Source organism: Prunus persica, chromosome G8 (assembly GCF_000346465.2).
Source record: "Prunus persica cultivar Lovell chromosome G8, Prunus_persica_NCBIv2, whole genome shotgun sequence".
Classification (NCBI taxonomy): domain Eukaryota; kingdom Viridiplantae; phylum Streptophyta; class Magnoliopsida; order Rosales; family Rosaceae; genus Prunus; species Prunus persica.
Window position 1 is genome coordinate 9948793 of NC_034016.1, and position 72089 is coordinate 10020881.

The 72089-nt window shown below is 36.2% G+C and overlaps 5 protein-coding genes across 6 annotated transcripts in view; 3 read left to right on the forward strand and 2 right to left on the reverse strand.

Annotated features, from left to right (window-relative positions):
- On the reverse strand, positions 1504 to 5573 carry LOC18768300 (transcription factor bHLH143). The gene is made up of 4 exons (XM_007199864.2): positions 5421 to 5573; positions 4061 to 4750; positions 3664 to 3834; positions 1504 to 3580 (listed from the first exon to the last, which is right to left on the reverse strand). Exon 4 carries the CDS (start codon positions 3561 to 3563, stop codon positions 2406 to 2408), a length of 1158 nt encoding a protein of 385 aa, XP_007199926.1. The 5' UTR covers positions 3564 to 3580; positions 3664 to 3834; positions 4061 to 4750; positions 5421 to 5573; the 3' UTR covers positions 1504 to 2405.
- On the forward strand, positions 14856 to 16106 carry LOC18767425 (mitochondrial uncoupling protein 4). Its single transcript, XM_007200219.2, has one exon. It carries the CDS (start codon positions 15005 to 15007, stop codon positions 15974 to 15976), a length of 972 nt encoding a protein of 323 aa, XP_007200281.1. The 5' UTR covers positions 14856 to 15004; the 3' UTR covers positions 15977 to 16106.
- LOC18768177 (peptidyl-prolyl cis-trans isomerase FKBP12) lies at positions 17077 to 18882 on the reverse strand. The gene is made up of 5 exons (XM_007201366.2): positions 18644 to 18882; positions 18423 to 18456; positions 18245 to 18306; positions 18070 to 18122; positions 17077 to 17401 (listed from the first exon to the last, which is right to left on the reverse strand). The coding sequence occupies exons 1-5, from the start codon at positions 18729 to 18731 to the stop codon at positions 17300 to 17302; spliced, it is 339 nt and encodes a 112-aa protein (XP_007201428.1). The 5' UTR covers positions 18732 to 18882; the 3' UTR covers positions 17077 to 17299.
- On the forward strand, positions 24430 to 25700 carry LOC18768850 (zinc finger BED domain-containing protein RICESLEEPER 2). Its single transcript, XM_020570987.1, has 2 exons — positions 24430 to 24550; positions 25039 to 25700. The coding sequence occupies exons 1-2, from the start codon at positions 24430 to 24432 to the stop codon at positions 25698 to 25700; spliced, it is 783 nt and encodes a 260-aa protein (XP_020426576.1).
- The window catches only part of LOC18768226 (replication factor C subunit 1), a 14430-nt gene continuing 13914 nt past the window's right edge, over positions 71574 to 72089 (forward strand). The window contains exon 1 of one of the 2 annotated variants that reach the window (XM_020570345.1): positions 71574 to 71989. The gene's annotated coding sequence lies outside the window, so the exon portion shown is untranslated. The remainder of the gene's footprint in view (positions 71990 to 72089) is intronic. The other variant, XM_020570343.1, reaches the window with a different exon arrangement.

Consider the following 72089-nt stretch of genomic DNA (forward strand, 5'->3'; position numbering starts at 1 on the left):
CAGCTGGGATGAATTTCTAGGCCACGTTTGGTGGGCTGGCTTGAACTGATTAGAATAGGCTTTGATGCATTGGATTGGACTGACTTGGACTGACTAGGCTTTGAATTCAATACTATTCATTTTTGCACCAAACAACATACTGAAATTATTTTTATTTTTATTTTTAATAAATTAAAATTTTATTTTATTAACAATAATCATATGCAAAATTCCAACTTTTTGCCTCAGTGTCTTTCTTGTTTTTTTACCTTTCACTTTCTTCCTCTGTTTTCGGTTTTTTTTTTTCTACTCGAAATTTCAGTATCTTTCTTTATCATATAAAATTCATATTTTTTACCAGAAAAAGAAAAAGAGTCATTCTTTTTCCATCATAATAAAATATGTCTTTGTTATTATACAATATTTATAAAAAAGATAATTACAAGAGAGAAAAGATTGTAGACTTAAAACAATATTAAAAATAATAAAATAAAATAAAATAAAAAGAATGATGCAAATTCTGGAAGGGAAACAACATCTGAAAGATCTTCAATGCAAAGTGAAAAAAAAATAGAAAAAAAAAGGTACTCAACATCTAACCCAAATCTTCCAGATCTTCAATTCTAGAAGGGAAACAGAGATGAATGATTTTTTATTTTTATTTTTATTTTAAAGATATCAAAAGAAATCAAACCCACAAAACCACACTAAACATCTAACCCAGAAAAATTGGCTAAGAATCATCATACATCTCAATATTTAGCAATAAAATCGAAAAATAAATTGAAAGAAAGCCAAGTAATCCAGAACAGAGAAATCAGTTATTAAAAAAAACAAGAGAGAAGAGATGAGAGAAGAAGAGAGACGAAAGACAAGAGAGGAGAAAGGAGACCACGCAAAGCAGGTTTAAGGGAGCAATGCGAAGCATACTAAGGGAGACGCGAGAGAAGAGAAGACGAAAGCTCATTTCCAGGTAGTCTTCGAAACCCATGTCTCAGTGTGGGTTTTCAAATCCAGCGTATGCTTGATTGATATCCATAATTTTTTTTGAGTCATAACCACCAGTCGTGGTCCATTTAAGCCCATCAAACAGCAGACTGAACCCATATTCATTTTAATTAAATTTGACCAGTCCAATCCAGTCCAATCCAGCCCACCAAACACGACCCTAAAGCATTTTGATCATTGTTGGGGATTGCTTGGCCAAGGAGAGTTACAATTTTGACTTGGGCCCTCTTGTGTTTGCTGATGAGTCATTCTACGGTAAGAGTGTCATATATGAACTATAAATATAAACCACATCAATCACGTGATTCATCTAAATAGTAACTTCACTTAAATTTAATGTAATGATCATGTGGCTAATATGAAGGTCCATATATGGCACTCTCACTGTAAAATTTCGCAAATGATGATATGTTACAAGTTCATAGAACTCTTATTATTTCTACTGTTTAGTTTTTGTGTTTGGGGTTGATCCCCCATTTCATCCAAAAAAAAGTAGAAATAAAAAATACACAATTGGCCCCCACATTATAAAAATCACAAGATAACTCAAAAAACAAAGGAATCCCAGTACATTATTCTCATCTCTCAACAAATACACATACAAGCATACATAAAAAGACACAACCAAACCACAATACAGCTAAGGTGTGCAGTACGTACCACCACCACCACCACCATCATATCCCTCCACACCCCAATTATTTATACTCACACACAATACTGACAAACTCAGAAAAAGCACACCACACAGCAGAAGCAAATCTCCACATTCAAACTAGAGATCTCCCTAACCACGAGCCCATACATTTCACTGTACAACAACAACAATTACTTTCCACACCCACATGTAAAACAATCTTACCTTTTGCTGCTGCTGCATTATTTGATCAGAAGAAAGGGCCCCACCTCAACTCAGCACCAAGCAATATACTCCCCCACACTAGAAACTTTCTCACCTTTAGAACTTATACCAATATGATGGGACTGAGAGAGGTAAAAGACAGAGAGAAAGCAAAGCACAAGAGAATAAAATCAACAAGAAAAGAAGGGGTAAAGGTGGGGCCCGATATACCTAACGCGCATGCACTAAATCCACAGGGGTCTTCATTTTACAGCACAGCCCACCACTAAAATCTCCCATGCGTTTAAGTCTTTGGTGACTTTCCTTAATCTTTAACACCCAAAAAGCTAAAAGATAATGATTTCTGGTCAACAAACATAACCCTTCTTTGATCATCTCCGGCGTGCAATATCATCCCAATGCTTTGCTTCCTTTATTGGCCCATTATATACACTGCTATTTATAAAGAGAAACCAAAAGGCAGAGAAAGGGCCCCACAAAACCAAAGCTACCTTGCTGATTTCAAATTCACCAATCATTCAAGCCTGGAATTCTGGGGGCCTTACCACCTTTTCCCTTAGCATGGACGGAACGCAGCTTCTTCATGGAAGCTCACTCCCAGAGTTTCGGCTGCAAGCTTCATAGACTTCAAGTATTCTATAGCTTTGTCTATGATGAACACTGAATCCTTGCCCTTAGCACCAGGAATCACACTCTCAAGAACTCTAATTGTCTCACGAATTGTTTCTTTTTTGGACTTCATCTTACCCACAGTAGAATGTATTTCCTCTCCTTGGATCTGGCCAAGTCCGTAGCTCGATTCCATATTGTTCCCGTGCCCGTGAGATCCATACGGCTGTATCGAATTAATAACAGTCTCCATTGGTGATAATTGCCTGTAACCACCATTGAGCAATTTATGCCTTTTGTTTGAAGCATCACAACTGATGACCTTCTCTGTTAATTCCTCCACATGTTCTTTCTTTCCATAACTCACTTGAAGATCTATTGGAGAATGACCCGTGCTTTTTACTTCATCATCCTCACCACAATCACTGTCATTATCGTCTCCGTCATCATCATTATTATCTTCATCATCATAATCATCAGAGTAAAGCAATGCATTGATTTCTTCTGTGTCTTCATGCATCTCACTCTCTTCAATTATGTGATTCTCACCGATCTCTTCATGCAAGAGGTACTCGGTTGAACCAATTTGGTCCATGCTGGTTGTTAGTCCTGCTTCATGTGAACCATAACCATAAACGAACCTTTTACTGGCAAAGGGTGGATCCTGGCTAGGAGGGCAATCAGAATTATATATTAGCTTTGTTTCATTCCCAGACTGATCAAAAATGAAGAATCCCTTCTGGGAAGACCCTGGATTTGCATTTGGCACAGCCATGCGACCACCAAATCCATAAGAAAATGCTGACTGCTTTTCATTAAGATAAGAATTTGGTGGAGGAAATAAGGTCTGAAAATATGGAGGTAAATGTTGAAGCACCCCATGACCTTCATTTGTTTGTTTCGCCATAACACCCTGAACACCGGAAACTGTGGACCCTGGCAATGCCATATGTCCAGAAAATGGGCAAATGCCCTGATTTGTAGATGATGGTAAACATTCCTGTTGCCTGGGCTCAAGCAACATGCTCATATGATTCAAATTAGGCAGTTGCCAAGCAGAATTCTGCTCTGGGAAAAGCCAAGAGTTGTTGTTTGCCTTAACCATCCAACCAAAAAGATCACCTATACATAAGAGAACAAAGATGATCACTCAAGCATGACCTATGATTATCATAGCTACATTGACAAGCAAGACATTACTATACCTGACAGGAGATAGATGGTGCTTTGACCTGTAATGTTCAATTACTTTCTGGGTCGTTTCAAGAATGGAAAACAAAAAGGAACAGAATACTACAACTTGCGGCTTGGTAAAATGACTGAAAACCTGAATAAATCTACGTAACAGGCTTAAGCAGATGTCGAAAGTACTCAGCCTGCAGAATAGCAGTAACAAAAACACATTATTAACTACGCTTCTTACAGAACTCTAAGGAAATAAGTGTAAATCATTTCGTAACAAGCAACAAGTATAATTCTTACTCTCATGAAAGCATAGTTGAGAGATTAAAGAAAATAGGCCAGCAATTGATCATGTAAACAGTTGAAAAGAATTCACATATTGAAAGAAAATGAAAGTTGGTCAGTGTATGCAACACTAACCTGGCAATCCTGTAAAGGTTGAAAGCATGCAATCACTCTAACTATTATTGTTGGTCTTCCTGCGATCCCATTTTCATGTTTCAATGCCCGAAATCTTGTTTGGCTTGCTCCTTGGCACACCATAACTACACTTGAACCTTGATGGAACTACTCAATCTAAAAGAATACTGGAAGGAAGACTAAACAGATACCCGATTTGCAGAATGTGCACACAACTAAGCCAGATATTAAAATCAGCAATGGAGGAATCTACTTTACTAGAGAGTAAGAAACAAATTGAATAACTGGTGATAGAGAAGAATAATAAAGGCCAAGCTAGATATGATGATCAACAACTGATGAGAGCTACACTGCGAGGATAATATAAAAGAAACTAAAAGGGGTTTGAACTTTGAGACAAACAAGGTTTTGCTTTCTAGCTTCAGATGATCCTATAAATATCAAGAGAAGTGAGAAAAAACTTATTTGATCCCATGGAAAGTTGAATGAAAATTGACAAAAGGATGAAGAACTTAAAGTTCAATGAATGCAGAACAATTTACAGAATAACCCTGCAATATAAGTTCAAGTGCACAACTTTCCGATACACGTCGACTGACAGACTCAACCAAGGCATATTGTTTCTCTTCTCTGTGATATAGAATTATCCAAACTTCTGAATTGATTTTCTCTCGATATTTCACCAATTTCCTGCACATATAGTACATATAACTAAAAGTAAGAGAACAGGAGACTTATCAGACCAATAACATAAAGCACACTAATAACCCAAGAATTAAGAAACCCAACAGAAACAAAGATGACCCACTAAGCATCTAAAGAGGCAGCAAGGGAAAGGAACACAGAAATTAAAGGAAGAAAAGAAACTGTAGACTTTGCAGTTTAATCTTCTTAAACCTTTTTCCTCATTTTAAAATCTGGCAGCTGAGAAAACAAATCCACCAAAACTGATTTTTCATTTTACTAGCAGAGCAGAGGGTCCAAGAGGAATCCAAATACCAAATGAAAAATTATAAACAAAAAAAAAACATAAATTTAAAGCCACAAGGCCGACAACCTGTCGAGAAAAAGCTTAGAAAAATAAAATTTTAAAAAAAACAACTTTTACAGTTGAAGTGCGTAGAACAGAATGAGGGTTTTACTGTTCCCATAGCTCCCAGAAATTCAAAACTTTAAGATCCAACATCCCTATCTCTTTCCTTTTCTTTTCCCTCACTTTTCTCAGGAACCAAACGGATGATATCGACAAAATAAAATTTATGAAAAATAAAATGAAGAAGAAGAAAGCAAACACCAAATTTAAGAACAAAGAGAAGAGCTTTTGGAGAATGAAAACAAGGGATTGAGATCACGGACTTACAGTGCAAATTGAAAAGCTTGGATGGATCTGAAGGCCAAAGCTCACCGCTCAGTCACAGCAAACAGAGAGAGAGAGAGAGAGAGAGAGAGAGAGAGAGAGGGGAAAGTTTTTAACTGTTTGGTAGTTGGAAAGAAGATGTCTAAAGAAGTGAATTTGTTCAGGGAATGCTATGATTATATAGTCATTTATATGACCATTTTGCCCATCCCAGTTGCCAGTCTCTCTCCTCTGTTAGAGTGGCACTGTTACTGTAAAAGGTTCAGATTGACCTGCAGACAACCATTTTTTTATTTTATAATGTATTTCTTTTTGTTTAATGTTTGGCAGTAACATACAGGTCAGAGTCTTCAGAATATTAGATTTGGCTTCGTGTTTCTTAATCAGAGCATGCAATTTTCATATCCATGAATATTCATTAATTTGTACTAGTGCTTTTGCCAATTAGTTTTTTTTTCTTTTTTTTTTAATTATAAACTTAATAAAGATAAAAATAGGATTCATGTTTTGATTTGTTATTATTTTAAATTTGTTTGCTACGAAAAAGTACAAAATTATTATATTATCCTTATTTATTTAATTATTATATAATGGGAGGGCTTTTTTAAGTATTGCACTTGCGACGTGTCAAGCCCAACTTTCCTTTTTTTCTTTTTAGGACCTAACTAGGTGTTCATGCTCTTCCGTTCTTCGCCATCAATCGTAATGAGCTAGAGATGTCCTTGCTATCACATTACAAAAGTAGCATTAGACATCTTGATGTACGCTTAGGCCATCTCCAGTTATAGGAGTAAATGTAGTTTAGGATTAAATATTTAGCTTTTTAAAATATTAATTTTTTAAAGAATAGTGCAGGGCTAAATTTTTCCATATCCAGTCATGCAGACTATATTTTATAGTCATTCATATTTTATTATTTTGAGAAAAATTATAGTACAACACTCATGCATTCCACAACTATGTATTGTTTAATTTAATTAAACTACTATTTAGAGACAATATTCCATGACCAATACATTTCTATAATTTTTTTTAAACAACACTTGAAAAAATTTAAAAGGGTGACCACATTTATTTTTATAAATAATATTATAAAAATAAAAAAAATAAAAAAATAAAAGATGGGTTTCAATGGTCTGACCTTCAATTATCATAACCAGTAATTTTTTATAATTTTTTTACTAATTGAAAACATTGAAAAAGGTGACCACATTTAAAAAATAATAAAATGGTTGGGTTTCAATAGTCTGACCTCCAATGGTCATGACCAATAATTTTTTATAAGTTTTTCTTAAACAACACGAATTGAAACATTTAAAAAGGCCTTTAAAAATATATAGATTACGTCGGCGCTTTTATTGTTGGATGTTGGATATGCATTTGCACGAGATGATTCGTACTCTTACCCGCACTTGATAATTTATCTTCTTCAAAATCACATACATGGGACCCACAAAAAATTTGGCCTAAGCCAAAACTAAGCTAAATGTGGCCCGGTTGGAGGGCTAAAGGGCCAAATGTGGCCCTTCAAATTTGGCCAAAATTTTGTTTAGCCCATGGCCAGAGATGGTCCTACGTCCTAGTTTCCAAGCCTTTAATACCAAGATTTCATTAAAAAAAAATTCTCTTCATTTATAGCAGTCCCGATCTCTTGGACCACAGGAGTCCAAGAGATTTGTGGTCACTCACCGTTGGATGTAAATTCAACGGTTCACTCAATCTTGAACTCCTTTTAAGAAATTTTTTTGAACCATTAGATTAAAGTTTTGAACCATTAGATTAATATCCAACGGTGAGTGACCACAATCTCTTGGACTCCTGCGGTCCAAGAGATCAGGACTGTCATTTATAATCGTAATTGTTTAAGGCCAAAAAGTGTTCCTTCCTCAGTCGTACTCACTAAGTTCATATCTAGTGCATTCACCGACATCAATTGTACCCTCCATTTCTTGTGTACTGGCACACCAGCAATAACACACCGAATGACGTTCAATTTACCTAGAAATACAGCATGTTTCCAAATAAGTTATTTGATTTTAAGGTCATTCATTTTGTATTGAGCCAAGGGCAACAAGGCTGAAGCTCAGGCTTGCCTTGGCCATGCCTCCCTTCAGGTCTAAATATTCTAGCTTTGGCCAACGGGGTCTAACCCTGTGAAAAAATGCTTTGACTTACAGACCAGTAGTCTCAAGTTGGAATCCCTATGGCACCTTAAGTGCGTGCGTGTGTGCGTGCATGCGTGCCTATCTTTGGTAGGCATTTTGGCACATGAGACATAACTGAAGCCCAATTTTTCTGTTTTCTGGACCTAACTAGGTGTTCATGCTCCTCCTTTCTTCACCATCAATTGTAAGGAGCTAGGAGTATCATTACTATCACATCACAAGAGTAGCACAAGACACATTGACATATGCTTACGTCATAGTTTCTTAGCCTTTAATTCCCATATTTAAGTAAAGTTCTCTATTTTTTTAGGGAGGTGATTTTTCCACTCTCTTTTTCTGCACTTACACTCCTTTTTGCTTTTTAATACTTTTTAATCAATTTTATTCTTTCTCTTTCTTATTCTACCCTTACCCTACAATTCCCTTTAATAAGAAGACATGTACAATCACTTACTAATATTATAAAAGAATAAAAATCTGAGACTATTATGCATACCTTGCTCTCTACATATCTAAACTCTTAATGACAGTTTGGTTAGCAGCATTCTTTGTGTCTTCTATCTGTAAAAATGTTAGCCCAAAATTTTATTATCTATATAGACGAGTATGGATATATTTAAATTATCTATATAGACGAGTATGTTAGCCCAATAATTTAAATATATCAGTTTATACCACACAAACTGATAAGAGTCAAAATCAAGAATACAAGACTACACAATCATCTTTAAGACAATGCTAGCACACCATCAACAACAAACTTAAACAAACCTCATAATGCAACGAGTCGACGACCAACAAACTAGAAAACAAAGTATCCAGGATATCAAATTTGCCAAAACACCAATCCTTCTCAGCAAAATCCAAGGACAGGCAAACCACACAAACCTGCAAAAACAAAAGAACAAAAACCACACCAACAAAACAAAGAGGGAGGGGAAGAAAGAAACCCAAGAGAGGGGGAGGGGCGAGTAGAAGGAGGGGAAGGGATGGGATGGGAGGAAAGGAACTGATAGGAGAGGTGAGGGAAGGAAAGGAGAAGGGAAGAGCTAAAGAGAGGCCGCCAACCCCCAAAGAGGGCGGCAGCTAGACGCCTTAGCCTAGGGTTTTAATTCTTTAGTCATTTTAAATACATAAATTTACGTATATACGTAGCACAAAATGAATGAAAAAATAAAAAGGAAAAAGTAGCCGTCACTCCTCAAGTTTATTACAAGAGTGTTAGGTGATGATAAGTATAATAATTCTAATGATAATAGCATAGACATTCCATGTGGCATTCACTTATTATTTATATAATCTACTCATTAGAAACATAATCTTGTGATTGAAAGATTTAGGATTTCTAATTACAACGTAGGATGTCATAAGGCCATATGTGTGCACTATGGAGGAGCCAGCCATCGAGTGCAAGCTCCAATACTTTGCACACTAAATCATAATGCTAATATATGATCCGCATGTATCAATAACCTATGAAACTTGAAAAAAGATAACAAGAAAACTCATAGGCATGGTGCCTTCCCATGTTGCTTATGGGTGGAGGGAACAAGTGTCAAATAACCCAATTGAATATATACATCCAATCATAAGGTCTGCCCTTTTGGTAGCACAAAAATATGCTCCAAAATTATGTAGTTGAGATGCGAATGCTAGAATTCAGGGATTCCTCTAATCTTTTTTAACTAAAGTTTATTGAAACCCCATCACTTTACCACTAATTAGAATTATTATTTCAGAGCACTGCTTCAATTGATTAGGAATTATATGCTTGTGCATTCTTAAGGAATAGTAGTGGTAAGTGGGTCAACAACAACAACTCTCGTATGGTTTTAAATTTGCTTTCCTTTTTTTTGTACTGAAAGATAGAGAAACATGTTTAAATTTGCTGTCACGCACTTGCTTCTCTAATTTTATTTTTCATTACTCAACAAAACAATCATGTCTAAGCTAATGGTTATAGTATCAGCAAACTTTAATTAGAACAGTGATGGAGAGTGGGATTGATCAAGGCATGTAGTTCAAATTATTTCATTTGTGCAGTGAAGTAAGGATACCAACCACATGGTAATTATTGTGGTCAAGATAGGTTTCATTAATAAGAAACAAATCATTACAAACAGGGAATACATAATAGCTCAGTCCAGTACTGTATATTACAACAGAATAAAATTAAGTAAACTGAACCAAGGCCAATATTACCACAAACCTTAACAACCCTACCAAAAAATGTTATAATTAAACACCAGCCGTCGCCCTGATCATTGTCGCCGCCGCCACCAAGTTCATCACCACCGCAACCACAAGAACATGGTTTCATGAAGACACCTGAAAGAACCGACGGGCGAGACCATATGGTAATTATTAAGATATATATATTTTTATTTTTTAAAAATAAAATTAAGGATGAAAGTATATAATATAATAATAATAAGAAAAGTGGCAAAGATAACCACATCAAAGGAAATCAATGAGTAGGTTTGATTGTCTGGCTCGCTGAATCTTCCACCTTCGCCTCTCTTTGGTTCCATTTTTGTATCTGATTCGGGTGAATTTCGTTTAGTCCTTTGTTTGTTTCCTTTTAGCCATTTTTTGGTCTTTCTATAGAATTTCATGTCGACCAAAAAAATAAAAGAGAAATCAATGAGTATCATGTTTGTCATGATGCTTATAATTCCCTCCTTTCCACATAGGGTTATGCTTCCAACAATCATAATTTTGTATTTAGTGGTGTGATTAAGGTAGAATGCAGATGTAAGAAATTTGTAGCTTAAGTGGTTAAAAACAATTTTCCCTGCATCTGAGATTCTACGTTCGAATCTTCCCTATCTTAATATTGCTTGTAACTTTTTAGATAATCTAAATAGGGCCGATATGTGCGAAACTGAAAATGAAACCTTTTTCATATGTCAAAAGAAAAAAAAAACTTAAAAAAGTTCCAAAGATATTCGGAGTACATGACCATTTGGACTTCTTATGGAGGCTAGCTAGTTTTGCTTCAATAATGATGGAATCGGATGCTCAGCCGGCCAAGCATGCCTATATACAGACTTTGCAAAGCACGTTCTCTCGAGAAGGACCAAAATGGTTAATACATACGGTCCATGCATTTGTAATGGGCTGGAAATGGCCCCTCCTCTTCTTTGGTCTAACGATGCTTTTTTTGTGGATGGAAAAATTAGCATAACTTCAAGAAAGAAAAAAGTCTCAGGCATCATTAAAAGGCATTTCCACAAGTTCTATGAGTGCAAATCCTTAAAACCAAAACATAGTATATATTATACCGAGAGTTTAAGGATGCCTTATTTTTTAATGCACTCCCGAGGGCTATCACGATGCAATTCAACGATCAGAACCGTTTATATTTTATCGGCTTATTATCACAAAATATCTTTAAGGTTTACGAAACTATCAGATTGCATCTTTAATATTTTTTTGTGTCACTCGTGGTCTTCAAGATTAATATATGCGATCACAAATGGTCTATGTCATTAGGTTCCGTCAAAAACTCCATTAGTTTGTTGACGTATCATATATATATATATATATCACAAAACATCCCTGAGGTTCACGCACCTATCACAAATGGTCTTTACGAAATTTTTAAAATTTAAAATTCATAAAATTGTGGTTTTCTTTTTAAAATTATTTATAAATGAAAAAACCATTTATAGAAGGATTTTAATTTTGAGGACCATTTATGAACCATAAACCCTTAGTTTTTTCATTTTTAAATTTTATGAATTTTAAAAAAAACTCCATTAGTTTGTTGATGTGACATATATATGGAGCCCACATCTACAATAATATAGTACCACATGTATTTAAAATATAATATATATTTTTAAATAATTTAAAATTCATAAAATTTTAAAATTATGAATTTTAAATTAAAAAATTAAAAAATTTCGCAGGGACCATTTGTGATAGGTGCATGAACCTCAGGGATGTTTTGTGATATATATATATATGCCATATCAACAAACTAACAGAATTTTTGATGGAACCTAATGGCATGGACCATTTGTGATCACACATACTAACCTTGAGGACCACAAATGACACAAAAAAAAATATTAAGGATGCAATCTGATAGTTTCGTAAACCTTAAGGACGTTTTGTGATAATAAGCCTATTTTATCGTTTAATCTTTATCATGTTCAAAATTTCATCTAAAAAAATAAAGGATGAAGGATGAGCAAACCACCACTAAGTAGGTATAAGACTAATAGATTAGTACCAATTAATCTTAAGGAATTTGAGTAGTCTCAAAACTACAAAGTTAACTAAAAAGAATTGTGTCCCAATTGAGTTAGAATACATCCCTTTTTAACGACTCACATACATTTATTGCATGAAATATGATTCATATTGCTCTTGAAATATTCAACATTACTCTTTAAATTCTTGTTTGTAGTTGATTCTCAAGGCCGGTTCATTTAGGCCTCATCATTTGGCCCGCGGACTCATGGGCCAATGGGGGCCCTCTCGGCCCATCGAAAAAAAGTCCGGCCCGATCCGTTATGGGCTTTGAGATGGCCCGACCGTCTTGGGCCGAGCTAGGTTTGGACTTGAGTGTTCGAAGCCCTGCCCGACCCATAGGCCCAACCCGATTAAGCCCAAGAAGCCAGGCCTGGCCCACCCACAAAAGCCTGGCCCGTTAGGCCCCCATACATATATAATTATGTATAAATAAGAGTTTAGGTTTAGGATTATATCACTTAAATCACATATATAATTTGTTTCATTTCATTTACTTTTCTTTACTCATTCCTAGTTTATAATTGGATGATTAACACATTAATTTATGTCAATTATTAATTCAACAATTATACATATATAAAAAAAAATAAGATGAACAATATATCACATCACCAAATATAATCATATCACGAAACATAATCGTACCACCAAATATAATCATGCTTTTCTTGAACACGTCACCAAATATTTGCATATTTATTCATACCATCCTTAAAAAAAATATTTTTTTGATACTTATTATTTTTTAAAATTATTTCTTAAAATATATTACGATCTAATTATGTAATAACCTCAAAAATAATACTTGGTTTTATTATTTTTGTGGAAAATCTTATAAGTTGTGTGACTTTATTGGGTGTTTTATGAATTTGGTTTGATGTGAAAATATTAGAATTAAGTGAGTTTAATCTCAAATTTGGACTAAAATGCCCTTGTGATTAAGTTTATAAATTGTTTAATAAAGTAGGGCCCGTTGAGCTTAGCCCGGCCCGGCCCGATGGGCTTTCTCAAGCTCGGCTCATAGGGCTTTGAATTTTCTTAAAAAACCCGGCCCGATATTTTCTCTCTCCTCTTCAAAGCCCGTCTCGATCTGACTCAAGCCCATTAAATTTGGACCAGGCTAGTCCGACCCGGCCCATTGACAAGTCCTAGGTTGATTGATTTTGGAGATCCTTAAAAGAAATAAAAATGCCTAAACCCTAAAAACATAACCCAAACTTAGCCCAACTTGAACTTTTAGGGTCAGGCCCACCAAGCCCAGCTTAGTGATGAACCCAAGAATGGATAGGAACAATACATTGTAAAGAAATTCATTACAATGTGTATTGGAACTCCAAAAAGATCATCCAACATTTTTTCCCGTATAAAAACATAAGCGGCAAAGTGTACTATGAGGAGTGCTTGATAATAATAGTTCCCTTTAGATGTTAATAAGTTCTTTTTTCTTCTTATGCGTAAGGCTATTGTTGGTATTAACAAAAATATTGAGGATAATACTAATGAGTTTGGTATAAAAGGATGACTACTTTTTCCGGTATAAAAATGATGTTATTTTTGGTATTCCCAAGTTACCTATTAAAAAAAAATACCGTTCCTAACAAATCAAGAGTGAGATTCTGATTTTATGTTTAGTTGTGTAGGCTTCATATAATATATATATATTTTAATACAAGCGATAGTCTAAACTACATGGGGAGTTCGAACTTAAGACCACTGATTTGAAAGTCAAGACCATTTTTTCACTGAACAAGACCTTGTTGGTGCCTCGATATAACTTTTAATTTTCTCCTCGGGCTATTTTTATTCCTTTCAATTTCCATTTCTAGTTAGTAATCTAAACGGACTTTTATTTTTTGAATTTTTCAACGATCCAAACGGTCTATGTTACAAGTGTTCATTCATAGATCATCCTAGCAAAAAAAAATCAAACAAATTGAAAATCAGGCATCTATTTGAGACTAACAAAATCAATGAACACGTTGCTTCAAGAAAGTACTTAAATTTCAATAATATAAATGAATGGTCAAATGATATCGGATTCAAGTAATTTTGTGTAGAGATGATCTTTGAATGAATATCTACAAAATAGATTATTTGGATTAGTGAAATACAATGCGGAGTGGGCCTTACAAGGGTGTCCCTCAAATAAGATTATTTGAGGGATCCCTCAACGGAAACTCTTTGTATATATATGCAGATGAAATGAATGGTGAAATATTCAAAATACAACAAAATATCCTTAGTTTATAAAAATATTAACAAATGAAATATTCATTACATAAGGATAATATAATAAATTAACAAATTTTCATATTTTAAAATGTTAAATTTTAAAGAGACGAGCGGCGGCTCACTACTAGCAATACTGATATTATTGTTAACTTAACCATCTATAAAGCTCAGTAGATTTTAGGTTTTATAACAAAAAGATCGATATTATTAGTAGTGAAACCACTCATTATATCTTGTAATTTATGTAGTTAAGTATCCGATGTGGGACTTTTACATTCTTAAAATAAAAACAAAAACAAAAAAAAACATATGTTCTATTTTCATGGAATACACCTAGATTAATTTTCTCATTTAAATTCTAAAATAAAAGACCAAAATAAAAAATTGAAATTCAAGAATATTGTCTTTAAAAAAAAAAATCAATTAACACACACTTGCGACTATATTAAAGTTCTCAAGTAAAACAAATAATATCGTCCCTAGTCTATATTAAAACTGTAGAGTCCCAGAATGAATCAAATTATAGGTCTACGAGTGGCAACTGACACGTGTATGACTCCCGATTTATATGAAACACACTAAACAAAACTCATTTTTTTTACTAACATGAGCCTCTCTAAGTCAAAAGCGCAGCACAGCACGCCAAGAAAGAAGAAAGGTTTAGTCTCACCCTCTCACTCTCAGGTCAAACCACAACATCTTCCACACACAGTTAATAGAACCCGCGTAAGCACACGCTTTGCAATTAATACCTCCGTATCTATAAATCCACGCTTCTCCTCTTCAACTTTCTCAAAACACACTGCAACCCAACAACACAATCTCTCTCTCTCTCTCTCTCCCTCTCTCTCTCCTGAAGTTGGAAATTGAAAACTCTTGTTTCATTTCATCTTCATTTTTCTAAGTGTAATTCATTATAATCGCAAAATGGGTGTAAAAGGCTTCGTTGAAGGTGGCATAGCTTCCATCATAGCAGGAGCTTCCACGCACCCACTTGACCTCATCAAAGTCCGCATCCAACTTCAAGGCGAATCCCACCTCCCCAACCCTTCAATGCAGCCTGCTTTCCGCCCGGCCCTCGCCTTCACCTCTGCCACCAACTCCATGCCTTCTACATTCTGCGCACCCGCTCCCCAACCACCCCGAGTGGGGCCTGTCTCCCTTGGACTCCGCATTGCGCAGACCGAAGGGGTTGCAGCGCTGTTCTCCGGGGTCTCCGCCACCATCCTCCGCCAAACCCTCTACTCCACCACCCGCATGGGCCTCTATGACATCCTCAAGCGGAAATGGGCTGACCCTGAATCCGGAAACCTCCCGCTCCCGCGCAAGTTAGCCGCTGGACTGGTCGCTGGAGGAGTTGGCGCCGCGGTCGGCAACCCCGCTGACGTGGCAATGGTCCGCATGCAGGCTGACGGGCGCCTCCCGATCCACCAGCGCCGCAACTACAAGAGCGTGATCGACGCAATTCGGGAAATGTCGAAACACGAGGGGATCACTAGCCTGTGGCGCGGCTCATCTCTTACGGTGAACCGCGCCATGATCGTGACGGCATCACAGCTGGCGTCTTACGATCAGATGAAGGAGGTGATATTGGAGAAGGGCATCATGAACGACGGGATTGGGACCCACGTGGTGGCGAGCTTCGGGGCCGGGTTAGTGGCGGCCGTGGCGTCGAACCCGATCGACGTGATCAAGACGAGGGTGATGAATATGAAGGTGGAGGCCGGGGCTACGGCACCGTACTCGGGTGCGTTGGATTGTGCGATGAAGACAGTGAGGGCTGAGGGTCCCATGGCTTTGTATAAGGGCTTCGTTCCTACCATCTCAAGGCAAGGACCTTTTACTGTGGTCTTGTTCGTTACCTTGGAGAAGGTCCGGGAGCTCCTCAAAGATTTTTGATTTTTTTTTTCCTTTTTGTAATTAACATTCATTCATTATTTTCCTACCAGAAAATCATATTTTATTGATAAAAGAAGTATTGCAAGGACTTGTAGTTTAAGTGATTAATAAAATTTATTCATGCACTCAAGATTCTAATTGAGTAAATAAAATCAAGAGGATTAAGCACCCAATTTAACGAATCATCAATCGAAATATCAAACCGGGCAATACAATGACAAATCCCATTACATTCGCAGATCTATTGAGGGATGAGTGCAGCTCAATATGAGACACACCCATTAAATTGCCCAGCTGCTTTGTTGTTTTCTTGGAGCCTAGGGGCAAAGGCTGCAAAATGTTTGATAAAATGTCTCAAGGAAGGCAAAGGAATGGATGAGACTTTGTTTGCATTAGGCCAAACTTTACAGGTTATTTGTAGGCTCCATTATCCTCTGCATCCGAGGCGAGACTCCACAGATTCTTGCCCCCGAGAAGGAAAATTCATGGATCCGTCAATGCCCCATTACACCAACTAAGAACACAAGTAAACCCTTCATCCTCAGTATGAGAACGAAGGTTCTTGACGAGATTAATGATTTTACTCATCCTCTTTTCAAACCAGTGAATTGCTACAAAATGAAGCTTTAGGAGCCTCGGATTTGTTCAAGCATGTTTATCGTAAGCAAAATTAACAAAAGATGGTCTGGCCAACATGAGATCTTATGAACTTCGTTCTATCTGTTCTAGCTGCTGATGCTGTTAATTTGGCTAGACCCAAACTGGTTTTCTGTCTTGTTATTTTTATTGTTGGATTTCGGCCCGTTTCACCTAAAATAGAAAAACGCCATATATAATAGGTAATCATTTCATTAGATGACAGAGAGAAATGAGACAAAGCCATAAAGCCCACGTCGCCTCATTCCTATTTTATTTCCAGTGTTCCCTATTTAATTAAGATCACATAATTAAACAAGCTAAATAGCACATCTAGGGCTTAATTAATACCACCGGGTTCCTAAATAAATAGGGCTAAGGCCAAGAACCAAGTGACTTTTGGTTTAGTGGTATTTATCTTCCTAATGTTAGGTAACATTGCATCAGAACCAATCCTTAAAACGTGTCAAATACGAAAGGTCGCAAGAAATTATTTCTAGGATAACCATGTGGATATATCCACCAAACCAAGTTCTAAAAACAAACAATGTAAAAGGTCACAAAAGATTACACAACAAGATTTTTCGAAAAATAACGTGTCATAATACTAATATAAGCCCATGGAAAAGCAAGTTAATTAGGATAACCATATAGATTTGCAGAGGGTCCGACTCCCTGCCCAAATGCTTACTCCGCACCGAGGACTTCAATCTCAAAAACCAAAGCCGAATTAGGTTGTATCCCCCATGCACCAAATCCGTTAGCACCATAAGCATAATCTGGAGAGCACTGCAAATTCATCAAGAAGGAATATGAGATGTTAATGTGAGATAAAGTGCATTCCAGTTCCAGACTTTCAAAATGCACACCAAATGAAAATAAGAACATGAGACATTCCTAGCTTCTTACATCTTAAATCACTATTTTAGAAACGGCAGATTGCTAGTCGAAATAATAGATTTAAGACACTGGAGTCTGGGACCATTCAGTTTGAAGAGGAATTCATAATTTGGGCATCAGTCAAAGAAATATCAAACATTTTGCAAGGTCGCAAATAACACAATGAGAACCAAGCCTAGAAGTTGTTGGTAAATTTCAGGATGGGGCAAAACATGTTGTCCCATAAAGAAGAAAAGAGGTAAATTAACTCTGTTTCTATAGAAAACAATACAGTACTCTTAGAGGAGTGAAAAAATGTGCGAAGATTCATGAAAACATGACCTAAATATGGGAGTTTATTGCTAATAAATGCAAAGAGATCAATTTCACAATGACAAACAAATACAAACGAGATACTTAAAAGTTTTCCAAATGAGTCATTAGGATCATGTTCAAACGGCCTCCTAATGGCCTTCTAATTGCACCACGAAAATTTTATAATAAGCTTCAGAGTACAGCAAAACTATTTGTTAAATCATAGAGCATAAATCTTCCGGAGCACAGAAGATGAACATTACCCGTAGACGAGCAACTTCTCCCACTTGCATTTGGAGCACACCTTCATCCCATCCTACAAATGGGTTCCAACAAAACAAGTCATATATCAGAGAAAATTTGGAACGAACAAACACACACATATACACACAATCACATATATGTGTACACATACATAAGGAAAAAACATATAGTTACCTTTTATAACAGCACCCTTCCCAATTTGGAAGCTGAAAGGATTCTGCCCAGGGTCCTTCGTACTAAAAAGATCAAAGAAAGAAAAAATTACATATCAAATTTACATAATTCAATTTTGAGAATATATATACAAGCCTGAAAAGACCCATGAAAGCATTAAAAAAAAAAAAATGCTCACCTCCAAAACTTCTGACTCAGATCACCATTTTTTCCTGGGTTAAGGACACAACAGACCATATAATGAAATTCAACTACAATAATTATATTGGGTTGAAAAACATTCAAAGTTCAAGCAATGAAAATAAATAAATAAAGTAAAATTTTGTTTTTATATTTCATAGCTCGATATGTGGCTAAGAAAAACGCAGATTTTAAACAGAAATAGAATGAAGAGCTAACCGTAACCAGTGCAATGAACGGTGACCTTCTGACCGACGGTCGGTTTTGGACCGGTTCCAGCACTCACGACTTCCCTCTCCACTCCCATCTTCTTTTCTCTGTGCTCCTGCTGTTGTTTGCTCACTTTGCTTAGGGTTTTGGTTGTCGAATCAATCGAAGCGTTGATCAAAATAGAGAAATCAATCTAAGATCGTTTTAGTGTCGACCAAAAAAAATCTTAAGTTCTTTTTAGCAGTTTTGTCGTTTGAAAGCCCACTGGGTGTGAACTATTTTAGTGGGCCATGTAATCATGCATTTGGTAGAATTCTAAAGAGTTGACCGATTCTTTTTCATTATTGGCACTAGGAAAAATTCATTATGCACTATTTCCTTATGAAAATTCAAGTAAAAAATGGCAATGTATGACCACTATTTTAGAGTGATAGAACATTTCACTTTTCATTTTTCATTTTTAAAATTATCACTCTACTTAAACCATTAACTTTGCTATCTTCAATTTTTTTTATTTATTGGGTAATGAAAATTTTGTTTCGTTTTTTGTTATTTGTCTTAGGCTTAATTGCTTCAATGCTTCTTGAAGCTATGATCAAATTTCATATTGCTCAATGAAATTAGGGCTCGGCATCTGAAGCCGAAGTACCGATACCGTACACATACCAAATCGTATCGTACCGATTTTATCCCATTTCCTTTGGTTTTAGGCTGCATCCGGTATGATACCGAACTGTGTCAACTTTGTAGGGCACGATAGCGGTACCGAATATTTGATACCGTTTAATCCCGTACCGTACAATAACATAGACTAATTTTTGTACTTCTTTCACTCTCGATCTCTCAGCTTCGAAGAATCTCGATGCCTAGCTCTTTCTCTATCTCTCGATCTCACTCAATCATTCAAGCTCTCTCCAAGCTAAACTCTTCTCATCTCGATCTCTTGACAATATCTCTCGATCTGTCTTAGTCTCACTCTGTCGATCTCTCTTGATCTCTCTTTGTCTCACTCTTTCGATCTCACTTTGTCTCACTTTCTCAATCTCTGTCTCACTCTCTCAATCTCTCGGTCTATCTCTATCTCACTCTCTCGATCTTTCGATCTCTCTCTCTCTCTCTCTCTCTCTCTCTCTCTCTCTCTATCTGGAATCTAGATCAGCCCCAAATCGACAAAGCCTCAAATGGTAAGTTGTTCTTGTTCTGATTTTGTTAATTTATTTTGGGTTGATATGTTTGTTGTCTAAATTTGGATTGTTTGTTTAGGATCTCTCTCTATTTGGATTGTTTGTTCTGAATTTTATTAATTTGTTGGGGTTTACTGTCATGCAGTCTCGATCAAGTAAGCAGTTGTGAAACTCCGTATTTATAAAATTATATATATATATATATTATATTTTAGAAAATTATATATATAATTGCCTTGATATATATTGTACTTTCATAAATATTTTCATTAATAAAAATATACTTTATTTTCGTTGCATGCATGTTATCAATACTTGGTGGCTAAATTTAAAGGATTGTAGTGATCAACTTTGATTGATATTAGTGATAGACATGTCCATTTTTTATAGCCAAGCAAGGAGCACTATCACCTTGTGAGTTGTCATATGAATATCTTGAGTTTGATTAGCTTTGAACACCTCCTACTATAATTTCTTATAGCTGGTAGCATTATAGTCATATGCACATGCCAATTGACACCACCTACTTGATATGCCGCTATCTCATCTTTAGCCGACTCTTATTGTACTATAAATAGGAATCTACAATTACAAACTCTTATTGTACTATAAATAGGAATCTACAATTACAAATGGTTTACTACATCTAGAGAAAGGCATGCATAGCTTGCATGAGAAACGAGAGACAAATAGTGGTAGAGAGAAAAAGAAAGAGAGAGTGGTAATAATATTCTTGGAGGAGTTAGAGGTCGGAACTTTTGTTTTCTTAACTTGGAGCTAGCTTTGGATGACAGGACCCGACCCAATTTTCGCTTTGAAATTCGAGCCAAGTCCTGTGCGTGTCCGACACCTGGTGAATGTCAGGCACAAAAGACCTTTTTACCCTTTTCGTTTCAAAATTCTTTTAAAATGTCCCTTAGACTTCTGCCGAAAATTCGGCAGAGTTTCCCCTGAATTTTGACCAAACCCAAAGTTTTTCACCTGTTAAACAATCAATTAAATCCACACCAACTGCCAGAATATCTCAAATAACAGATCTCAACTCCAGTTTTTCAGTTTCAACTAGATATCAGAGCATTTTCTAAAGTTTACAGAGTTCCAAGGGCTTTTCTACAAAACTCTACCTGATTTGATGGCGCGGAAGCTAGGAATGGCCCGGTGGTGGATCCTGCGCACTTCTACGGCCTGGGGGCGAAAAACATGTTGAAAATGTGAGTGGACAAAAAGAATGTTCTCAAACTAGTTTATAAACATAATAACCCCCGTAGTCAAAATAATTATGTATGTAAATCTAAAGTTCATCGGCAATCAAATATATAAAGCATGTAAATCAACAGGTATACGTATATGTATATATATAGATAATAAACGGCACGAATGTTAAGAAGACTGATATAAAATTTTCTGAAAACAATAATTTCATAAAACACTGAAATTCCTTTAAAAGTACCACCTAGAAGTACCCCTGTAAGTCCGTCAATTCCCCTGGCAGGTCTCGGGCGCCACGCAGTCTACCCGAGCCGCAAACTGGCGAAATCAGGGGACTATGATCAGCCTGATCTGCCGGCAGGTCTCGATGACACCAAGTCGACTCGAGCCGCTCTGGCAAGATACATGGGACCGTAATCAGCCTGATCCGAAATCCTGGCAGGTCTCGGGGACACAGAGTCAGCCGAGCCGCAATCCTGGCAGGTCTCGGGGACACCAAGTCTGCCGAGCCGCAAAATCCTGGCACTCACGGTCCGAGCGTCCCCGAAACTCGTGAGGCAAAGTCAAGTGCACTGACGTAACTGAAATCAGACTGGATGTCCGTAGACATCGGTCCGACTGTGGGTAATCACCAAAGATAAATGGGTACACGGTGGTTTTAAAATAAACTATTTTAAGAAAAATCTAATAACTCACTGCATCTCGGTAAATCTGAAGCTTTGCTGCTATCTCCTCTGGTAAAGTTCTCAAACTCTGCTTTTTATATTACTAGAGCTTCAGAAATTAAGCATCACGTAGATCAAAGTACTAAACCGTACAAATCATGCTTAAAGGAAACAGTTCATAAAACTTATCCAAATAAACTCATTTATAAAAGCTTATTTATATAAAATCAATATAAAATTATTTAAGTAAACTTGTTTATATAAATCATTTATATAAAATCATTCATGAAAGAAAGTCCACTCACTGATGGTCCGAGCTAACTGGACCCTTTGAAGGTCCCTCCTGCGGGTCGCTTGGACCTCTGGTGCCTGATTAACCATGAATAGTAAATCAATAAACTACTGAATAAAAAGAATTTAAATTAAACACCCTGCCCCCGGCTCCTAGAAGTACGTGCACTCGTTTCAAGTTACTCCTATGTCTACATTAGCTTTTTAGGCTCTTAGATCAGTTTTGGAAGACCCGATGCTTAACTAAGCGATAAACCACCAGACCAGCCGATCCGGGACCCCGTGGGTCCACGGTCTCCGATGGCCAATCTGGGCTTCTCTAAAGGTTCCTCATAAAGAAGGAACCATGTTCCGCGAATTCGGTCTGAAACGGACGGTCGGATTGGCCAGAATCGCGTTATCGCTTAAAATCGAAACCCTAGCCCCAGGGTTCGCGATTTCGGAGTATCCGGGACTCCGATTCACAATCCGTCGAATCCTACACGATCCTGAAATCATGTAGACCGACATATCCAAAATTCAGTGCGATCCGACGATTAGACGACATTGCACCCAAGGATCGTGCGATATGGAAAATCCGTTCGGGGCTCAAACGGACTCCGAATCGAGATCCGCGAAATCCTACGCGCTCGTGACTACACGAGGATCTCAAAACTGCCCAGAGTTACTCCACCACCCTTGCCCACGCGCCGCCACACGCGCGGGCAGATTGGGTGTCCAAAGCGATTATGGGTTGCCGGAAAAAAACTCGGAACCAAGACTCCAAACTCCTATCCTAGGTAAAACACCCCATTTGGAGTCACTTTTGTTCTTGGACATACCCCAAAAAGTGGCCGAAAATGGCCGATCACGGCGGCCGAAGTTCGACCAATTTTCAAGTTGAAAATCGAGTGATCTAGAGGTGAAATCGATCAAAACCCAGCCAACCATCAGTTAGAGCACGAAAAATAGCTGAGAATCCATACCTTACTCGAACGATTTGGTTGAGAAACGAAGGAGAACGAAGGAGATGAAGTTCGGGTGAAAACCGCCGATTCTTGTCCAGTTTCCGGCGAGCTCCGGCCGGTGCAGGTGCGGCGACGGGTCGGGGCGTGACGGCGGCGACAAGACGAAGCTGGTGGTACCAACATCGGAGATCGGCGTGCCCTGTGGTGGCGACGGGAGGCGCTGGAAGGGAGGAGGGCGCACGGCTTGCGCGCGACGGGAGGAGAGAGAAATGAGGAGAGAGAAGGGAGAAAGAGATAAAAAAATCTGACTTTTGTCCAAATTACCATTTTGCCCTTCGCGGTATTTTGACCGTATTTTCTTCGTTACAACTCCGATTCGAGTCTACTCCGTGTCTACGGACTCGTTTCGCCTTACTCTACGCAACAGCATAAGCGGAATTGCCAAATTCTTTCCCGATCAAAAAGTCAACTTTTTCTCTATTAAAAAATGCGAGGGCAAAATTGTCTTTTTGCTAGAAGATATTAATCCTACTTTTTAGATATTATATTTCTTTTTAGACATTTTATTTTGGGTTATTACATTGGAAATGAGGTTGGGGTTTCTTGAGGGCCTTTTACGGAGATTGATTGAATTAAATTTCGTGAGCACTATATTATGCGTGATATGATTATATGTACATTGGTGATGTTTAAATGTTACATTATTGTGAGATACATGGAAGGCATAATTATATCATGTCATGGATATTTGGTTGGAGTTATTGGGTGGAGAAGATAATAATGGAAAAGAGGGTAATGGATATAGTCTTTTGTGTAGTTGAGTCTAACTCTTGGCAGGTACCAGGTCTCAGGGATCCCACAGTGCACATGGTTTTTATTAGGTGATTTGGGACTGGCGAAAAGGAGTTAGACAAGATGACTAACAAAAGGGGAATTATGGGATGACTGAAATCGGTGTTAGTTCATATAAATTTCGGGACCAAGTGGTATAAGCATGGTATGGGACGTGCAGGTCTGCATGTCCAGTTATACGAATTAACGGGAGTAGATGAAGAGCATTCATGCATTATAATTAATAATGTGATATTTGGCTGCGTGATTATTTGTCATTTAATTTAGTTATATCAATCTACTGTAGTAAGGTCTCATATCCCTATTGAGCTGTGGTTGCTTACTCCTCACCTTATTTAATTTTTCAGATGAATTAGTGGGCAAGAAAAGGAATAAACCAGTTGAGGCTGAATTAGATGAGAGTGATCGAGCTTTATTTATTGTAAAGTTGTAAGATTTTGGATCTATTTTTATAAAAGAAGTTTATTTTAAACCCATGTCTTGGCTTCTTTTTATTTTATTTTATTTTATTTTATTTTCTCAAGCGCCGGGTGCGGGGTTTCTGCCGACCCCTGGGTCCGGGGCGTGACAGCAGTAGCATCAAGAGCACATTGGGCTTGCTGCTTCGTCAACAGCAACATCACCAGCACCACTATAAATGCCACACCATGTGCAGTTGGAAGGCCAACCCTTCTGAAGCTCTTGTGCCAGAGCCAGTGCAAGCCCAAGCTGTTAAGAGTGAAGATACAGAAATGGTTAGTGAAATGAACTCAAATAGCAAAGCTAGAGGTAATAAGAGAAGTTTGGTTTTGGGATCATTTTACACCCTATGATCATAAGAAAACTGTCAAAAGAAAGGATGATGCCACAAGGAAGATGATAGATGTAGAAGTTGTGAATAAAAGAGCTAAATGCAGATATTGTACTGTCTAAACTTGGTCTAGGAGATAATGCATGTGAAAGTGGGAAAAATGGGACTTAGGAATGATAAGCCACATTAGAAAAGACTGCAAATACTACCCACCTAACCAAGATAAAACACAAAAGATCATTGCTGGTGATAAGGGTCAGGGTAACAAAATGGTTGCTAGGGGGTTTGTGCAGAGTGATGTTATGGATGCATGTGAAAGAAATGACTGTCATTGATGAGATGCCATTTTCTTTTGTAGAAAAGAAAGGTTTTAGGAGGTTTTGTAGTGTTGCTTGCTCAATATTTGAAGTGCTTAGTCGGAGAAAAATAGTGAAGCAATTTTTTTAAATGTATGATGCACAAAAAGAACAGCTGAAGAAGGATTTAAGTGCACATAGGATCAACCTCAAGATTGACACTTGGACAAGTGTCCAAAACACCAATTACATGGTGCTCACTGCTCACTTTATAGATTGTGATTGGAAGATGCACAAAAAGGTTTTAAACTTTTGTGTTATTCCTAATCACCAAGGCAACACCATAGGAAACCTCATTGAGAGTTGTTTGTTACAGTGGGGTATAAAGAAGGTTTTAACCATCAATGCGGACAATGCCTCTGCAAATAAAGTGAAAATTGACTGGGTTAGATATAAGATGAATAAATGGAACAATTCACAAGCTGTTTTGGGTGGGAAGTACTTATATGTGAGATGTTGTGCTCACATCACTAATTCAATTGTGTCTAGTGGGTTGAGGAAGCTGCAAAAATCTGTTTTTGCAATTAGGAATGCTGTGAGGTATGTGAGGTCATCTCCATATAGATTATATTATTTTAAAACCTCTGTTGAGAAGGAGAAACGGACATGCAAAGGTATTGTATGCATGGATGTCCCCACAAGATGGAATTCAACATACATAATGTTGAATGCAGCCTTGAAGTTTAAGAAGGCTTTTACTAGAATGGCAAAGGATTTGAACAACATGGCTTATTTCAAAGAACCAGATGAAGAGTTGATAACGATGATGTAGTTCAGACTAATAGTAGGCAGTCTCGTTGGACCACTAACTGATGTTGATTGGGACAATGTAGCAGTGTTTGTGAGGTTTTTGAAGGTGTTTTATGAGATGACCTTAAAGGTGAGTGCATCTTTGCCCCCCACAGTTCATAAAATATTTCATGCAGTTATAGCCATGGAAAAGGAGATTGACAAGTTGTTTGTGACACCTGAAATTTCCATTGGTTCAAATGCATAGAAAGTGTAAAATGACATGGCTGGAGTTATGAGAACAAAATACAATAAGTACTTTTATCAAATATCAGGATTTGAACATATTGGTGTTGATTGCACTTGTTTTGGATCCAAGGTTCAAGTTGAGGCATATCACCCATCTCTTTAAAAAGGAAAAATTTGATGGGGATGATGTGCAAATGAAGACAAGAGAAGTGAAATGAGTGTTAATAGCCTTTATTATGAGTATGTAGCAAAGGTAGATGGTGGCATTCACATGAGACAGAATTCTACCACCGAAAATGTAGGATCTGCAAGTGGTAGTAATAATATCGTTGAAGAAAGTGTTGCTGGTGATGATTTTTTTGGATGATTGGATTAGGGAGGTAGGAGAGAGTGATGAGGCTGTAGTGTCACATGAAGTTGATTCTTACTTGGCTGATCCTTTGGCTTTAGTTTTCAAAGATATATTTTTTCACATATTGATGTGGTGGAAACTCATTGGGCCCAAGTATCCTGTCTTAGCAGCAATTGCCCATAGATGTCCTTTCAATTCAAACTTCCACAGTGGCATCTGAGAGTTGTTTTAGCACTGGTGATAGAGTCATAGATGCATTTGGGAGTTCATTAACTCTTAGATCAGTGGAAGCTTTGATTTCATGCAAAATTGGTTGAGAGGGGATGAAATTTCAAGCTTGGAAGATACACATTTGATTGAAGAATTTGAATTTTTTGAAACTATTAAATCAGGTAAATTATTTTAAATATTGTTTGTAATTTGTATTAGTTTGCATTGAATTCTAAAAGTTGTTTATGTAATTTGTAGAACAAGCAAATGATGGGGCTATTTGAATTGAAACCTCGAGCTGCAAATTTATTTGTGTTTGTAACTTTGTAAGCCATAATGTATTGAACTGCATAATTTTAACCATTTGAGTTTATAAGCCATAAAGCATTGAATTGCATACGTTTATGTTTATCACTTCATTTCATGAATTTCTTAAGATCTATTGATCATAATTACATAAGTTATGTTGATATGAATTGATGAATACGAGCAGGTATTTGATGAATTTGCTGAATTGTTGAATTTGTTTAATTGCTGGATTATGTTTCTGTTTTGTCATTTAGTACCGAAATGGTACTATTAGCAGAACCGATCGGCTGCGGTATAGTTTGATATCAACTTCTGCAAATGCCAATCCCATACTGTATCATACTGGTTGCAATTTTTGATACTAGTATCGAGAAGTAGTCCATACTGTACCATACTGTATCATGCTCAGGCCTAAATGAAATTCAAAGTAACCTACCTTGCACCCTTTACAGATGTTTTGTGTCTCACCTTACACATCGTGGTTAAGTTGATAAAAAAATTCATTAAAACACAAACGTGGCATTAGTGAGACCCATTTGTTAAAATATATGACATGTAAGTGTTGCATGCACAATTTTTTTAAATAATGGTTTAAAACATCAGACAAACAATGAAAATAAAAATTATTTTGGAATTCTTTATTGTTTAAAACAAACAATTAAAAAGTTCATCAATCACATGATTCCTACCAGAAATCACCCATTCCTCTCCTCCTCCTCCTCCTCCTTCGGCGAAAACCCAACAGACATCACCACTACCCTCACACTAAAGCAATTCTAGTAACAAGCATCATTCTTGCTCCAATCTGCAACCACCCCACCTCCCATTCCAACCACAAAATTGATTATCCTACTCAACCTCAGCCCCCACCCTTTCTTTCTTAGCATCTCCACTCATCTATTCCTCCACACAAAGGTATCACACTATGAATGACTTGCCATCATCAAGGTTTTTCCCCAAAATAGGGACTTGTCTTATCTACAAAGTACATCATTGCAATCTTTCTTAATTTGTAAGGGTCCTTGGGATAAGTTTGCAGTGATCGCTCTTAAAAAAAGGATAAATATGGGGACCTCCACTCTTCTACAAATGAGATTATGAATGCTTCCTCCGTTGAGAGCACCATGGAACACTTAGGACAGTTGGCTTGAACCTTTGTAGCTTGCTTCTGCATCTCTGGCCAATAGTAGTCTTTGCGTTGTAGGCAACCCCATGACAAAAGCTTCATATTTGGCTACATTATTTGTGCAATAGAAGTTCAATTTGAATGAAAGAGTCTTGGCCTGTCCTTTGGGATTAATGACAACTACTCATGCTCCTCTTCTGTTAGTAGTAGAAGAGCCATCAAAGTATAGAGTCCAAGGTTCCTCGTTTGTAGTAGTTCCTGCCATCTTCATTAACTCTCCTATAACTATTAGTAGTATGCACTTAAAAGCTAACTAATATGATAATTAATGTTAAGGACATCTTTTGTAATAACTTATTAAGTTATTCGTGGGTAAGGCCAGTTGTTTTCAACCATGATATTTGGTATATTATCATAACAGTAAAACAATTATAGTCCTAGGAAATATAAGTGGACATGAGAACTATGTAATGAGATTGCATGCATCGAGACTTATCATGATCCTAATCCTAAACATATTCCTGGTCATAGGAGTATCAATTGGGCGTTGATATTCTGTCAAGACTAGTACACATAGTATCTTCTCTCTATGTAGAAAATGATGAGGTCTCAAGTCATTAAGTGTATCGACACCAAGATATGTGTGTAGGTGCTTGCAGGAGAACAAGTACACTGAAGCGGTCTAATATATGAGTTCTAGAATGGAAGTCTTTACTCACATGTCAAACTAGAACTCATAGATTGCAATAGTGCAAACTAATCCTTGGACCTAAGACATCATAGATGTCTTGTGGCTATGTTGTTAGGCCATCCCAATGGTTGGGGCTCTAAAAAAGGTTGATAAAACCTAGGGCTGTCTTTCGGCCGGATCGGATCAGAAACAACAATTCCAATTCCAATCCAATATCTTTCGGAATTCAATATAGAGTTCCGATTCCGATTCCGAAAAAGTTTGGAAATTTTCGGAAGATTCCGATTCCGAAGCCCTTAACTGACAAAAAAAATTTAAGAGATTTAAATGCCCAAACTAGCATTTTGTAAAAATCTCAACTAAACTTTAATCAAGAAAACCCAGCTTAGGGGTTTAACAACTAGTCCAACAGGAACTTTACAGGCCCAAATAGGTTGTACTTTTAAGTCCCTACACAAAATGACTGAGTTTGAAGATATTTATAAAGGACTAAACACCTGAAGTTTATTCTTGCAGTCGATATGGGACTCCAAGAAGAAATGGGAGTGCAACTTCTCTCTCCACTCTTTTCTTGATTTCTACTTGGTTACTCATCCATCACTTCTCCTCTCTCTTCCGTTTCTTCCTTTCTAATCCATGAATGCCAACCTTCATTTTCTTTCTTACTTAAAACTCTTCAGATATGGAACAATATGTACGGATCCCGTTAGGAAAAAAACAAAAACACTTCTCCAACCAAAAAAGAAATCATTCTTCAATTCTTTATCTCTACTGTTTCTTCTCTTGCATTTTTATTTTTCTGGGTTTGCACTAAATCATTTATCCGATGTATATGTTCTCCATTGAATCCTCATTGGAGCTCTCTTCCCTTGTTGCAATACCCCACACCATCCAGATTTTTTCTTTATCATTTATTTTTCTGTTTCTGCACAAATTCATTACTTTTTTGGTATTGAGATGGAATGAAAACCTTTAATTAAGAAAGAAATAAAATCAAAGAATGAGTTTTAAAAATTTAGAAATGTTTCCTTCTTTTTTTCGTCACTTCAATTCAATGTAGGATTGGAAAAAAAACGCAGATGATTTTTTTTTAAAGTTATAATTGCCTTGGACCTCCTCTTTCTGATTATCCTTGGAACCTATTATAATTGCCCAAGGCATAGCTTATTTTGAAAGTTATAGCATGTTTGAATTCACCTTATATATATATATATAACAATCTATTATTTTATATACAACAATCTATATAGTATATTGATTATTAATCAAAGTAATTTGTCCTACATATTATATATTTATATTTTGTTCATGTGAATCAAATTTTTTTGATTCCATGCTAAAGATGGATTCACATTCATCAATTGATGCTCAAGACTTAAGTTATAGCCGAGTGACTATCACATTGGTTTTAGATTCTAGTGGGTCATGAACATGTATAAAGAGTGTTAGACGTTAATCATGCTCTAGACAATTGTAATACTACAATTTTCAGGTTGGAATACTACAATTGTTAAAGCTCCAATTAATATACGCACATTATATGTGGTGTTTCATGTATAAAATGATTTTATAATTAAAAGTTTAATTGAAGATAGTTTATAATTTTAAAAATACATACATAAATATAAAATGCAATAGTATAATACTTCCTACATTTACCATATATGTACATAGTACTTATGGATATAACAAGCACACATATGCACCTTTTTGTTATATTAAATCAAGCATATTTGCCAAAGATATATATTGTCTTAAAGTTACATACTACTATGTTTAGTTTTTTTTTTTTTTTTTTTGTCAAGCCTATATTTAGTATGTACAAATATTTGTATGTGGGTACTAAAACTTAACAAATAAGAAATGAAACATATATAAGACCTATAAACTAAAAATAATGCAATTATACTTAGAAACTCGGAATTTTTCGGAAAAAAATTGGAAAAATCGGATCGGAATGGATTCGGAGAACTTCGGAATTTTTCGGATCGGAATTTCGGAATGTTCGGCATTTATCGGAATTTTCGGATTTCGGCATTTTCGGATATCGGATTTATCGGAGTCGGATTTTTTTGGAAAAAATCGGACTGGAATCGGTCGTAATCGGATTTTTCAATCCAACTTACACCCCTAATAAAACCCCATTTAGAGCTCCGATGGAATCTTTAGGGCTCTAAAGGCATCTCTCCCACAATGGGAGGCCCTATATTCATGGCGGGCTCTATATATTTTTTTTATGATGTAATTTGATTTACGTAGTTTTTTTTTTGGTTTGTGGTTAATTATTTGACTTTAATGTTTGTTCATGTTATTATTATTATTATTATTATTATTATTATTATTTATTTTTTTTTTTTGTGTGTGAACATTTCAACAACAAAAAATTCAAAATTTGGACACGATTGGAAATCAACATTTTATTTCATAGATACGATACAAGAACATGGTTAAATTAAGACAAGATGCACAACATTTATTTGGTGGTCCTCCAAAGTTGAATATGGGTCCATTGCATTATAGCTTTCCACCCCTCTCTTATCTACATTGTCATATAATAATTGTGGTAGCATGGTGATAGCTGGATATGGGTCCCCTTCGTTATGGCCTTCCATACTTATGCCATTTACATTTGTCAGATAATAATGGTGGTAAATGGATATGGGTCCCATTTGTTGTGGCTTCAGATAAAAAATCTTATCTCTTCATATTACATCTTACAATAACATAAAAAATCTTATCTCTTCATATTACATCTTACAATAACCATTGGATCCAATTACCTCATATGAATCTCATCCGTATATTTGTTATCTCTTAAACCATCATATCCTCTATAAATGAACAACCACCTCATTTTCATAACACACCATCTCCCAACTCTTGTATTCTCAGTATTCATTCATCTACCACCGTACTAGAATGGATAACAATGGATATGATAGCTCTTCTAGTGATGAGACAGGTGCCAACATAATGTTTTAGGAAATGTTCGAAAGCTACCCAAGGAAAAAAGCAGCTAAGAAGAAAGAGAAGGCCTCGATGGTTGTCTATGGGGGTACATTGTCACGACGACATATTATACCAAGAGATCGAGTAAGTGCCTATAAAAAGCTTTTTCAAAATTACTTCTCTAACCATCCATTGTATCTCCCGTTAGATTTTTGTAATAGGTTTCGCATGAGGCGTGAGTTGTTTAATTGAATAATGGAACAAACTGTCCCTTCCGACGATCACTTCAAACAAAAACTTGATGCCACTGGAAAGCTTGGTTTCTCACCACAAGTGAAGATGATAGCCGCCTTGCATATGCTTGATATGGTACATCAGCTGACCTCAATGATGATTACTTGAAGATAGCAGAGACCACATTATTTGAAGCTTGTAAGAGATTTTGTCATGCAATCAACAACTTATATGGAGCTGAATATCTTCGTAAACCAACGAGGGCGGACATACAAAAATGCTCCAAAAAGCTGAGGAACGGGGGATTCCTAGCATGTTAGGAAGCATTGACTACATGCATTGGAAGTGGAAAAACTGCCCAATGTCACAATGTGGGGCATACACAGGCCACCATGGTTGTCCAACCATAATCCTTGAAGCGGTTGCTTCTTACAACACATGGATTTGGCACGCCAACTTTGGAATGCCGGGAGTATTTAATAACCTCAACGTACTATACAAGTCACCCCTTTTGATGATGTCATTCAAGGACGTGCTTCGCGGGTCCGATATTATCTGAATGAAAAATAATACAAGCAATGGTACTATCTTGCAGACGGAATGTATCCAAGTGGAACACAATTGTCCAGTCATTTTTGGATCCTCAAGGACGACGACATCAATTATTCTCTAAGATGCAAGAGGCGTATTGTAAGGATGTGGAGAGAGCTTTTGGAATTCTTCAAGGTCGTTTTGTAGTTGTCTCGAGGCCTGCCTGCCAATGGTACCGAGATGACATTTGGGAGGTACTGAAGACTTGCGTAATTATTCATAATATGATTATTGAAGATGAGTGTGACCAAGACTACATAACTCATGTAGAGGACACACCATATCATGTGGAGGAGGCTTTGGTGCCGCATGAACGTGGATCATGCAATATATAAATAGAATATATTAATTGAAACATAATAAATGATCCAACCTCCGATCTGATATCATTCAACACTTGTGTGAGCAATATGAAACATAACTTTAATTGTTGTCTTTTTAAATTTAGTGTTGTGTACTTAGCATTCAATAACTAAATTGCAATGTCCTTGCAATTTAGAGTTGTGTATTTAGAATTCAATAACTAAACTGCAATGTCCTTGAATTCAATCATTTCACTAAGTTAAACAAACCAGAATATTTTTAAAATAATAAAACAAAGTACAACGGAATTTAAATAAAACAAACTACAGCATTCTTTAAATTAAACAAACTACTAAACTATTCTAGAAATCATCATTTTCTGGGGGTTGGGGACGATAGACTTCATCCTCAAAGTTTAGCGAATGGGAAGAACTCTTCGCGATAATATTAGTTTGTTTCTGTTGGACCCATCGCCTTCTCGCTGAAGTTTGGATTGTGGTAGGTTTCCTTAAACATAACCGTCAACTCTTTGTTCTCAATCATATAATCTTTGTAAGACCTCATAATATCTTTGAGCTCTTTATTATCTTGAGATGACTCTTCCACAACAGCCTTTCTTTTAGCTCCTTAGCGTTTTTGTGTCACATAGGCCTTCACCGTGGGTTTGAAGTTTGTGGGAGTGCTTGAGTTTCTGGAACGGTTTCATACGGTGAATCATCATCTACATAAATGGATTCACTCATTGGAGAATCGTTCACAAAGGGGGTGGATTGGAACCCTTCAAAGGGTTGCCACTTATGAGCATATTGGACAATATTCTAATAGTGGTCAAAGAGGAATGCTTTTTTGGTCCTCTCGAAAAAAAGTCATTTTGCATCAATAATCTACACATATTATATGCAAGAATTTAAAATAGTTGACAAAATATTAAGTTGGCAAAATAAATTAATAAATTATAAAACTCACATTGTCCATTTCAATTTGGCCACTCTTGTTTAATCTTGCCACTTGAGTAAGACACTAGGAGAATTTGTTGCACATTTGAGAGATGTTCGTCCAATGCGATTTCAAGCTTTTTGATGACCTAACTTCCTGGGCATCGAGATGAAATTGTATGAATTGATCTCTTATCCGATTCTACATCGTTCCATTTGATTAACAATTCCCGATAATTAGATCTTCACTAATGATTATCTAAGCTTGGCATAGAGCAACATCTTCATCAATGAAGTAATTTGCACCTTTTTGCTTAGAACCTTCAGCCATTGGTAGAAAAGAGATTAACAAAAACTTAAATAATTTTGTGAGTGAACAAATTTGACTAATTGATCAAGAGTGATAAAGGTTGTGATGTGTAAAAATTATGAAAGATATGGTGGATATTTATAGGAAGAATTGAGTTGCAAATTTATTTAATATATATATATATACAGTCCTGATCTCTTAGACTACAGGGGTCCAAGAGATTTGTGGTCACTCACCGTTGGATGTAAATTCAACGGTTCACTCACTCTTGCACTCCTTTTAAGAAACTTTTTTGAACTTTTAGATTAATATCCAACGGTGGGTGACCACAATCTCTTGGACTCCTGTGGTCCAAGAGATCGGGACTGTATATATATAGCCATTTATAGCTGTTGGTCTCACTTGTAGTCATTTATAGCTGTTTATAGCCGTTGGTTCCACAACTTTTGAAAAAGTGGGTCAGCATGGTGGCAAGCATGTTGTCGACAGAAGGAAAAAAAAAAAAGCAAGTATGGCTTTCCACAGCCGCAAGGCAAGTGAGAGACAAAGTATATGGGCTACAACTTTTCTCCTTGCGGGACCCATTAAGTTTCAAGGGTTTCAACCAAGCATATAGATTTAGCTAGTGCTCCGGTTGGGCTTCAAGTTTTAGAGCCTTGAATTTGCACCATTGGGGATGCTTTTTAAGGAAAATTTCTATTTATGGGAGCCTTATGGTGGTTGAGCCCTAAATAGAGCCCCCATTGGGGATGACCTTAGTCTTTGAGGGCACTATATAGTTGTGTTGATGAATACATGACCTAAAGATATTTATCAGAAATCTCAATAAAGTCATGGATACATGAATGTACAACAAGGAACCTGTACTTATAGTAAGGAGAGAGAATACTCCAAGAATATGATTGATCAAATCTGTGCACAGAGTTGGGGATAAGATTTGAAAAAATAAATTTTCAAATCTTTTCAGGATAATCATATAAAAGAATAATTCACGTTAGGATATTCAACATTAGATTCCATTATCAAGTAATGTGAATAAGGAGTATTGTATAGGAGAACGATTCAATTGTGCGGTCATTCCAATTTGAATAGGTTCTTTCCTACATCCTATTTAGCTCAAATAACCATGACATGCTGCTAGGCGTCAACCATGATTTGTGGAAGTCCTAAAAGGTTCAAACATATTTGAACTTCACTAATAGGAAGAATTAAATAGTGATACTTAATTCACAAATTAACTCAGAGAAGTTGAGCCTACCCACTGCCTTGCTAAAAGGAACCTACGGATCACACACCGAGAAATGAGATTAGAGGTACAAATGAAGCAAAAAGAAATTAGGAGTCAAAAGTCAAAGGTCAAAGTCAACATTCAAGTCAAAGTCAACATATTTGACTGGAGCAATTAACCAAGTCAAATTAGTAAGACCATAATAGTAGTTTAAAAGTTAAATTATATTTCATAATTAAAAGTTGATTATGAAATTAACTTTGACATGAATAATTAGGTTGGGCTTTTAAATATGATTTAAAAGAAGAATGACAAAACTTGTGCGCATCTCCATTTGGATCTTGTGGACAACCTTCTTCTATTAAACCATGCATATCATCGTCTTGCTCCATACTGGCCACATCATGTCCATCATTGTCATTGTCACTTTCATCACTTTCATCACTATCCTCATCCTCACCCTCACCATGCAAATACCATGTAGTATAATTTAGTTTAATTCCGTTATAAAGAAGATGCTTGTGTACCTCATACCTTAGATGTCTATATCTATTACTGCATTTAGAGCAAGGACAAAAGATATTAGAATCATCCGGCTTAACATGGTTGTATGCATAATTGAGAAAACTTTCAACTCTTGCAAAATAATCTTCTGACGACCTTCCAGATTGCATCCAAGATTTATCAATAGGCATTTCTCTGAATAAATAAGTTCTAGTTAATATTAATAGAATAAATGACCAAAAATTCAGATATTAAAACTATATCAAAAACATCAAAATCAAAGCCACATTTATTATTGTATCACTATACTAGAGAACTGGCATGTAAAAAAGCAGAGGCATGTAATTCTTTAAAATCACGAAGCAGCCGAACATATGTAGGCACCAGGTCAGACCTAAAGTATGGCAACATCACAACAATCATCAATTAGAACTCAAGTGACAAATTCACAAACTATCACTAAGATATTGGCTCACATCAAAATTACGTCAGATGAAAAATTATAAAACTAATATAATTTATAGCTTACTCTCCAAATATTATTGCACAATCAAGCAATTAGGCCCACCCAAAGGGCCAAAAGCAGCACTGCAAATGGTCCCTAGTTTTTATGCATTTCCATATGTTGTATATGTGTGTTATACAAGTTACTCATGTTTTTTTTAATTTATGCAAAAGTTAGGAAGGGAGAAGAGAACAGTCTTTGATTTACTTGCAAGTCATAAGTGTACATATTCACATATCAACAATTTGTACTCTACTGCCCATCATGCATATAAAAGAAGAGTAAAAAAAACCATACCCATCTCTCTCTCTCTCTCTCTCCCCTCGACCAGCTTCTGCTTTTTGCTGAGGAAACTAAAAATTATGCAGCCAGTAGATTCAGTTATAAATTACAATACCCAACTAATACAACATTCAAAATAAGAGCCCAGCCACACCAAAAATAAAAATGATTACCTTAGCTTCTGGACCTACAGCTTCACACAGCTCATATAATTGATTTGCAACCATATAACGAACGCGCCAAGACTTATCCTGGTCAAAAGAACCAAGTTTACACGTATATTGGCAAGAGCACATCAACAAACAAAAGGCGCTGGCTATAGTCTGGAATACCATTCAGAAATATGAATACCTGTGAAAAATTAACAATGACAGGAAGAATATGGGTCACACAATCTTGATCTGAAAACATAATCCTAATCTGGCCCAACCCTCTACTGCCAATAACCGAACAGAATCCTGATCTGAAAACAAAAGTGCTTAGAGACAAATTCATATGCAATACCAACGCTAAATTTTGGTCAAAAACCTTGTTAAGTACTCAAATTCATTAGATTTATACTTCATATATAATAAACCAAAGCAAACAAAGGCACATACCTGGAAGATACTGGACAAATATGCTTTGGCCCTTGGGATTGTAAGAAATATTGTGGAGAGGGTTTTAGCGTGTGAAGTTATGTAGGTCTTTTTATCTTTTACTCTTTTTGCTGCTGTTGAAGGTTGAATACCAATGAAAACTATAAGGGTAAGCTAAAACTTTCAAATGAAAAAAAAGAAAAGAAAAAAAGGGTAAGCTAAAACTAATATTAGTATTCTATAAATAGAATTTTGTATTCTGCTTTTTTATTGGTTAAAGAACTTTTGACTCTCAAAATTTTAATTTTAATTTATTTATCCTCCATCATTTAAAGTCATAATTTTTATGTATACCCCCAAATAAAAAGTCAAAGTTTTTCTCAATTGTTCATTCTTTATCTTATTTCCAATGAGCGGGAGCAATTTTTTTTGTATCATTGCAAATCTTCTTTTATTCTTTCATATAAATCCCAGCACGAGCAGGAAACAATCTAAACAGATGGACCAAACATTTTAGCTGTGGGTTATAATTATCATGTATTTGTCAAGGGGGCGAATGATTTATGTCCTCACAAATCCAAAAAAAAATAATTGAATTCCTTAACATGGTGATATGAGAAACAAGACTATTGACTTCATGAATTTGGATTCAATTGGCCTAATTCGAATTTGGATCGTAAACAAATTGGATTGGATTACGTTGGCCTAAAATGCAATAGTTAACACGTCAATAGTTTTTTTAGTTTTTCAAATACTCTTGATCACATGTTCTTCCGATTGATAAAGATATCAAATTATCAAATAACATAAAAAAGTTTGATTTCCCTCATCATCATATCGAAAGAATTAAGTGAAATTACTAATGTAAACGAATTCAATGTAACATAATGGAGTTGAAATGTACAGCCGGATATAGATAATGTGATCAACACTAAAAAAATATAGATGTAGATCAATCTCAAATAATTTAAGGAATTCAATTATTTAAGTACAAATAATAAAGATTTGTCCGTTTCAACAGTATTGATTTCATGAATTTGGAGTCAATTGGCCTAATTCGAATTTGGATTGTAAACAAATTGGATTTGGATTACATTGGCCTAAAATGCAATACGATATCGAATTTGAATTTGAATTATCATATGTAACACATCAATGATTTTTTTAGATTTTCAAATACTCTTGATCACATGTTCTTCCGATTGATCAACATATTTAAACTTGATCAAGTTTAAAACAGACTCTCTCGTACTATAAGACCATCAATTTTAGCTTGATCATTCCTTTTGTTTTATCATTGAATATGTAACATAATGGAGTTGAAACGTACACTCAGGTATAGATAATATGATCAATACTAAAAAACATAGATGCCTTTACCAATCTCAAATAATTTAAGGAATTCAATTATTTAAGTACAAATGAGTATGGACTTGTAACTGAATCAAGATGGTGCCTAACGAGTTGCTTGCACTGTTTACCAAGATCCTTTATAAAGCGAGTGTACGCCTACCTAAGAGCAGCATGAAAACCAATATATCCATCCATATTTCCTGATTTCCTCCCACCTATACAGTGAACAAGCACCGCAAAGGTTTTATTATCAGAATTGAATACTACCAGCCCCATAAAACTATAGATGTACATCGTTATTGTCATAAGTTGGAGATTACATAAAAAAGAAATCAGGGGGAAACGTATATTTGACAATTACTAATCTCAAATGTGATCAAGTTTCAAAGCCCTTTCTTTTATTTTCTTTAATTAATTAATTAATTAAACAAATCAGCAATTAACTCCCGCTTGCCCAAAAAAAGTGGGGGAAAGCCCAAATTAATTATTTGTTTGCCGCTCAAGCCTCTTTTTTAATTTAGGTTTTTTGCTAACCTTAACAGTTATCAGTTTTCAACAACAGCCACAAAAGAGAAAAAAAATCTCCCATACGTCTTCTCCCTAAACTCTATTCTCCTCAGTAATATCAAGGAAGCCATTGAGCCATACAGGTAACCTACTACATTTTTGCTAATATCCATGTATTGTTATAGATATAGAAAACGTCAACTCATGCTTCACGTCGTACCGGCTCATGTAGAGGTTATTATAGATCTTTAGCATCTTTAAAGATTGTTATAGATATAGAGAAATGGGAATTGATATAGAAAATTGGGTACTGGGTATTAGCATACCTTTAGCAAATTGTTTGAACGGACAGCAATTTCCTCTTTCGAAAGAGGAAATTATCTATGGCAGCCTTTAGCATACCATTAGCAAATTGTTTGAACGGACAACAATTTCCTCTTTCAAAAGAGGAAATTATCTACGGCAGCCTTTAGCATACCTTTAGCAAATTGTCTTCCAGAAAGATAGAAATCAATACCCATGTATGGTTAAATTATCAACGTCTAGGCATGTATTGTTATAGATATACCAATATTGGAATGCATTATTGTGATAAGGAATCAGGACCCATGCTAATACCCATAGGGCATGTTTGGGAAGCTTCACTGGACTGGACTGTGTTAAATAACACTTGAAACTCATGTTTGGTAAGGAAAGGGACTAACTTAAATGAGATTATATAGTCCAACAGTAAAAAAAATTGCCTCACTCGCTCTTCCAATTTAGCGAGCTTGAAACATGGCTCGCAAAATAGCGAGCTCGCAAAACAGAATACTCGAGTCCAAGGCGAAACCAATTTCTTCTTCTTCACCTAGACACGAGTCTGGGCAACGAACTCCGAGTCCTTCACTTCCGAGCTCAAGTTCATCAAAAAGGCTTGAAACCCAGTAATTGCCTTGAGATCTTGCTGCTGCTGATGGTCGTTGAAATAGTCCGAGGTTTCGTCTTACATGTGGGTTGGGGACGACGAGTCTTGGGGTCTCTGTTTGGATATAATAATAGAAGCCATGATTCATTGAATTGGTGCAAGGTCGAAGCAGCCATGGCAGACACAAAGAATGGAGAAGATGATGGCGAGGCATGAGATTTAGTTTGAATTGTTCATCATATGAACAAATTGAGTAAATGAAAAGTGATTAGGAAGAAAATTAGAGAAAGAATTGATGAAATTTGTGAGAGAATCACAACTGAAGAGTGTTTTGCAGGGAAGAAAATTTGAGAAAAAGCTAAAAAGAGGGAGGATCAAAAGTTATGAGGTGTTCAATGAGAAGTTTGATTGGAAAGTTTGCACGGTTTTTTTTTAATACATAAAAACATCCGAAGTTAAATCTGTGAAGTTTGCATATCTTGTGCTGGGACTTCGGGTTTGTCAGCCTTTGAGAAATAGAAGAAGAAGGGAACAAAAAACAAAAAAAACAAAAACGAAAACTCTGATGATTAGCACATGCAGTTGAGATCAAGCAAAAATGCCATAATTTTTATTTAATAAATTATATATTTTTCATTATTTATGATAATTTAGCCTAAAAAAAAAATCAAGTTTTTATTTGTTTTAAATCTTTTTTTAGAACATAAATTAGCAAAAATACACTTGAAAAATATGTAAATAATTATTTTTTAGTCCGACAGAGCACCAAACGTAGGTCTTCACTATTTGTACAATCCAGCTTCATAGTCCGATGCAGCACCAAACGCAGGTCAGTATTTAATCCAGCTTAGTCCAATCCAAGCTAATCCAAGACAGTCCCAAGATTTAGTCCAGTCCATAACAGTCCGCCGTACCAAACGACCCCATAAAGTTTGATTTTATGGCTGCTGTTTCATGCATAGGTAGCTGCAGCAGAGTGCAAGTGTTTTTGGTTTGGCAGCTTTTAATTTGTTTCTGCAAGTGTTTGTGTGTGTGGATTTGTTTGTTTTGGTTTGGAGGGTTACATATAAACAAATTTGTCGTTAAACTCGAAATAAGGTCATATTCGTCATCATCATTATGTCTCAAATGTTGTAGATATAAAAAAGAGCTATATGCCCAATAATACAAAGCAGCAGATATACACGTACACACCTTTTCTTTATCAAATGATATGGGTTCTTTTGATTTATGTTTGTTTTTAATTATGACAAATCAAACATGCCATGACATGGGTTCTTTATGTTTGATTTATGTTTCTTTATTAAGATACTATTTTTTATTTATGTTTGTTTTTAATTATGACATGGGTTCTTTTGTGATTATAAATGGCAGCCATGGCAAAAAAGAAAAAGAGCAATAATAGAGCATCACATGATCGCGAAATGCAAGAGACAAATCAAACATGTATGAGTTATTTGCGTGTTATTATCGATTAAATTCTTGTTTCTATTATTATTTTTAGTTGTATTTCGATTATGTGAGTTTTTAATTTTTTTAATTATGTTTTGTGTTTGTATTTCTCTTACAAATGATAGCCGTGGCAAGAAAGGGAAAGAGTCAAGATAGAGCATCAGGCACTGCACATCCTCAGTTATCTAGACTCTCATTCGATCGCCATATTCCCAATGAGTCATCACATGATAACGAAATGCAAGAAACATGTATGATTTATTTTGAATTTTTTTTGTATATATGTATTTCAATTATATGATTAGTTCTCAATTAATTTCTAATTTTTTTCTCTATTATAAATTGTAGTCAGGGCAAGAAAGCGAAAGAATCAGAATAGAGCATCTGACATTACACATCCTCAGTCATCTAGACCTTCCTTAGACCAACATGATGACCTCATTGAGCCATCACATGATAATGAAATGGAAGACATGCCTCTTGAAACTGAACCATCAAATAGAGAAGGTAATTTTTTATACATATTTCATTGATTCGCACTGAAAAATTGGTTGTAGTAGAAGTTCCCCAGTACTTCAAATATTTGTATTTTTTTTTTATTAGGCTCAACTATTGGAATAAAAAAAGGTAGAGGGAAGGCTAAGGGTAAAGATGGAAACGGCACTCCAATTCTAATACGTAGAGGAAGATAATATATAAGGCCTGCAAAGTTAGTCATTTCTTGTGTAGATTTATTTTTATTTATTTATTTAAATTTGGTTTAAATTTTCAAGATATAACCACTGGAGCTGTGCAAACTATAATAGTACTTTTTTATCAGGCTATCAATGAAGCATGGCCAACATTTAAAACATTTCCATCAACTCAAATGGATTTACTGTATAATCGCTTTAACGCAACAGGATACACATACACATGCTCAGAGGAAGAGATGAGGAAGGCATTCGAACAACATATTAAATTGCGATATTCTTATTGGATGTCCGCATTGAGAAATAGCGTTTTTAAGAAATACAAGACTGCTGGTGATAGATACACTCATTGCCCATTAGGGATATTTTAAGATGTTTGGTCTAAACTGGTTGATCATTGGTTGCAGCCTACATGGCAGGTAAAAACTCAATTTAAAATAATATTGTTATGACTGGCTAGTGTATGCTTTAGTTTATTTATAAATGCCTTATATGGGTTCACTAAATTGATATTCGATTATGATTTACTTTTTTCATGCAGGATAAAAGTAAAAGGAACAAGTCTAATAGGGCGAAATCCACAATTGTGCATACCACAAGTTCTGTTCCAATGGAAAAGTACAGAAAAGATGAGATAAAAATATCTATTTGGTTGTTGCTTTTTGTTGACTGTTCCTTTTGTGGTTATTTCCAAAATTGGTCCTAACAAACTTCATTGTTTAAATCTTAATAGCTTGATCGAACTGGAATTGAATCGAGTCCAATTGATTGTTTCAAAAATTTCCATGTAAGTAAGCCTAAGAACGGAGGAGAAGAAAGTTGGGCAAGTGAAAAGGCTAAAGAACTTTTTGTACGTTGCCCTTACTTTGTTTCTCCTTTTTTTTAAAAATAAAATTTTATTCACATGACATTTTTTTATATCCATGTTTATATTTCTACTATTTCATTGAAGGAAAAAATGGAGAATAAAAAGGTTGCTGCAATGGAAGACGAGAATGAAGTAGATGATTGGGATATATGCAAGGAGGTTATTGGTAGGCCAAGTCACGGTCGTATCCTTGACCTAGGTGATGGCTATAGTACAAAAGATGTGTATCCCTCAAATGACCAAGGTTGTAATAAACGTATATGCTTAAAACGTGAAGAAAAGCATGAGAAATTAAAGGAGGAAGTGAAGGACTTGAAAAGTGTGCTGTATGAATTGAACGATCTAGTTCAAAATATAAGGGAAAACAACTCAAATACTTATGCACGCTCAAGACAATCTGCTCCAATAGTGAACTCTTTTCTTCTCATTTCAATATTTTGCTCATTGTTAAATATTGTATTTGTTATTTTTATTCTTAAACGATTTATGTCTTATTAATTATTATCTTTTATTTGACAGAACAATGTAGAAAGTTGTTCAAATGCTCACCTCGAAGACGAGTAGTGCAACATCAATTGTATTTTGCTACAATATGTATTTTGAATTTCAAGGTTCTGATATATTTGCGGAATGCTTATATGTTTTAAGTATGATGGGGATTGTTTATGTTTTAACTATTTAGAATAATTTTAATTGAACGCTTAAAATTTTAGTACAGTATGGTGTCGTATGATTTTTTTTTTTATATTACAAATTAAAAACGGATGATTAGAAAACTATTTATAGCAAATATTATAATTTAAATTTCTTTTTATTAATTTTTTTTATAAAATAATTACATTTTTCGACCGCATTTCTCTCTCGGTAATGCATATTTCCAACAAAAACTTTATCATTGGAAATACTTTCCGACAATAATTGCCTGTTAACGACAACATTCCCCACGACATAATCGGGTCGAAACAATTATATTTTCAACCACTTCTTCGTCGAAAATATTTTCCGACAGGATTAATCTATTTGCGACAAACTTTGCGACAAATAAATGTGGTTGGAAATATATATTTCCGAGGTAACTTGCTCATCGAAAATATTTTGTTATACTCTTTTTCGACAAGCTATTATATATTTTCCACAAACTCTTTTGGTCGGTAATGATAATTGCGACGAAATCTAGCCCTCACAAATAATATATCATTGTCGGAAAACATATTTCTGATGACACTCATTGGTTGAAAATATGAATTCGCAAAAACAAGAAATCACGATAAAAGAACTATTTTCGACAATCAAATAAGTAATTACAACCACAAATACGGTCAGAAATAAATATGTTGGATCGTTTAAAAAATCCATTTCCGATAGAAATTTAAGCAATAGCTACGAAGCATGGGCGTCGGAAATACATTATTTCTGACGGAATGATCGGAAATGAAGTATTTGCAACCGGTCTTTTAGCGACGACTTCCGACGGACTTTTGCCATCGAAAAAGGGTATTTGCGATGGCAAAAGGCTTTTTGCAACGACAAAATGCCCTTGCAAAAGAGCTTCTCTTTTGTATTGTCTCCCGACGACCGGTGAATCTACATTTACTGAGTATTACTGGGAATGGCTTGAAGATGTGCTGAGTAGAAATACCCAGGTTCTTAAGAGTGCCCCTTCTATATAATGCAGTGTTTGCCTCGTTATTTAGCTATGATCGACAGGCTCCAATCATCCAAGCCTTTTGCGAGTACTGGTGTCCTGCAACAAATACTTTTCATACGTCGCAATGAGAAATGTCTATCTCCCTTTGGGATCTTCATGAAATCGGCGGTCTCCCCATTATAGGTCAATTTTATGATGAGGTCATTCCAACCATTGAGAGTCTCAACAGGAAAGACCATAAAGACGTGTCTTATATCCCCCACGTTTGTCACTACTTGTTCTTAGCATACCACAAAATTTTATGGGACTCTAAAAGAAAATCTGGAGTGAGAATGACTTCTTGGATAAAGAACTGGTATCGAGGGCCATTTAAGTACCAAAATTCTTCGAGGAAAACCATACGGAACAAGTCACAAAAGCCAAAGGAAGACTTTGATTTGTCTAGTACCATTTCAGTGGCCCTGAAACGCGCTGAGGAAGAGGAAGGGGTTTTGAAGATTTGGGTATAACTGATGAAGAAAAGATCATACTTGACTGCTTTCCTTGCTTGCTGGTTATGCAAATTTGTATTTCCCAAAGACGACGTCACTTTGACCAGACCAGGTGTTTTCAAAGTTGCTGGTTGAATGGCACACTGTGTATCATTTGGCCTAGCAATTCCAGTATTGGCTAGTATTTACAAATGGTTGAACGATATTTCTAGCACAGATGATCCAGGAAATTGCACAACTGTTCTTCCTTTCCATTATGTGTATGGGTGGTTGGGCTAATATTTCGACACACACTTTGCATCATCTTCCGAGAAGTCTATTCCTATCATGACAAGGTTCTCAAGAAAACTTTCGGCGAAATTTTTTGAAGATTCAACAACTCGAGCTTTGTTTCGGACTTGTGGTAAAGTGGAAATGAGCCATCTAGCAAGAGTGTTTTCAGAGTGCAAACGACTGACTGATGAAGATCATATTTCTAAAGAAGACTATGTGTATTTGATATGCCTTCATTCAGGATACGTTTCTCTACGACAGGAAAACTACCGAGTCATCTAACCTTATAGCCCACACCGGTTCAGTAGACAGTTCTACTATGTATAACATGTGCCAGGAGAACTTAAAGATGACATTCGGAATGGGACTGTACTATCAGTGTATTCACATTGGAAGTCATGCTTAAATGTTGGCAGTGCATCTACAATAACCCTACCCACTAAGGACAAATATCCGGGAATTTGAGGTCACATCCTATTATGTTGTTTGGTGGTCAAAAGTGCATCGCTTTGAGTCAACGAAGTCAAAGACAGTCTCAACTGTAGGCAAGTCGTCGTCGCCATCTCAGCTAAAATATTTTAAGTCTCAAGGCAACAAAACTTTGGTTCATGATAAACTCATACGTGATAGAGCACACAGAGTTCATCCAGAAGTTGAAGGTAGTTCTACTACTCCCACGCCTCGAGTTCAACATCCATCTCCAGTTGATGTTCCTTCAATTCGGGTCCCTAATGATAAAGGCGAAACAGAAAGTGTAGCAGATTCTTAGGAAGATTTCATTCCCCTCGGTCGACGAATTCGCAATTTGAAGCGAGGTTATATAAGCAGCAATGAAGACAGTGAAGTCAACTTTATGCATAAGAAGACAAGTGTTGAACCTCTCTATTGTGATCTGGACATGGCATACCCAATTGATGACACATTTTTTTTGTGATGTGCCCGCTGTTTCACAATCAGTTCTAATGAACGAGGTACGTATTTTGTTTCGCTTTGAGCCTCCTTATTATTATTATTATTATTATATTATATATATATATAAATTAATTAATTAATTATATATATTTTAGGGAGAAGTAGTACATCATGTTCCTACTGTGTCCAAGCTTGTGTCATTTAACCGTTTGCTTATCGAAGGGGAAAATGATACTTTGCACCCGATAAGTGGTTCAGTGTTAGCCTAAAATGTATGATTCAAATCTTTATTGCGTTCTGTGTTTAGAAATCTTTGAGTATACTTGCTTAACTATTATTCGTCGGTCAATGTAGGTTCGCTTGCGCAGCAACATTTATTAAAGCTGGCTAATCATGCATCAACCTCTGAAATGTCATGTGGGGAACCTAAATTAGGTGTTGCAGACAAAACCCTTCGCAAAGTAGTTTCCATTTTAGGAAACCAAATAAAAAAATCTTGAATGCTTCATTAGAAAGGCATCCTTCATTCAAAGATGAACTTGGCAAGTTGTTGACTACCCTTGACAATGTGGGGGCAGACGTCTCATCTTTACGAGCTATGATCGATGCACTTAAGGTGACCGTAGTTGACTATTATTTTGCACACTCTACTTACTCCCAAAAGCTGTCTCTCAAGGCTCAAAGTGATCGTTTAGCTGTTGTTGACTCTTCACTTTCTATTGTCTTGGCTCTGCAACAAGTTGAAGAGGTTAATCAATTTTCCATACTGTTTACTAAATCTGCCAACAAGCGTATGGAAGAGTTGAAGAAAGAACAAGAACAATTGGAGTTAAGACTGTGTCAACTAAACGAATCACTTTCTGAGAGTAATGCACAGCTTTCTTTTCATCATGGTGAGGTTACCCGCTTGAGATTGCAGTCGAAGGAGCTCCCGTATTATTCGCTGCGGATGCTGAGACTTTAGATGCATTACGAGTTTCATTTGAGAGATTGCGTAACAGCTTCAAGGACTTGTACTGGGAATAGCAAATTTTTGTTGTTGTTGTAAACTTTCTTTGCTTCATTTATATTTCTCTTCGAACTTGTCAAAGTGTTGATGTTTGATAGTTAACTTTCATAATGAAATAAAAGCATTTTCTTATTTCATTATTTCTTTCGAATGGTTCGGATTGATGAGGAAACCCTTTTATTTTTATTTTGATGTGACTGAACTTGGAATTATTTGTCCAAGCTGCCTATGTACCCTTGATGAAAAGGGATCAAATCATCATGTAGTTCAAGGGAATTTTTTTTGTGTGTCCTAACTTTTGCTTGGGATGCCCTTTCGGGTTTTCAGCTCAACGAACTTTCTTATGCTCTAACTTTTGCTTGGATCGCCCTTTCGGGTTTTCAATCCAACGAGTCACTTTTTTTTTTTGTTTTTTTTGGTGCCGTACGCAGTTTAGGCTTACGTGGGCCAGGATCTTGTAGTGACTTCATGCATAGTGTCGTTTCAAGAACTTTCTGTTGATAGGGCCGACTCTTAAACTATCCTCGGCTATGATCTTGTAAGCGCCATTTGTGTATACTTCTTGTACTACGTAGGGCCCATCCCATTTTGAAATAAACTTGCTTATGGTATTGTGTGTTGTGATGATAGGTCTATGTAATGCTAGGACGAGATCGCCTACCTGAAAAGATCTGGGGCGGACTTTCTTATTAAAAGCATTCGAAAACTGAGCTTGATAACACTCTAATCGTTGTTACGCTTTGAGTCTCTTTTCGTCTAGTGCTTCTAATTCTTGGATATGCAACTTCGCATTCTCTTCATCAGTCAATCTCTCTTGTACGGCCATCCTTAATTATGGGATTTGACTTTTTAGAAACAAGACTGCTTCCACGCCATATACAAGCGAGTACGGTGTAGACTGAGTAAGCGTCTGGTATGTCGTCTGATAAGCCCATAATGCTTCATCTATCCTTTCATGCCAATCTCTCTTAGTTCTCCCAACAACTTTCTTCAACAGATTACAAAGAGTTTTGTTGAACGCTTCTGCAAGACCGTTGGCTAGAGCATTGTACATTGAAGAGTTGCGTTGCTTGAAACCAAAATCTTCACAGAATTTATCCATTAACCGGTTCGAGAATGGCTTTCCATTATCTGTGATGATGTAACGTGGTACACCATACCGATGAATGATGTTTACTTTGATAAAGCTCACTACATTTTCTTTCTTCTCTTCCTTTACAGGTACAGCTTCTGCCCATTTTAAAAAGTAGTATGTGGATGCAAGGATGTAAAAATGATCGTCGGAAGATTTGGGTGCAATCGGTCCTACCACATCAAGACCCCACACATCAAATGGACATGAAGTAATTGTAGGATGTAGCGGCTCCAGCGGCTGGTGTATAAAGTTAGCATGAAATTGATATGCCTGACATTTCTTCACATAATCCATGCAATCCTTGACTATAGTCGGCCAATAGTAGCCCATCCTCTTTATTTGGAAATATAGCTTTGGCCCTGATTGATGAGCTCCACAAATACCTGAGTGAGCCTCCTCTATCGCTTTGGATGCATCTTCTTCAGCCAAGCATCTTAGAAACACGTCTTCGAATGAACGACGGTAAAGAATTTCTTTGTATAAAATGAATCAAGGTGCCCGACGTCGTACCTCTAATCGATGTCTCGAATCATCTGGTAGTTTCCCATGCTTAAGATAATCAATTAAAGGTTGTCTCCAATTGTCAATGTCAATTGACAATACTGAGATAACGTTGACTCCTTCTTGCGATGCCCCGAGTGTTAATGAAACGACCCAACGTTGGCAAACTGGAAGATTCACCACTACATCTTTTGTCAACACCAACGTAGTGGCAAGATTGGCCAAGGTATCTGCTATATGGTTATCTTTTCTTGGCATATGTTCCAGCGTCACGAAGTCAAACTTTTCAAGTAACTGCGTGCTCATTTGGTGGTATCGAATCAGATCATCCTTCCTAACCTCGTAATGGGTCAACAGCTGGTTGATCACTAACATAAAGTCACCATACACTTCTAAGCTTGATATCTTCATCTTCACAGTCATTTGTAAGCCCATGATTAAAGAACATCATCCAAGCATAAGAAACATCAGCGAAGAAGACTTGTTCGTTGGGTAAGTCATCTGAAATTTCCTAGTCTGCTGGAATTGGATGATCGGCTAGGAAGTCTGCAACAGCTTGACCGTTAACCGCTTTTACTGGAGTGTAGATGATTTCATATTGATTGAGAAGTAACGCCCACTTGGCCAAACGCCCCGTCAAGACTGGTTTTGTCATAATGTACCTCACCGGGTCAGCTCGTGCAATTAGATGAATTGTGAAGTGCCTTAACTTTTGAATAGCAAAAATAAGTGCAAGACACGTCTTTTCTATAGGCGTATAGTTTAGTTCGAGACCAATAACAGTTCGGCTTACACTACTACAAAAAAGCAAAAAGACGACGGTAAATCACCGTCGTGTATTGGGTTTTTCAATGGTCGTGGAATCCACCGTCATCTTTTCCCTCATAAACCACGACGCTAAATAACCGTCGTTGTTAAAATATACAACGTCATCAACAAATACAAAACGACGTCTTTGTACTGCAAAAAGATCTAAAAAAAGCAATCGAGGATGATAATAGACGACCAACTCTCTAAAAAAACGGTCGTTAAAAAGGAAAAATATGACACAGAACAAGGCCGCAAGATAGACATACAACGACGAAAATACAAATACGACGACGTTAAATATAATTTTCACGACAATAAAAAATATGACGTCTTTAAATACATTAGAAGACGACGTTATTGATACCTACTACGTCGCATATATAAAAACAACCGTCGTAAAATTAATTTTCCACTTCGATTTTTTGATAAAAGATGACGTGGAAATAGTTGTTAGTGTCATTATTTACGACGTATATGTTTATAGAGTAGACGTTGAAAAACTAAACAACGTCGGTTACAAATATATGAGAGTCGTATTACAAAATTTATACGTCCTATTTTCAGAAACAAACAACGACGATAAATATTAGACGTTGTTAAATAAAACAACGTCGGAAAAAAATAAAAACAGACGTGTTTAGTTTGCTAAAGTTCTAGAAAATAGTCGAGGATGAGAATAGACGACCAACTCAAAAAAATCACCGTCGTTAAAAAGGAAAAATATGACACATATTAAAAGAACAAGGCCGCAAGATATATATACAACGACGACAACTAAAATACTACGCCGTTAAATATAATTTACACGACAAGAAAAAATATGACGTCTTTAAATACATGAGAAGACGACGTTATTGAAATCTACTACGTCTCTTATTTACAAAAAACCGTCGTGAAATAAATTTTCCACTTCGATTTTTCTAAAAAATATGACGTGGAAATAGTTGTCAGTGTCATTATTTACGACGTATACATTTATATAGTCGACGTTGTATTTATATGTATTCATTACTCACGACGCACTTAATAATATAGACGACGTTGAACTTCTAAACAACGTCGGTTCCAAATAAATGAGAGCCGTATTACAAATAACGTCGTTTAATTGTTATTAGACGGCGGTTATAATGAATTTCCGTCGGAATTCATTTCGTTCCTCTTCGTTTATAAAAGAACTTGCGACGTGAAAAATGTATGATGACGTCGTATTTTTTAACGTTCAGATTATATATCTCGTTTTTTAGACGTCGGTATTATGGGATTGGAGTCGTGTTATTCTGAATTACATGGCGGTTCTTAATCCTTCACCGACGTGATATCCTGAATAATTGCTTCACAATAGCGTCGTGGTTCTTCATTGTTACGTTGCTTTAAGACGTCGGTAAATATGCTGAATAACTGATTCACAATAACGTCGTGTTTTATTTGAACGTAGAAAGTGAAGAAATCGCATTACAATATATTACAAAATTAATGTCATACACTGCCAATTACATAAGCATCATTCAATCCATATATCTTCACACCCATCTCGAATATTTTGACCGCCTAACTCACCTACCAGTTCATCAAATGTGTCAATATTTGGCATCCCTCTAGTAAATGGCTCACACTCAATTATCACATCACCTAAGACTTCATCACCAATAACATCATTATATTCTCTATTAGGCATTGATAACACTACCGACCAACCACGATGCATCGGGTCGTCAACAAAAAATATTTGTTTGACTTGAGAAGCCAAAACAAATTGGTCATTCCTATGTCCAATTTTACTCAAATCTACAAGGGTAAATCCAAGTTCGTCGACTACAAGACCAGAACTATCTATCCAATCACACCTAAAGACTGGGATTGTAAACTTTTGGTAGTCAAGGTCCCAAATTTCTTGAATGACACCATAGAAACCCATATTTGAGAGAATTGGGTTTTTATCCTTGGCACTAGCAACTTGCATGGTATGTGCAAGTAAATAAACTCCACTATTTTGAGTTGTCCGCACATCATCTTGTGCCTTGATATTGAATTTAATACCTTTAATAAGATAGCTCCTATATAATGGCACTGACATGTTTGGACCAGCTGCTAGCCACCTTAAATTTTCTGATACGCCATGATTGTCTTCCTCAAGTTCACTTTGAACCTGCAAATTAATCATATCTTAATTCAATCTAACATATAAATAAGAAGAAAATTAAAAGAGAAATATGTTATTCAACAACATATACCTTGAAGCGTAGCCATTGAATGAAAGTGCTATTGTGCTTATCCTGCAGCCACTTTGTTCTCTTTCTAAATTTTGGATAAGCAGTCTTGATGTGAATCATATGTTGCCTACATGACACGAAAAATTCAAGCATTACGGTCCTAAATATAGAAGATAAACATAAGAAATAATTTAAAATGGAAACTTAAAGAATAAAGCTCATACGTACTCGATATAAGGTAGGACTTCCTCCGTATTCTCCAAGACATATAGATGTGCTTGATTCAACAGGTCCTGATCAACTACGCTCACTGTGCAACCTGATAATGGCTTTGAAAGTCCCATCTTTTGGCTTGAAGGCACTCCAACTGTACTAACATCAGATAAATGCTGAGTACAACACTATTTTCCGTCGTTGTACATTAATTTAATACGGCGACATTTTGTATTTTAAAGCCGTGGATTTGTTTGTAATTATACGGCGTCTTATACGAAAATTTCGTCGTGTTATTTTATGAGTAAAAACGGCGGCTTTTATTGAAATCGTCGTCTTTACTTTCTACGTTAAATTTTATAGTACGATTTAAAGATAACGTCGTAGAACTATACGAGAATGACGTCGATATATTTATATTTTCCGTCGTTGTACATTAATTTAATACGGCGACATTTTGTATTTTAAAGCCGTGGATTTGTTTGTAATTATACGGCGTCTTATACGAAAATTTCGTCGTGTTATTTTATGAGTAAAAACGGCGGCTTTTATTGAAATCGTCGTCTTTACTTTCTACGTCGGTCGATTCATAACTTCTGCCGTTCTTTGTTGGCTTTGATTTTACACTGCGGAAAATCTGTTTCAAATAAACGTCAGTTTTTTAATTAGGTACGTCGTTATTTTTGAACAGCCATTTGAATCTCCATTTTTAGTTGTCTAAGGTGGTATTACACGACGGTGTTTTTAGAACCGTCGTCTTTTTAAAAACCACGACGGTTTTCACTTAGACCGTCGTTGTTTTCTTGTCGTCTTTTTCACTTTTTGTAGTAGTGTTAGATAGTAGAGTGCTTGCTCTTTATGTGACTCATTCTCTTGTGTCAATAGGGCTCAAATTGATCTCTCTTGAGCCTCAATGTACAATATGAGTGGTCTGCCAGGAATAAGAGTTCCTAATAGTGGTGAACTCGATAAGTACTTCTTTATGCTCTCAAAGGCATTATGACAAGCCTTATCCCAAATGAATGGGACATTCTTTTTCATAAGACGACTGAATGGCTGACACTGTCCTGCTAAATTTGAGATGAATCCGCGAATAAAAGTGAGACGTCCTTGTAAACTTTTCAACTCGCGTAAATTTCTTGGCTCGGGCATATCTCCGATGGCTTTAATCTTAGACTGATCTACTTCAATGCCTCGATGCTTAACAATGAAACCAAAAAATTTACCTGACGTGACATCGAAAGCACACCTCAAAGGGTTCATCTTGAGTTGATATTTCCGCAATATATTGAACACCATTCTCAAGTCTTTCAAGTGATCTTCTATTCTTTATGACTTGATCACCAAGTCATCAATGTAGCACTCGACATTCTTATGAAACATGTTGCCAAAGATCTTTTGCATTGCACGTTGATAGATCGCACCTACATTCTTAAGGCCAAATGGCATCACCTTGTAACCGTAAATGCCTTTCGGAGTGCGGAAAACTGTAGTTCTTCATTCTCTGGCCACATTCTTATTTGATTGTATCCAGATGAACCATTCATGAAAGATAAGGCTTCATGACCTGTGGTTGCATCGACCATGAGCTCAATTATTGGTAATGGAAAGTCATCCTTCGGGCAAGCCTCGTTCAAGTCTCGAAGTCAACACAAATACGAATTTATCCTGTGATATTCTTCTTCACCGGGACAATGTTCGCTATCCACGTTGGGTATTTCACTTTCCTCATAAATCCGGCGGCAATCAACTTGTCAACTTTAGCTTCAATTTGACCTAAAAGCTCCAGGCAGAAGCGATGTTGAGTTTGTTTGATTGGACGCGTTCTAGGCTTGACTGCAAGGTGATGGACAACAACTTTTGGATCAAGACTTGACATCTCCTTATACGTCCAAGCAAAGACATCTTTATACTCAAGTAACAGTTGATGATATGATTCCTCTTCGCTAGAATTCAAAAAGGCACTAACGAAGATAGGTCTTGGGTCTTCATTTATGCCCAAGTTAAGTTATTTTAATTCATCTACAGTCGCTTGCCCCCCTCTTCTAGTGCGGCAAGGGCATCATGAACCTCATCCTCGAAAGGTTCCTCTTCATCGAGCACTTTAATTGTAACGTGATGAACAGCTAGGACCTCTGCTTCTTCATTGTCACTTTTGTTTTGCTGACTCAAAATTTTCTGAGTATATATGATTGTTCGTCATTTTAGTTTGAGTTAGTCACCTGAAGTTACGTCTAATGTTGAGTGACGTTTCATACGAGACGAGATTAGGCTCTGAACTTCATTATCTTCTGCTGAATCGACATGAACTCTACTTTTCAACTCTCGTTGGTTTTTCTCTTCAGATGGCTTGCTTGGTACTCCGAGTCTTTCTAGCACCAATCTACGTGGAGCTGATCGAATTCCCCTTTGACTCTTATATCCATATATCCTTTTGAACATAGAGGGTCGTGATATTGATTCTTTGATGCGGCTAAAAACTGAGGTCCGTTGGGTAGGCTTGGCTAAACGGTTAAACACTAAGGCTCTCTTAATAGCCTTTGGTTCTTCTTCCTCCTCAACCAATTCGACACTAATGTGTTGAGTATCTGCCTTCTTTTCTTTTCTTCTAGCAGAGATTTTCATAGGTGCGACATGAGTAAAACCAAGGCCTGCTCTAGTTGAGTCGATTGTGTAACCTTGCTCTTTCAACTTCTTTTGGATTTCGCTAAGGCCATGTGTCCTTTCTCCGGTGACGTCTGGATTAAGCTCCCCAGCGAAGGAGATAAGCCGAAGTCATAACCTGCCTTTGACATGAGCTTATAAGCATTATGATCAAAACCTTCTTTAGTTCTTTTGACCAGAAGAGATTCTTGTCTTGTTGCGTCTTGTGATGGTTTGACGAACCCTGGTACCGAAGATTTCGAAATGTCTGAATTGCTCAACTTGGGCAAATGCATGGTTGTTGTCTCTTTCAAGAACTTCATGTCACTTTCTTCTAACTTCCTTGGTTTTACTTTTTTTCCAAATGGGGATTACCCTTCCTTTCGTTGGGATGATGAGACATAACGAAGAACATGAATAGATACCTTCTGTGAATCTATCAGTAATGATCCCATTTGTCCAACCAAAGTACTTTTTGACTTCTTATCATCATTCTCTTTAGTGGAAAGGCATTTTGAATGCTCATCTCTTTTTGGTATGGCCTTGCCTGTCGAGTGAACCTCAACGAGAATAACTTTAGACACCATGTTTTCATCCATGTAAAACTTGGCATCGGCGAAATAAGACTCGACTTCAGTAAATGGTTTGACGTCATCCAAGATTTTCTTCACTCCGCCTCTGTAGAATTTGAAACACTGTTGTAAAGTTGAAGGCACTATTCCATTTTCATGTACCCATGGCCTTCCTAAGAGAATATTATAAGAAGTCTTGGTATCAATCATGTGAAATAAGGTGTTTGACCTTAAATCACCTATCATGAGCTCAATTCTGATCAGGCCCATAACTCTTTCCCTTCCTTGATTGAAGCCTTGAATCACGAGATGACTTCGAGACAATTCGTCCATGGTGATGCCTAACTTTATCATTGTGGACTTAGGCATGATGTTTACTGCCGAACCTCCATCCACGAGCATGCGACTAAGTTTCTGTTCTTGCACATACCGTGACACGAAATGCGGACGGTTATGTGGTTTGGACCCTAACAAGAGATCTTCATCGGTGAATGTGATGGAAGTACATGTCATACAACAAATAGCACGATCTTGAGACTCAGGCTCTAATTTTTTGGCCTCTCCTATTTTATTTGGATGAATATTGAGATCCATCAGCGCCTTGACCAATTCTATGCGTATTGCTTCAGGAAGTTCCACCGACTCCTCAATATTAAAGTGCGATGGTGAATCATCTGCCTGTGCTGAGACCTTTTGCTCATCATGAGTTTTAGATTCTACTTTCGAGGCATCTTCATTATCTACTTGATAGTAAGTTGTCATATGAACTGTCTCCGTCGGCCCTCTTACGAAGAACACTTTAGGAAAGTATTCTCCTAGCATAATGGGAATTCGTGGTCCTTGGGTTAGTGGTCCACTTTCTTAGTCAAAGTTTCTAGTCACCATTATTCTGGTTTTGCTTTTAGAGCATTGGTGCGAGGTTCTCTTTCGTCACTCCTTCTTTGATTGAGCATTTTGTCATTGAGGAATGCGCTTCGTACGAGACTTCCCCCGAGTAACGAGTGTCCATCCTTCATTATCACCGAAGTGTCTATCACTACCTCGATTGTTCGGTTCGCCTGCCACTTCTTTTGTACGCAAATCAGTCACCTGATGTATGCTCCTTGTTGATTGAAACTCTGATCTTTTCGACAATGCGGGCACGGGTACCGGATCAAAGGATCCAAACACAATTGTGGCAACGTTCGCATCTGCGATTTCGTCAACGTCCAACTCAATCCTTCCTTGCCTAGCTAAGTTCATAATTAGCTCATTCAACACGAAGCACTTCTCTGCTGGATGGCTGACAATTCAATGGTATTTGGAAAACTTAGGGTCGTTAACCCGGTTCATCTCCTCAGGCCGCTTACATTCTGGCAATTTGATCACCTTTTCTTTCAAGCAAGTCCTTGAGCATACTTGCGACATCGGAGTCAGGGAAAATGTGTGTTTTTTCCTCCAAATCCTTCAAGGTGCGTCGACGTCTGGCTCCATACTTTTGACTTCTCTCTTCTTATCTCGGGTGGAGATTTTGATAGGGACAGTGTTGATTTTCATTGCTTCCTTGGTAGGCTTCTTGATAGGCTTATCTGTCTTTTGTCCAAAGACTTACTCCTTCTTATGCTCCATGACGGGCTCATGCTTTCCTCCGTGGCTAGCTATACTTAACTCCATATCATAGGCATGAGCGGCTAGCTCCTCAAATGTGCAGGGTTTAATCCCTTGTAGAATGTAGAGTAACCCCCAATGCATCCCTTGAATGCACATCTCAACTGCTAATATCTTCAAAAGCCTATCGTTGCAATCCAGGCTTAACAAGCACCACCGATTAATGTAATCGACGACAGGTTCATCTTTCCATTGCTTGGTATTTGTGAGTTCCATCATACTCACAGTGCGACGAGTGCTATAGAATCTGTTCAAGAATTCTCGCTCCATTTGATCCCAATTGTCGAGGGATTCAGACTCCAAGTCCATATACCAATCAAATGCATTTCCTTTCAAGGAACGAATAAATTGTTTCACCAGGTGGTCACCCTCCGTCCCAGCATTGTTGCATGTTTCGACGAAGTGTGCAACGTGTTATTTTGGGTTGCCCTTTCCATCGAATTGTTGGAATTTGGGAGTTTGATATCCCATCAGCATCCTCAGGTTGTCTATCCTCTTGGTGTATGACATGGAATATATGAGCGTGTCTCCAGAAGGTACTCCGTATTGAACCCTGATGGTGTTCGCGATCATGTCTTGAAGTTGTTGGACCGATAAAGAACCCACCGAGGCGGTGTCACCTTTTCTGTGCAACTTCTCACCCGACTCTGTTTCATGACCCAATCCTTTTTCACTGGATTCAGCTTCGTGATGTGGTCCTTTCTTGTTTACATCTTGACCAGGCTCTTTATCCTGATGTGCCTCCCACTTATTAATGAGAGAAGCAATATGCGCACATCTTCGTCAGTTTTGCAACCGCTTCGCTCATATGGGCCAACTATTCTTCAATAAACATAGCTCCTATCACCATGACCTGCATGGCCATAGAATAAGACTCACCTATGGACGCCGAGGGTTTCGTGGCTATCTTATTCTGTTGGTCGCCAGGCGGGGATCCTTGGTATGAGCATGTGCTCGAGTCAGCATCTGAAACAAGCAAGAGTGAACGTTCTCTTGAATTCTTCGAACCCGAAAAACTCCTTTCTTCGTTCTGAGAGTTTCTCTCATCCACTCGAGAGGTATTCTTCTTTGCCCCTAAGGAGGCCAAATTGATAACCGATTCACGCCTTCAGTTCACATCTTTCGCTTTGGCTTGAGTCCGTATAGAAGTGACATGTTGAGTTGTGGATATCGCCTTGGCCTTACTCCAGTGAGGAGCCTAGCAGAATCTCCGCTTGAGAAGGAGGCGCTCACGCTTTTGCTTCTCATCGCGGGAACGGTTTAAATCTTCTTGGAAGCCATCATTTTTGGTGTGTTGATTGATTTGGAACTGGAAAAATAGATGAGAGGCAGAGATAGTCCCACCGAGCGTGCCAAATTTGTAAACACGAAGATCCTACGATAAATGAGACAAGAACACGTGTACAAAATAATATTTGTATTAATGAAATTTAGGGTTACAATCTCTGTATTAAATGCTCTGATTCGATCTCCAATGTGTTTAAAGAAAATTTACGTTTGATACAAGGGTCGTAGAGACTTGATCTTGATCAAACGAGTAGCACAAAGCTTGTTTGGTGTTTGGCTTTTTCTAGGGTGAAGGAACCGGCACGTATTTGTTGTGTTTGGTGGCTCTTCCAATGTGAGGTGAAGAATGCAGAGAGTTTTCTGTTTCTTCTGAGTGCTTCGTTTGTCTAAACTCCCTCTTTCGTCTTGAGGCCTCTTATTTATAGGCTCCTGCAGGATGCTTGACCTAAATAGCTTTCCTTCTTTAAGACCTTTATTTGTGGGATTCTAATTTGATTTAGAATCAATTCTAATAATTTGGCAATTTAACCAAATTATCTTCGATTGATTGACTTGATTAATATTTGATTTAAATCAAAGTCAATCACAGAAGATTCTTTCCTTTTATTTTGTCTTCACTTTGAACCGTTTGATGCACTCCGTCGGATGTCGATACGTGTCACTTCTGACAACTAATCCAATTTTAATGAGTCATATGCCATATGGGCGAATTAGAGGTGTAAGTTGGATTGGAAAATCCGATTCCGGTCCGATTTTTTCCAAAAAAATCCGACTCCGATAAATCCGATATCCGAAAATGCCGAAATCCGAAAATTCCGATAAATGCCGAACATTCCGAAATTCCGATCCGAAAAATTCCGAAGTTCTCCGAATCCATTCCGATCCGATTTTTCCAATTTTTTTCCGAAAAATTCCGAGTTTCTAAGTATAATTGCATTATTTTTAGTTTATAGGTCTTATATATGTTTCATTTCTTATTTGTTAAGTTTTAGTACCCATATACAAATATTTGTACATACTAAATATAGGCTTGACCAAAAAAAAAAAAAACTAAACTAAACATAGTAGTATGTAACTTTAAGACTATGTGCCAGTTTGGCATTGCTTATTTGGGATGATAAGTGATTTTTTAAAAATTTTGGGAAGCCCAGCCCGTTTGGTAAACTATGAAAAAATCACTTATTATTAAAAATTGCTATGAGAGAAAGCTATAAGGGAAAGCAGCTAATGATGTGCTTTCATTTTTTGATTATGCATTAATCAGTTTTGAAGAGGGCACTGGGTTTGATTATTATGCAAGAATTATTTTCTAATTATATGGGAATCAATATCAACAACACTTTGAACAAAAAGTTTACCAAACGCCAAACTGCTTTATCTCACAGCTGATTTCTCTCACAGCAAATCTAACAGTGATTATTTTCACAGCACAACAATGCCAAACTGGCCCTATATATATATTTGGCAAATATGCTTGATTTAATATAACAAAAAGGTGCATATGTGTGCTTGTTATATCCATAAGTACTATGTACATATATGGTAAATGTAGGAAGTATTATACTATTTCATTTTATATTTATGTATGTATTTTTAAAATTATAAACTATCTTCAATTAAACTTTTAATTATAAAATCATTTTATACATGAAACACCACATATAATGTGCGTATATTAATTGGAGCTTTAACAATTGTAGTATTCCAAACTGAAAATTGTAGTATTACAATTGTCTAGAGCATGATTAACGTCTAACACTCTTTATACATGTTCATGACCCACTAGAATCTAAAACCAATGTGATAGTCACTCGGCTATAACTTGAGTCTTGAGCATCAATTGATGAATGTGAATCCATCTTTAGCATGGAATCAAAAAAATTTGATTCACATGAACAAAATATAAATATATAATATGTAGGACAAATTACTTTGATTAATAATCAATATACTATATAGATTGTTGTATATAAAATAATAGATTGTTATATATATATAAGGTGAATTCAAACATGCTATAACTTTCAAAATAAGCTATGCCTTGGGCAATTATAATAGGTTCCAAGGACAATGATGGGGATCGGGATCCAGACACAGGTCACCAACCACATACACGAGCACCGAAATCTAGAGCTAGTGCAAACTCACATATATCGTAGCAAATCCATGCCACAAATAAACTATTTTATTAATCATCAACATATCTTCCATAACTATTACATTAGCCTTATTTATAGGCTTTACAAGACTTGGGCACCAAGGCTACTTGGTCTAAAAGTAAACTAATTAATTATAAAATCACACATAAATAATAAAAGATATCATAAAACTACCTAAATAAGAAAATAACAACATATAATGAAATAACTAATTAAATGATAAATATCTATCTTGATCCACCCCTATGCTCCTGCATCAGACTCCCATAGTTGGAAAGAATTCGTCCTCGAATTCAAGCCTTTGATTAAGGAAAATCTGAGTAGAATCTTCAATTGCTGCATATTAATTTTGGATCTTTTAGCATCCAATTGAAACCTTCCTTTCCAAATAAAAAGATATTTGGAATATTTCGTTATTCTTGACTTCTTACTCCCTCTAGCAATGCAAATGTTTCTCTCTAGAATCTTCAACCGATTGACAAAATCAACCAGATTTTTGGCAACCTTCCAAGTGAAAATATTAATGCCCATAAAATCAATAATATCTTCGAAAGTTTTCTCAATCCTCATCTCTTCACTGTTCTGGTCAATAAATTGCTTATCAAAATTGCTTTGAACACCCAAACAATTTTCATTGTAATTTTCACAATTGCAAGGATCAAATAATGGAGGTAAATCCAAATTTAATAACTTTGATGAATAACAAGATGCACCAAAATTACCAAATTCATTTATACTTTCAAAGACGAAATGAGAATAACCGTGCCCCTCTTCACTTGACTCACACAGTGGAGCACAATAATGAAAAGGGCTATCTCCCTCGTACTCCCCGTCGAGACTCTCACGGCTTAGAGTGTCGATGCGAGCTACTCGGTTCAGATAAGGGTTCACACATCCCTCCCCGTCAGAACTCTTACCTATCTGGGTTCGAGCTTCAATGCGAGCAATGCGTTCCGTAAGTTGCCGTAGCATCCTCCTAATTTCCTCCATGTCGTTGCAGTTGTTAAAACGACCCTCCATCCAAAAACCTCCCCGATATAGCAGATCTTGAGCCATAGCTCTGATACCAATTGATGGGGATCGGGATCCAGACACAGGTCACCAACCACATACACGAGCACCGAAATCTAGGGCTAGTGCAAACTCACATATATCGTAGCAAATCCATGCCACAAATAAACTATTTTATTAATCATCAACATATCTTCCATAACTATTACATTAGCCTTATTTATAGGCTTTACAAGACTTGGGCACCAAGGCTACTTGGTCCAAAAGTAAACTAATTAATTATAAAATCACACATAAATAATAAAAGATATCATAAAACTACCTAAATAAGAAAATAATAATATATAATGAAATAACTAATTAAATGCTAATATCTATCTTGATCCACTCCTATGCTCCTGCATCAGACTCCCATGGTTAGAAAGAATTCGTCTTCGAATTCAAGCCTTTGATTGAGGAAAATCCAAATAGAATCTTCAATTGCTTCATATTAATTCTGGATCTTTTAGCATCTAATTGAAACCTTCCTTTCCAAATAAAAAGATATTTGGAATATTTCATTCTTCTTGGCTTCTTCTTGACCCCTCTAACAATGCAAATGTTTCTCTCTAGAATCTTCAACTGATTGAAAAAATCAACTAGAGTTTTGGCAACCTTCCAAGTGAAAATATTAATGCCCATAAAATCAATAATATCTTCGAAAGTTTTCTCAATTCTCATCTCTTCACTGTTCTTGTCAATAAATTGCTTATCAAAATTGCTTTGAACACCCAAATAATTTTCATTGCAATTTTCACAGTTGCAAGGATCAAATATTGGAGGCAAATCCAAATTTAATAACTTTGATGAATAACAAGATGCACCAAAATTACCAAATTCATTTATACCTTCAAAGACACAATGAGAATAACCGTGCCCCTCTTCACTTGACTCACACAGCGGAGCACAATAATGAAAAGGGCTATCTCCCTCGTACTCCCCGTCGAGACTCTCACGGCTTAGAGTGTCGATGCGAGCTACTCGGTTCAAATAAGGGTTCACACATCCCTCCCCGTCAGAACTCTTACCTATCTGGGTTCGAGCTTCAATGCGAGCAATGCGTTCCGTAAGTTGCCGTAGCATCCTCCTAATTTCCTCCATGTCGTTGTAGTTGTTAAAACGACCCTCCATCCAAAAACCTCCCCGATATAGCAGATCTTGAGCCATAGCTATGATACCAATTGATGGGGATCGGGATCCGGACACAGGTCATCAACCACATACACGAGCACCGAAATCTAGGGCTAGTGCAAACTCACATATATCATAGCAAATTCATGCCACAAATAAACTATTTTATTAATCATCAACATATATTCCCTAAAACTATTACATTAGCCTTATTTATAGGCTTTAAAAGACTTGGGCACCAAGGCTACTTGGTCCAAAAGTAAACTAATTAATTTATAAAATCACACATAAATAATAAAAGATATTCTAAAACTACCTAAATAAGAAAATAACAATATATCATGAAATAACTAATTAAATGCTAATATCTATCTTGATCCACTCATATGCTCCTGCATCAGATAATCAGAAAGAGGAGGTCCAAGGCAATTATAACTTTAAAAAAAAACCATCTGCGTTTTTTTTCCAATCCTACATTGAATTGAAGTGACGAAAAAAAGAAGGAAACATTTCTAAATTTTTAAAACTCATTCTTTGATTTTATTTCTTTCTTAATTAAAGGTTTTCATTCCATCTCAATACCAAAAAAGTAATGAATTTGTGCAGAAACAGAAAAATAAATGATAAAGAAAAAATCTGGATGGTGTGGGGTATTGCAACAAGGGAAGAGAGCTCCAATGAGGATTCAATGGAGAACATATACATCGGATAAATGATTTAGTGCAAACCCAGAAAAATAAAAATGCAAGAGAAGAAACAGTAGAGATAAAGAATTGAAGAATGATTTCTTTTTTGGTTGGAGAAGTGTTTTTGTTTTTTTCCTAACGGGATCCGTACATATTGTTCCATATCTGAAGAGTTTTAAGTAAGAAAGAAAATGAAGGTTGGCATTCATGGATTAGAAAGGAAGAAACGGAAGAGAGAGGAGAAGTGATGGATGAGTAACCAAGTAGAAATCAAGAAAAGAGTGGAGAGAGAAGTTGCACTCCCATTTCTTCTTGGAGTCCCATATCGACTGCAAGAATAAACTTCAGGTGTTTAGTCCTTTATAAATATCTTCAAACTCAGTCATTTTGTGTAGGGACTTAACAGTACAACCTATTTGGGCATGTAAAGTTCTTGTTGGACTAGTTGTTAAACCCCTAAGCTGGGTTTTCTTGATTAAAGTTTAGTTGAGATTTTTACAAAATGCTAGTTTGGGCATTTAAATCTCTTAAATTTTTTTTGTCAGTTAAGGGCTTCGGAATCGGAATCTTCTGAAAATTTCCAAATTTTTTCGGAATCGGAATCGGAACTCTATATTGAATTCCGAAAGATATTGGATTGGAATTGGAATTGCTGTTTCCGATCCGATCCGGCCGAAAGACAGCCCTAGGGCGAATTATGGGGCCCACAATTCAATCCACCGAACCCTAATTATTTTTCTTATCTAACGGAATTTATTGAGCCAAAATTTCTTTGTCTATAATGTGATCGCATTTTGAAATGTATTTCCACAGTTTCCTTTTCTCTGCTTATCAATGGCACCCCTGAGGGCTTCTTCAAGGTATTGGACAAGGGGATCCTCTTTCCCCGTATATTTTTGTCCTTTGCATGGAACCCCTTATTCAACACTCAATAGACTGGTAATGAATACTAGATCTCAAGTTGGGTTGCTTTCTTCCCCTTTTGGTTGTCGAATTTCTAACCTTGTGTTTGCAGATGATTGTCTCATTTTAATGAAAGCTTCTCTTCTGGCTGCTAGAATGTTAGTAAAGCTTTAGAGGCGTTTTCGTTGGCCTCGGGACATCACATTAATCTATATAAATCTACAGTTTGTTTCTCTCATGAAGTTTCTAATATTTTTAAAGGTAATGTTAGTAATATCCTTCATGTCCAGTATAACTCTACTATTGGGAAATATTTGGGCATTCATAACATAGTTTTTTTGGAAAGATCCTCAGAATGCTGAGGATCTCATTGATAGAGTAAAAGCTAAATTTGCTGGTTGAAAAGCTAATACCTTGTCTAAAATTGAGAGATTAACTCTCATTAAGTTTAGTGTCACAGTTATGTCCAATAATGTTTTATCTTGTTTTCAATGCCCTCCTAAGGTGGCTAAAGAGTTAAATAAGAGCTGTAGGAAGTTTTTGTGGGGTAGTAATAAGATTCCCCCTATTGCGTGGAAAGAGGTTTGCCTTCTAAAAAGTTTGGGTGGGTTGGGTATTCGTCTCACTACCCAATTTAATAAAGCAGCCTTAGCCAAGCTGGGTTAGATAGCCAAGCTGGGTTAGAAGTGCCTTATTGATAAAGCTAACTAGTGGACTAGATGCTAGACCTATTCTAAACCAAGGGATTCACTAGATTGTGGGGAATGGTTATGCTACTCTTCTTTGGACCTCTAACTATTAGATATATGCCCTAAAAGCCAATGTAAAAATAAAATACTCTAAGGATATAATATAATTAATATAATCAAAGGGGCGTGAATGTTACTCTAAGATACATAATGTACACAAAGTAACAAGTACATGGATAAAGATATGAATGGAAAGCAGTCTAAAGAAGTTAGATTCATGATATCTTTCCATTATAGAAGTATCGTATCCTAAAAGGCTCCTAGTCATAGGATCACCAATTGGACAATGGTGAACCGCAAAAACTGGTACATGCTATGTCTACTCAAGCAGGAGGATGATTAGTCTCAAGTCATTCGTGTAGAGACACTAAGATAAGTGTGTAGGTGCTCTATAGAGATGAAGTACATTGAACGCGATCAACTGAAGATTTCTTGTATGGAAGTCTTATTTACAAGTGTCAAACAAAGAATTCTAAGTTGTGATAATACAAATTAGTCCTTAGATGTCCTAAGACATCATAGTTGTTTTGTGTATGATACTCAACATATGCACAGAGGCATGTGAATGTATAACAAGAAATATCTACTCTTAGTGAGAAGAGAGAATACTCTAAAGATATGATTCGTTGAATTTTTGATCAAAGTACAGGATGAGAATTGAAATAAGAAGGTTTGCAATTGCATCCAAGTGAATCATATAACTTAAAGATGTCATGTTAAGGATTTAACACAAATTAATCATATCCAAACAACATATGCATAGAGGTATGTAAATGTACAACAAGAAATATGTACTCTTAGTAAGAAGAGAGAACACTCTACGAATATGATTCGTTGAATCTTTGGCTAAAATACAGGATAAGAATTGAAATAAGAAGGTTTGCAATTGCATCCAAGTGAATCATATAACTTATAGATGTCATGTTAAGGATTTGACACAAATTAATCATATCCAAACAACATATGCATAGAGGCATGTGAATGTACAACAAGAAATTTCTACTCTTAGTGAGAATAGAGAATACTCTAAAGATATGATTCGTTGAATCTTTGGCAAAAGTATAGGATGAGAATTGAAATAAGAAGGTTTGCAATTGCATCAAAGTGAATCATATAACTTAGAGATGTCATGTTAAGGATTTGGCACAAATTGGTCATATCCAAACAACATGACATAGAGTATTGTAATAGAGAAGGACCTAATTGCATTGTAATCACAAACTGGCTAGGTTCTCAAAATGAATTATATTTAGCTTGGAGTAGACATGACATACTGCTAGGTGTTACTTATGATTTGTGAAAATCGTGTAATGACTAATTATAATTAGCCTTGGCTAATAGGGAGAATTATATAGAATGATACAATTCACATTTAGTTTAGAAGTAATCATTCTTACCCACGGCCTGGCTAATTAGAACCTATAAGATCGCACATCAAAAAGGTATGGATCGAGAATTGAAAGGAGAATAAATGATTTAGTGGCTTGGTCAAAGTCAAAGGTCAAACTGTTGACCGAGACTTGACGGGGTCAACACAAGGTTGACTAGGACCAATGCTTGTTAGGCAAGTTAGCGATTTAATTAGTTAAGTCATCAAATCAATTATACTAAATAGATTAGCTTAAATGAATTAATTAAAGTTATGGAACATTAGTTTTGGTCCTATATGACTTAAATATTTATAAGAATGGACCTTATGGACTTAAGCAAAGTGTGACACATTAAGGGCTCATTTGGTACACCATATTAGACTCTGGATAGGAGTAAATAGTCTATGTCAGGTGTTTGGTGTCAACTTGTATTATTTAATTACCCGACTATTTTATACGGGTTGGGCTTTTAATACTCTCCTTACCTGATTAACTAATACAACCCACACACCCTGGTTTAGATAATACACGCTTAATTATACGACTAAGCACGCGTTCTACGAAAAAAATCAAACGCTATTTTCATCTTCTTCTCCTTAGGGTTCTTCTCTGCTATCTTCTCCAAAGGTTACTTTCTTCACTCTTCTCCAGGTATCCATCTCTCACTCTCTCTCTCTCTCTCTCTTTCATACTCTCTCCAATATGCTTCTTCTTGCTTCTTCTCTATTCTTTATATATTTGAATTTTTTTATTAAATTGTTGTGGAAGGTTATGTATTTTTCGTTTTTGAAATTAGGTTATGCTTACTTACATGAATGAAAGCTAAATCGTAAAAGGACCTATTTTACAAATGAGAAACATTGGACATGGGCTTAATGAATGAATTGCACAATCCTATTACAGAAGTAAATTAAACCATTTAAATGAATACACAAACTTCACAACAGTAGCAGCAACAGCAATTGAGTCATCACCATTTTCCTTTGGTACCTTTGGTTACGATTTCTTCTATAGTGGGTTTGGTCTTGCGTTTGGGACATTGTTGATTGGTTATGGGTGGTGCTGTCTGAATTCCTTGTTTTATGTTATCTTATGTATTTTGTTTTTGTTTAGTTTTGAACTGGTCTGGGTGAGAAGCTTGGTTCTAGCCTTGATTTTGAGGTCTAGGTGCCTCTACCCGGCTTTTGTAACTTGCTTTGTAATCTATTTTTTATGGGTTTCTTTAATGAGATCAGATTTCAACCACTGAAATGATGAATGAGCCTATGCATCACCTTGATATCAATGATGATGATGAGTAAGTTAAGGTTGAACCAGATCATTCTGCCTCTTTGCCAAGATTAAATCAACAAAACTCAGCTAGCTCAAGCAGTCGACAACGCAAGCGAAGTGCAGATACTGATATTCAAAAGGAAATGGCTAAAGCATTTGGTGAGATGATTTCTGAGTCTATTGACCAATTAAAAACTATAACTAATAGTTTGGTGAAATGATCAGAACCAAGACCTGACATTACTGCTGAATTGGCAAAGATAGACTTGTCTATTAATGACCAAATTAAGGCACTACGTCTAATTTTGGAGAAAGCAAGTGATGAGAGAACATTCTTGACATTGGATGGTGCTATGAGAAAAGCATTTGTTCTTCTCTTACTTGGGGCGAGGGAGCTGTGATTCACTCTTTGATATAGTTTGATTTATGAACAACTTTCCCTTTTGCTCTTATCACCTTAGTATGTGATCACTTTGAATTATACATTATTTGGTACTGTTTTTATTAACATATGCGAGTATGTTGGAATTTTTATGAGATACTACAATTATTATAATGGGTTATATGAAGAAAAAAAATATTGGCAAAAACAATTGAAAAACAAATCTTGTCATATGAATCTTACCAAAAAAAATTTCGTGTCATTTGAATCTCAATTTCCATTAAAATTATCAAAGAATTTTTTTTTAATTTTAAAAATAGTTTGATCTGATGTTATCCGGAACATCACCAAACACAGTATAACTTAGTCAGACTATTTATCCGAAACAGCACCAAACGCCTTATAATATTATGGATAAATAGTCAGTACTCTCTGGAACAAATTAATACTATCCGACGAAAATTAGTTAGTACAGTCCGACGTACCAAACGAGCCCTAAGGGATTAATGTGGTAGATCAAAGTAGTCCAAAAAGGCCAAAAAGAGGGAGGGTGCGGCACATGGGGAGAGGGGGTTTTGGGGACACATGTGTGATAAAAATGTCTCTATATATTCATACCCATAGCATCAAACCTCCTTAGGGTTTCAAGTTAGACATTTAGGAAGACAGGAAGACATCAAGCCTCCTTCCTAGTCTCCTTTGGCCGACCACTATTGAGGAATTAAAGGCTAACACCCATTTTCTCCTCTTGGTTCCTTATTCTCCTATCCTCATTCTACCTTGGTGATGATACTTTGGGGAAGTATAACCTCATAGTGCTTATTTGGAGAACAAAGTGGAGAATCAACAACTAAGGGACTATTCCCTCTACTTGAATACATATTTGGATTCAAGATTCGCTCCAAGAGTAAGCTCACTTTCTACCTTCTCTTTAATATGTGATATTAGTGTCAAATGTGCAAACTATCATAGACCTATAAAGATTGGGACTAAGTTGAGACTTGCATGAATCTCGAGCTATTTTCTTGCTTCCGCTTTATTTGATTTCATAGTTGATATGCATAGGCTAGATGATTTGTTCTCTCATAGTTTCGTGGGATTTTAGCAATTCCTATACCTAATTTTTTCTTCACTAACTGGGCCTTGCCCTTCCCCATTATTGATATAATCCCACATAATCAATAGTTCTGATTTTTATTATTAATCAGAGATGGGACAAAACAAAGCTCCTCCAAGTTCTGGATTTGGACGTAATGGACAAGGGCCCATTCGGTAACGTTTTGAGAGAATATTTTATGAGAAATAAAACGAGAAAATGAATTTGCATTTTCAATATTCAAAAATGCGTCTGATAGATTAATTGAAAAACATATTCAAAAAATCAAAATAGTGAAAACGTGTATGGGAGGACAATTTGAGAATAATAATTTGTGAGTTATTTTTCAAGTATATTTTTTGCTAATTTCTGTTCTAAAAAATAATTATTTTTTAAATTATGATATTTTAAAGGCTAAAATTATTACAAACAATGAAAAATGTGTACTTTGAGAATAATAATGTATAATTAAAATAATAATAAAAATTTATTTTAGAAAAACATAGAGAATAAAATAATATTATCTTTAATTTAAAATAAATATTTAAAAATAAATATGAAATTGAATAATATATGATGGTTTTATCATAAAATTAATATACACTCGTGTAGCAAAAAAAATAATAATGAAGTAGAACGAAAAAACTGAAAATTGAAAAAAAAAAAAGAAAATAAAAAAGAGAAAGCAATCAGACCAATACATTGGGTAGAAAAATGAAAACAATAATTTGGTTATTTCAGTGTTTGTATATGAGGTTGAATTTGTTTTCTGAAAACAATTCCTGTGAAAATGAAAACGACATACCAAACATATTTTTGGTAGAAAATGAAAACGGGGCCTTGAAAACGTTACTTAAACGGCCCCTAAGATTCTAACAGTGCCTCTTCCTATTTCCAGTATTGATGATCAGATGATTTGGGGCCTTAGTCCCTCTGGTGTATTTACCATTAAAAGTGCTTTTAATTTATAGGTTCCAGATTCAGAACTCATTTGCAGAACCATATTCTTTTGAAAATGTGGAAGTTATATATTCCCTCCAAAGTTAAGTTGATTGCTTGTCTCCCTTTGAGAAAGAGACTTAATGTTAGAAGTCATCTAAATAGACTTTTGCCTCACATTAACCTGGATGGTACTCTTTGTAATAATGCTCCTGAAACTATCGATTATTTGTTTCTTACTTGCTCTTTTGCTAATAATATTTGGAGTTGTGTAAATGATAATTTGCTAAAACCTCCTATTAGTACTGATCTTCTTACTTGGCTTGACATGTTGCCTACAACAAATTCTGTCCAGGGTCCTTGCCAGCTCTCCAAAGCGATTATGATATGTTGCACTTAAGCTCCTTATGCGATTCCATCAAGTTTGCACGTGTTTCGTGAAGCCAACTTCTTGGCAAATGCTCTTGCCAACCTTGGCCATAAGCTATCCCCTTCGTTCTTGTGGGAAGTTGGGTTGTCATTACTTCATACTCCTGCTTTCTTTTTTGATCTCCTGGGGCCTTTGTATCCAAGAAATTTTGCTTTGTAATTTTCCTTTCCACATAAAAAAAATATGTTGAAGAAATCAATACTAATCTATAAAAAATAAAAAAAAACCATCAAAGCCTGTAATAAATTTATTTTCTTTTTAGCAGATAATAAATTTATATACAAACCCATGAAAATATGTTATATGACTTCGTTTGGTTAATGGAATGAATTTAAGAGGAAATTATTTCTCATGTCATTTCCCATGTTAGAAATCATTTCTTATGTCCTAAGAGATGAGAAATGGAAGATTCTTTTCCCATGTTTGGTAATGCTGGGAAAGTAACCGGGATATATCACTTTATTTCCTTTCCTATGTTTGTTTTGAGTAGGAATGAAAAACAAAATTTGTATAAATTTTCAATTATACCCATATTAAATTAAATAAAAAAAGAAAGCATTTAATAATACAGTCCTGATCTCTTGGACCCCTGTAGTCCAAGAGATTTATGGTCACTCACCGTTGGATGTAAATTCAACGGTTCACTCATTTATGACTTGAATCGGGTAATAATCATTTATGTCATATTGCATTTATATATATCATTTTGAACCATTGGATTAATATCCAACGGTGGGTGACCACAATCTCTTGGACTCCTGTGGTCCAAGAGATCGGGACTGTTAATAATATATTGTAATTCTAAATTGTTAATGGGGACAAAATGGTCATGAAAAATGTGTATTTAATGTTGGTTTATTTCCCCAAACTTTCCCATGAGGAAAGAAAACAAAACCCAAGTTGGGAAGATGACTTCACTTTCCCCCTACTTCCCCATGGGTCAGGCAACAATTTCTCATACCTGAATTTACCAAATATGGGAAAATAATTGATTTCTCGTCCCCAAGTCTCCTTTCTCATGAATCAAACGGGGCATATAAGCCTATCCCAAAGTCCATGGTTTATTCTAAGTAAATTTAGGTTTTAGTAACAAAAAAACTTTAACTTTTGGAAAAAAGCCAAATTTGTTTCCAAAAAAACAGAAAAACTTCTCAATTTTCAAATCAAAGACATGCAAATATAAAAGATTTCTTAGGAAATTCAAAAATAAATAAGGACAATTTTATCCTTTTTAACTTTTTAAAAAAAATTTCTCTCTCCTTTAGCCTTTTTCAAAATCTCCTGTCCAATTTTTTTTGGTTCGGGGAAAGTCTCGATTGAATACACCAGTAAACATAAATGAAAACATAAAATTTAGTAAAAGAAAAAGAAAAGTAAACCCCACCTCCTCTCTCACTCCCCTCTGTGCCACCCACCGCCTCCACCGAGACCTTACCCGTTACCGTCAAATTCACCAGCCTCAGCCGACCCCACCCCTACCTCCTCCTCCTCCTCTCTCTCTCTCTCTCTCTCTCTCTGGCTCTCTCATTCAGTTTCTCTCTCTATTTCCGCCCAAACACCCCGACCCAAATCTACCTCTGCTAAACCCACTCTCTCAGCTCTCTCATTCGATCCCAAAACCCAAATACCGTCAAAAACCCAAACGCCCAGACCCGAATCGTCATCTCTCTTGAAACAAGGTAAAGTCTTTTTCTTGGTTGAATTTTTCGTGTGGGTTTGATTTCTAGAATGGTTTTATATCTACATGCATGTCAAAAGTATGAGTCGGTGATAGTGATA

Coding starts and splice junctions, on each gene's coding strand:
- LOC18768300 (XM_007199864.2), bottom strand. CDS start 3,563: ATGGTTAAGGCAAACAACAACTCTTGGCTTTTCCCAGAGCAGAATTCT.
- LOC18767425 (XM_007200219.2), top strand. CDS start 15,005: ATGGGTGTAAAAGGCTTCGTTGAAGGTGGCATAGCTTCCATCATAGCA.
- LOC18768177 (XM_007201366.2), bottom strand. CDS start 18,731: ATGGGAGTGGAGAGGGAAGTCGTGAGTGCTGGAACCGGTCCAAAACCG. Junction 18,307..18,422: donor CTGAGTCAGAAGTTTTGGAG/GTGAGCATTTTT, acceptor TGATCTTTTTAG/TACGAAGGACCCTGGGCAGA. Junction 18,123..18,244: donor GAAGGGTGCTGTTATAAAAG/GTAACTATATGT, acceptor ACCCATTTGTAG/GATGGGATGAAGGTGTGCTC.
- LOC18768850 (XM_020570987.1), top strand. CDS start 24,430: ATGTGCAGTTGGAAGGCCAACCCTTCTGAAGCTCTTGTGCCAGAGCCA. Junction 24,551..25,038: donor CTCAAATAGCAAAGCTAGAG/GTAATAAGAGAA, acceptor ATGCACAAAAAG/AACAGCTGAAGAAGGATTTA.